The sequence below is a fragment of the Abramis brama genome (assembly GCF_963993115.1).
Source record: "Abramis brama genome assembly, chromosome: 14".
Lineage (NCBI taxonomy): Eukaryota > Metazoa > Chordata > Actinopteri > Cypriniformes > Leuciscidae > Abramis > Abramis brama.
In genome coordinates this window covers 20931427-21003515 of record NC_139976.1, presented here as the reverse complement: position 1 = coordinate 21003515, position 72089 = coordinate 20931427, and the positions used below count along the sequence as shown (strand labels likewise).

General features: G+C 39.8%; 1 long non-coding RNA gene across 1 annotated transcript; it reads left to right on the top strand.

The window, feature by feature from the left end:
- Positions 1 to 18814: 18814 nt before the first annotated feature.
- Positions 18815 to 49446, top strand: LOC311095709. The gene is made up of 3 exons (XR_014608889.1): positions 18815 to 19193; positions 25650 to 26495; positions 48438 to 49446. It is a non-coding gene; the product is annotated as an uncharacterized lncRNA (long non-coding RNA).
- Positions 49447 to 72089: the final 22643 nt, after the last annotated feature.

The following is a 72089-nucleotide window of genomic DNA, read 5'->3' as shown; positions in this document are numbered from 1 at the left end:
AATTTTCATGCAAATCGGACAAACCGTCTAGGACGAGTTCGAAAAAGTAGGTTTTACAAAAAATTCAAAATGGCGGACATATTTTTATGACGCAAAATGACGTCATAGGGTGCAATCGAATTGCCATGAGCTCAGGAATCAGAAGAAAAAAGAATTTTGTTGATTGGCCTTACGGTTCAAAAGTTATTAGCAAAATAAAAGTGAAACTTTGGACAGTTGGTGGCGCTAGAGGGAATGACTTAGACACACCAAAATTGGTGAATTTAATGTTGGGACTGTCCTCTATCAGAATGTCAAACCAAAACAACTTTCCCGCAATCGGTTCTATGGGCTGCCATAGACTCCCAGAGCGGAAGAATAATAATAATAATAATAATAAATATAGCTGCAAGCAGCAATTACCGGGGCCAAGCAGAATAAGACGACAAGACATGCCAACATGTCTGAAAGTGTCAGACCAACTGCAACAATGAGCAATTAAAGACATTTAAAGAGGATTTTAGGCGAAATGGCTGAAAAATCATGTAAAAAGTGATTCAAAATATGATTTAATGGATTGTCACTTTTGACCAAAAGGTGGCGCTGTTACGAAATTGATGTGGTGTGGTCAGAGTAAGGAGACAGTGACACATACAAAGTTTTGTGTCAATATGTCGAGGCATTGCAGATATAAAGCCTGAATAGTCATTTTGGCATCATGCCTCAACTTTGCTGCTGTGCTATACAAAAACGGTTTCATCAATCGACACGAAATCCATAACTTTTTGTCGGCACAGTCTGGAGATGATACGATTCGATTTTGGTGAAAATCGGACAAACGGTCTAGGAGGAGTTAGAAAAAGTAGGTTTTGAATGAAAATCAAGATGGCGGACAGGAAGTTTGGCCAAATAAGGAAAACTTGGTATCTATGTTCTCGGCTTGACCCAAGGAATCTATTAAGACCCGTGGCATTTCAATAGCCAGATTTATTCAAAAGTTATTAGCCTTTTTGGAAATTTTGTTATAACTTTTGACCACTAGGTGGCGCTGTCTTGAAATATTTTGGTTGCCTTCAGGGGATGGTGCTGATGACACAATCTGAGTTTCGTAATATTACACCAATGCATTTGTTTAGTATAGCATTTTATTTCACAAAACTGTATTGAAGTCAATGGGAATTTCATATTTTGTTCAATTATAGCGCCACCAAGAGGCTCAGTCCCACAATTTTTTTTACGTGTCCTCAGAGTGAGCCCATACATATGTGTGTCAATTTTGGTGAAAATATCTCAATTCACTTCGGAGTTATAGACATTTATATGAAAAAACACGAAAAAAATGACTGACACATGACTTTGATTGGAAATTAGTACCCCTAAACATCAATATTTTCGCATTTGGGCATTGGCGTATAGCTATCGACCTATGTTTCCAAACTTCTGACGGTGGTTTCGTCTCGATCGGACTAGCGGTTTCAAAGATATAGCCAAATGTTTTTTAAGCGCTAAATCACAACGCTACACAAACCGTAAGGCAAAACCTAGCATGTTTGGTATCGTAGGACTCGGCAACGATTCAGGAGTCTAAAAAGATGAGTTTCGTGAAAATAAGTCGACCACACCCAAAGTTATAAGCATTTGAAAAAAAAAATTCACCACTAGGTGGCGCTGTTTCGAAACTTCTCAGGCTCATTCAGGGCATTGTGCTGATGACCCATACCACGTTTCGTAACAATCCGTTCATGCGTTCATAAAATACAGAATTTTAGCACAAAATTCAAAATGGCCGACAGCCAAAATGACCGATATGGTCAAATTTGATATCAGTCGACTCGGCATGTTGCCCTGAATCTAACGAGACCAATTGTATGATTTTTGGACAAACTGTTCAGAAGTTATAAGCAAAAATAGCCATTTTTCATATCTCCGGACCAGTAGGTGGCGCTGCGCCGAAACACAGCATGTAGCCTCAGGTCATGCTTGTGAGTACAAGTACCAAGTTTGGTCTGAATACGATAAACCGTTGCGGAGATACGGCCTTACGACTGTTTTTGCTAGCGCTACGTAAAATGTATTTGTGCGTTTATTGAAAACGGTTTGACGAATCCATTTGAATTCCATAACTTTTTGTCAGCACTACCTGAAGATGATCTGGTTCAATTTTCGTGCAAATCGGACAAACCGTCTAGGACGAGTTCGAAAAAGTAGCTTTTTTTGAAAATTCAAGATGGCGGCCATATTTTTATGACGGCAAATGACGTCATAGGGTGCAATCGAATCGCCATGAGCTCAGGAATCAGAGGAAAAAAGAATTTCGCTGATTGGCCTTACGGTTCAAAAGTTATTAGCAAAATAAAAGTGAAACTTTGGACAGGTGGTGGCGCTAGAGGGAATGACTTAGAAACACCAAAATTGGTGTATTTAATGTTGAGACGGTCCTCTATCAGAATGTCAAACCAAAACAACTTTCCCGCAATCGGTTCTATGGGCTGCCATAGACTCCCATGGCGGAAGAATAATAATAATAAATATAGCTGCAAGCAGCAATTATAGGGGCCAAGCGCAAGCAGATGACAGGATATGCCAACATGGCTGAAGGTGTCAGACCAACTGCAACAATGAGCAATTAAAGACATTTAAAGAGGATTTTAGGCGAAATGGCTGTAAAATCACATAAACAGTAATACAAAATATGATTTAATTGATTATCACTTTCGACCACAGTTACGAAACTGATGTGATGTGGTCAGAGAGAGGTGACAATGACACATACAAAGTTTGGTGTCAATATGTCAAGGCATTGCAGAGATAAAGCCTGAATAGTCCTTTTGGCATCATGCCTCAACTTTGCTGCTGCGCTATACGAAAACGGTTTCGTCTATCGACACGAAATCCATAACTTTTAGTCAGCACGGTCTGGAGATGATACGATTCGATTTTGGTGAAAATCGGACAAACGGTCTAGGAGGAGTTCGAAAAAGTAGGTTTTGAATGAAAATCAAGATGGCGGACAGGAAGTTCGGCCAAATAAGGTAAACTTGGTATCTATGTTCTCGGCTTGACCCAAGGAATCTATTAAGACCAGTGGCATTTCAATAGCCAGATTTATTCAAAAGTTATTAGCTTTTATGTAAATTTTGTTATAACTTTTGACCACTAGGAGGCGCTGTCTTGAAATATTTTGGTTGCCTTCAGGGGATGGTGCTGATGACACAATCTGAGTTTCGTAATATTACACCAATGCATTTGTTTAGTATAGCATTTTATTTCACAAAACTGTATTGAAGTCAATGGGAATTTCATATTTTGTTCAATTATAGCGCCACCAAGAGGCTCAGTCCCACAATTTTTTTTACGTGTCCTCAGAGTGAGCCCATACATATGTGTGTCAATTTTGGTGAAAATATCTCAATTCGCTTCGGAGTTATAGACATTTATATGAAAAAACACGAAAAAAATGACTGACACATGACTTTGATTGGAAATTAGTACCCCTAAACATCAATATTTTCGCATTTGGGCATTGGCGTATAGCTATCGACCTATGTTTCCAAACTTCTGACGGTGGTTTCGTCTCGATCGGACTAGCGGTTTCAAAGATATAGCCAAATGTTTTTTAAGCGCTAAATCACAACGCTACACAAACCGTAAGGCGAAACCTAGCATGTTTGGTATCGTAGGACTCGGCAACGATTCAGGAGTCTAAAAAGATGAGTTTCGTGAAAATAAGTCGACCACACCCAAAGTTATAAGCATTTGGAAAAAAAAATTCACCACTAGGTGGCGCTGTTTCGAAACTTCTCAGGCTCATTCAGGGCATTGTGCTGATGACCCATACCACATTTCGTAACAATCCGTTCATGCGTTCATAAAATACAGAATTTTAGCACAAAATTCAAAATGGCCGACAGCCAAAATGACCGATATGGTCAAATTGGATATCAGTCGACTCGGCATGTTGCCCTGAATCTAACGAGACCAATTGTATGATTTTTGGACAAACTGTTCAGAAGTTATAAGCAAAAATAGCCATTTTTCATATCTCCGGACCAGTAGGTGGCGCTGCGCCGAAACACAGCATGTAGCCTCAGGTCATGCTTGTGAGTACAAGTACCAAGTTTGGTCTGAATACGATAAACCGTTGCGGAGATACGGCCTTACGACTGTTTTTGCTAGCGCTACGTAAAATGTATTTGTGCGTTTATTGAAAACGGTTTGACGAATCCATTTGAATTCCATAACTTTTTGTCAGCACTACCTGAAGATGATCTGGTTCAATTTTCGTGCAAATCGGACAAACCGTCTAGGACGAGTTCGAAAAAGTAGCTTTTTTTGAAAATTCAAGATGGCGGCCATATTTTTATGACGTCAAATGACGTCATAGGGTGCAATCGAATCGCCATGAGCTCAGGAATCAGAGGAAAAAAGAATTTCGCTGATTGGCCTTACGGTTCAAAAGTTATTAGCAAAATAAAAGTGAAACTTTGGACAGGTGGTGGCGCTAGAGGGAATGACTTAGAAACACCAAAATTGGTGTATTTAATGTTGAGACGGTCCTCTATCAGAATGTCAAACCAAAACAACTTTCCCGCAATCGGTTCTATGGGCTGCCATAGACTCCCATGGCGGAAGAATAATAATAATAATAATAATAATAATAATAATAATAATAATAATAAGAAACGGAACAGATACAATAGGTGCCTCCGCACCTTCGGTGCTTGGCCCCTAATAATAATAATAAGAAACGGAACAGATACAATAGGTGCCTCCGCACCTTCGGTGCTTGGCCCCTAATAATAAGAAACGGAACAGATACAATAGGTGCCTCCGCACCTTCGGTGCTTGGCCCCTAAATATAGCTGCAAGCAGCAATTACCGGGGCCAAGCACAATCAGATGACAAGACATGCCAACATTGCTGAAAGTGTCAGACCAATGAGCAATTAAAGACATTAAAGAGGATTTTAGGCAAAATGCCTGAAAAATCATAGAAACAGTGAAGAAAAATATGATTTAATGGACTATCACTTTCGACCAATAGGTGGCGCAGTTACAAAACTGATGTGATGTGGTCAGAGTGAAGTGACAATGACACATACAAAGTTTGGTGTTAATATGTCAAGGCATTGCAGAGATAAAGCCTGAATAGTCATTTTGGCATCATGCCTCAGCTTTGCTGCTGTGCTATACGAAAACGGTTTCATCAATCGACATGAAATCCATAACTTTTTGTCGGCACAGTCTGGAGATGATACGATTCGATTTTGGTGAAAATCGGACAAACTGTCTAGGAGGAGTTCGAAAAAGTAGGTTTTGACTGAAAATCAAGATGGCGGACAGGAAGTTCGGCCAAATAAGGAAAACTTGGTATCTATGTTCTCGGCTTGACCCAAGGACTCTATTAAGACCAGTGGCATTTCAATAGCCAGATTTATTCAAAAGTTATTAGCCTTTTTGGAAAATTTGTTATAACTTTTGACCACTAGGTGGCGCTGTTTCGAAATATTTTGAATACCTTCAGGGGATGGTGCTGAAGGAACATTCTGAGTTTCGTAATATTACACCAATGCATTTGTTTAGTATAGCATTTTATTTCACAAAACTGTATTGAAATCAATGGGAATTTCATGTTTTGTTCTATTATAGCGCCACCAAGAGGCTCAGTCCCACCATTTTTTTTATGTGTCATCAGAGTGAGCCCATACATATATGTGTCGATTTTGGTGCAAAAATCTCAATTTGCTTCGGAGTTATAGACATTTATATGAAAAAACACGTAAAAAATGACTGACACATGACTTTGATTGAATATTACTACCCCTAAACATCAATATTTTCGCATTTGGGCATTGGCGTATAGCTATCGACCTATGTTTCCAAACTTCTGATGGTGGTTTCGTCTCGATCGGACAAGCGGTTTCGAAGATATAGCCTAATGTTTTTTAAGCGCTAAATCACAACGCTACACAAACCGTTAGGCGAAACCTAACATGTTTGGTATCGTTGGACTCGGCAACGATTCAGGAGTCCAATGAGATGAGTTTCGTGAAAATAAGTCGATCACACCCAAAGTTATAAGCATTTGGAAAAAAAAATTCACCACTAGGTGGCGCTGTTACGAAACTTCTCACACTCCTTCAGGACATCGTGTTGATGACCCATACCAAGTTTCGTAACAATCCGTTCATGCGTTGTTAAAATACAGCATTTTAGCACAAAATTCAAAATGGCCGACAGTCAAAATGGCCGATATGGCAAAATTGGATATCAGTCGACTCGGCATGTCGTCCTGAATCTATCAAGACCAATTTTATGATTTTTGGACAAACTGTTCAGAAGTTATAAGCAAAAATAGCCATTTTTCATATCTCCGGACCAGTAGGTGGCGCTGCGCCGAAACGCAGCATGTAGCCTCAGGTCATGCTTGTGAGTACATGTACCAAGTTTGGTCTGAATACGATAAACCGTTGCGGAGATACAGCCTTACGACTGTTTTTGCAGGCGCTACGTAAAATTAGTTTGAGCGTTTATCGAAAACGGTTTGACGAATCAATTTGAATTCCATAACTTTTGGTCAGCACTACCTGAAGATGATCTGGTTCAATTTTCATGCAAATCGGACAAACCGTCTAGGACGAGTTCGAAAAAGTAGGTTTTACAAAAAATTCAAAATGGCGGACATATTTTTATGACGCAAAATGACGTCATAGGGTGCAATCGAATTGCCATGAGCTCAGGAATCAGAAGAAAAAAGAATTTTGTTGATTGGCCTTACGGTTCAAAAGTTATTAGCAAAATAAAAGTGAAACTTTGGACAGTTGGTGGCGCTAGAGGGAATGACTTAGACACACCAAAATTGGTGAATTTAATGTTGGGACTGTCCTCTATCAGAATGTCAAACCAAAACAACTTTCCCGCAATCGGTTCTATGGGCTGCCATAGACTCCCATGGCGGAAGAATAATAATAATAATAATAATAATAAATATAGCTGCAAGCAGCAATTACCGGGGCCAAGCAGAATAAGACGACAAGACATGCCAACATGTCTGAAAGTGTCAGACCAACTGCAACAATGAGCAATTAAAGACATTTAAAGAGGATTTTAGGCGAAATGGCTGAAAAATCATGTAAAAAGTGATTCAAAATATGATTTAATGGATTGTCACTTTTGACCAAAAGGTGGCGCTGTTACGAAATTGATGTGGTGTGGTCAGAGTAAGGAGACAGTGACACATACAAAGTTTTGTGTCAATATGTCGAGGCATTGCAGATATAAAGCCTGAATAGTCATTTTGGCATCATGCCTCAACTTTGCTGCTGTGCTATACGAAAACGGTTTCATCAATCGACACGAAATCCATAACTTTTTGTCGGCACAGTCTGGAGATGATACGATTCGATTTTGGTGAAAATCGGACAAACGGTCTAGGAGGAGTTCGAAAAAGTAGGTTTTGAATGAAAATCAAGATGGCGGACAGGAAGTTTGGCCAAATAAGGAAAACTTGGTATCTATGTTCTCGGCTTGACCCAAGGAATCTATTAAGACCCGTGGCATTTCAATAGCCAGATTTATTCAAAAGTTATTAGCCTTTTTGGAAATTTTGTTATAACTTTTGACCACTAGGTGGCGCTGTCTTGAAATATTTTGGTTGCCTTCAGGGGATGGTGCTGATGACACAATCTGAGTTTCGTAATATTACACCAATGCATTTGTTTAGTATAGCATTTTATTTCACAAAACTGTATTGAAGTCAATGGGAATTTCATATTTTGTTCAATTATAGCGCCACCAAGAGGCTCAGTCCCACAATTTTTTTTACGTGTCCTCAGAGTGAGCCCATACATATGTGTGTCAATTTTGGTGAAAATATCTCAATTCGCTTCGGAGTTATAGACATTTATATGAAAAAACACGAAAAAAATGACTGACACATGACTTTGATTGGAAATTAGTACCCCTAAACATCAATATTTTCGCATTTGGGCATTGGCATATAGCTATCGACCTATGTTTCCAAACTTCTGACGGTGGTTTCGTCTCGATCGGACTAGCGGTTTCAAAGATATAGCCAAATGTTTTTTAAGCGCTAAATCACAACGCTACACAAACCGTAAGGCGAAACCTAGCATGTTTGGTATCGTAGGACTCGGCAACGATTCAGGAGTCTAAAAAGATGAGTTTCGTGAAAATAAGTCGACCACACCCAAAGTTATAAGCATTTGAAAAAAAAAATTCACCACTAGGTGGCGCTGTTTCGAAACTTCTCAGGCTCATTCAGGGCATTGTGCTGATGACCCATACCACATTTCGTAACAATCCGTTCATGCGTTCATAAAATACAGAATTTTAGCACAAAATTCAAAATGGCCGACAGCCAAAATGACCGATATGGTCAAATTGGATATCAGTCGACTCGGCATGTTGCCCTGAATCTAACGAGACCAATTGTATGATTTTTGGACAAACTGTTCAGAAGTTATAAGCAAAAATAGCCATTTTTCATATCTCCGGACCAGTAGGTGGCGCTGCGCCGAAACACAGCATGTAGCCTCAGGTCATGCTTGTGAGTACAAGTACCAAGTTTGGTCTGAATACGATAAACCGTTGCGGAGATACGGCCTTACGACTGTTTTTGCTAGCGCTACGTAAAATGTATTTGTGCGTTTATTGAAAACGGTTTGACGAATCCATTTGAATTCCATAACTTTTTGTCAGCACTACCTGAAGATGATCTGGTTCAATTTTCGTGCAAATCGGACAAACTGTCTAGGACGAGTTCGAAAAAGTAGCTTTTTTTGAAAATTCAAGATGGCGGCCATATTTTTATGACGGCAAATGACGTCATAGGGTGCAATCGAATCGCCATGAGCTCAGGAATCAGAGGAAAAAAGAATTTCGCTGATTGGCCTTACGGTTCAAAAGTTATTAGCAAAATAAAAGTGAAACTTTGGACAGGTGGTGGCGCTAGAGGGAATGACTTAGAAACACCAAAATTGGTGTATTTAATGTTGAGACGGTCCTCTATCAGAATGTCAAACCAAAACAACTTTCCCGCAATCGGTTCTATGGGCTGCCATAGACTCCCATGGCGGAAGAATAATAATAATAAATATAGCTGCAAGCAGCAATTACCGGGGCCAAGCAGAATAAGACGACAAGACATGCCAACATGTCTGAAAGTGTCAGACCAACTGCGGCAATGAGCAATTAAAGACATTAAAGAGGATTTTAGGCAAAATGCCTGAAAAATCATAGAAACAGTAAATAAAAATATGATTTAATGGATTATCACTTTTGACCAATAGGTGGCGCAGTTACAAAACTGATGTGATGTGGTCAGAGTGAAGTGACAATGACACATACAAAGTTTGGTGTCAATATGACAAGGCATTGCAGAGATAAAGCCTGAATAATGCTTTTAGCATCATGCCTCAACTTTGCTGCTGCGCTATACGAAAACGGTTTCGTCAATCGACACGAAATCCATAGCTTTTAGTCGGCACAGTCTGGAGATGATATGATTCGATTTTGGTGAAAATCGGACAAACGGTGTGGGAGGAGTTCGAAAAAGTAGATTGTGAATGAAAATAGCATTTTATTTCACAAAACTGTATTGAAGTCAATGGGAATTTAATGTTTTGTTCTGTTATAGCGCCACCAAGAGGCTAAGTCCCACAATTTTTTTTACGTGTCCTCAGAGTGAGCCCATGCATATGTGTGTCAGTTTTGGTGAAAATATCTCAATTCGCTTTAGAGTTATAGACATTTATATGAAAAAACATGTAAAAAATGACTGACACATGACTTTGTTTGAATTTTACTACCCCTAAACATCAATATTTTCACATTTGGGCATTGGCGTATAGCTATCGACCTATGTTTCCAAACTTCTGACGGAGGTTTCGTCTCGATCGGACAATCGGTTTCGAAGATATAGCCAAATGTTTTTTAAGCGCTAAATCACAACGCTACACAAACCGTAAGGCAAAACCTAGCATGTTTGGTATCGTAGGACTCGGCAAGGTTTCAGGAGACTAATTAGACTAGTCTCGTGAAAATAAGTCGACCACACCCAAAGTTATAAGCGTTTGAAAAAAAAAATTCACCACTAGGTGGCGCTGTTTCGAAACTTCTCAGGCTCATTCAGGGCATTGTGCTGATGACCCATACCACGTTTCGTAACAATCCGTTCATGCGTTCATAAAATACAGAATTTTAGCACAAAATTCAAAATGGCCGACAGCCAAAATGACCGATATGGTAAAATTGGATATCAGTCAACTCGGCATGTTGCCCTGAATCTAACGAGACCAATTTTATGATTTTTGGACAAACTGTTCAGAAGTTATAAGCAAAAATAGCCATTTTTCATATCTCCGGACCAGTAGGTGGCGCTGCGCCGAAACACAGCATGTAGCCTCAGGTCATGCTTGTGAGTACAAGTACCAAGTTTGGTCTGAATACGATAAACCGTTGCGGAGATACGGCCTTACGACTGATTTTGCTAGCGCTATGTAAAATGTATTCGTGCGTTTATCGAAAACGGTTTGACGAATCAATTTGAATTCCATAACTTTTTGTCAGCACTACCTGAAGATGATCTGGTTCAATTTTCGTGCAAATCGGACAAACCGTCTAGGACGAGTTCGAAAAAGTAGCTTTTTTTGAACATTCAAGATGGCGGCCATATTTTTATGACGGAAAATGACGTCATAGGGTGCAATCGAATCGCCATGAGCTCAGGAATCAGAGGGAAAAAGAATTTTGTTGATTGGCCTTACGGTTCAAAAGTTATTAGCAAAGTAAAAGTGAAACTTTGGACAGGTGGTGGCGCTACAGGGAATGACTTAGAAACACCAAAATTGGTGTATTTAATGTTGGGACTGTCCTCTATCAGAATGTCAAACCAAAACAACTTTCCCGCAATCGGTTCTATGGGCTGCCATAGACTCCAAGAGCGGAAGAAGAAGAAGAAGAATAATAATAAGAACGGGAACAGATACAATAGGTGCCTCCGCACCTTCGGTGCTTGGCCCCTAATAATAATAATAAGAAACGGAACAGATACAATAGGTGCCTCCGCACCTTCGGTGCTTGGCCCCTAATAATAATAAATATAGCTGCAAGCAGCAATTACCGGGGCCAAGCACAATCAGATGACAAGACATGCCAACATTGCTGAAAGTGTCAGACCAATGAGCAATTAAAGACATTAAAGAGGATTTTAGGCAAAATGCCTGAAAAATCATAGAAACAGTGAAGAAAAATATGATTTAATGGACTATCACTTTCGACCAATAGGTGGCGCAGTTACAAAACTGATGTGATGTGGTCAGAGTGAAGTGACAATGACACATACAAAGTTTGGTGTTAATATGTCAAGGCATTGCAGAGATAAAGCCTGAATAGTGCTATTAGCATCATGCCTCAACTTTGCTGCTGCGCTATACGAAAACGGTTTCGTCTATCGACACGAAATCCATAACTTTTAGTCGGCACGGTCTGGAGATGATACGATTCGATTTTGGTGAAAATCGGACAAACGGTCTAGGAGGAGTTCGAAAAAGTAGGTTTTGACTGAAAATCAAGATGGCGGACAGGAAGTTCGGCCAAATAAGAAAAATTGGTATCTATGTTCTCGGCTTGACCCAAGGACTCTATTAAGACCAGTGGCATTTCAATAGCCAGATTTATTCAAAAGTTATTAGCCTTTTTGGAAAATTTGTTATAACTTTTGACCACTAGGTGGCGCTGTTTCGAAATATTTTGAATACCTTCAGGGGATGGTGCTGAAGGAACATTCTGAGTTTCGTAATATTACACCAATGCATTTGTTTAGTATAGCATTTTATTTCACAAAACTGTATTGAAATCAATGGGAATTTCATGTTTTGTTCTATTATAGCGCCACCAAGACGCTCAGTCCCACCATTTTTTTTATGTGTCATCAGAGTGAGCCCATACATATATGTGTCGATTTTGGTGCAAAAATCTCAATTTGCTTCGGAGTTATAGACATTTATATGAAAAAACACGTAAAAAATGACTGACACATGACTTTGATTGAATTTTACTACCCCTTACTATCAATATTTTCGCATTTGGGCATTGGCGTATAGCTATCGACCTATGTTTCCAAACTTCTGACGGTGGTTTCGTCTCGATCGGACTAGCGGTTTCGAAGATATAGCCTAATGTTTTTTAAGCGCTAAATCACAACGCTACACAAACCGTAAGGCAAAACCTAGCATGTTTGGTATCGTAGGAATCGGCAACGTTTCAGGAGTCTACTTAGATGAGTTTCGTGAAAATAAGTCGATCACACCCAAAGTTATAAGCATTTGAAAAAAAAAATTCACCACTAGGTGGCGCTGTTTCGAAACTTCTCACACTCCTTCAGGACATCGTGCTGATGACCCATACCAAGTTTCGTAACAATCCGTTCATGCGTTCTTAAAATACAGCATTTTAGCACAAAATTCAAAATGGCCGACAGTCAAAATGGCCGATATGGTAAAATTGGATATCAGTCGACTCGGCATGATGCCCTGAATCTAACGAGACCAATTTTATGATTTTTGGACAAATTGTTTAGAAGTTATAAGCAAAAATAGCCATTTTTCATATCTCCGGACCAGTAGGTGGCGCTGCGCCGAAACGCAGCATGTTGCCTCAGGTCATGCTTGGGATTACATGTACCAAGTTTGGTCTGAATACGATAAACCGTTGCGGAGATACAGCCTTACGACTGTTTTTGCAAGCGCTACGTAAAATTTGTTTGTGCGTTTATCGAAAACGGTTTGACGAATCAATTTGAATTCCATAACTTTTTGTCAGCACTGCCTGAAGATGATCTGGTTCAATTTTCGTGCAAATCGGACAAACCGTCTAGGACGAGTTCGAAAAAGTAGGTTTCTCGAATGATTCAAAATGGCGGCCCTATTTTACTACGGAAAATGAAGTCATAGGATGCAATCGAATCGGCATGAGCTCAGGAATCAGAGGAAAAAATAATTTTGTTGATTGGCCTTACATTTCAAAAGTTATTAGCAAAATAAAAGTGAAACTTTGGACAGTTGGTGGCGCTAGAGGGAATGACTTAGAAACACCAAAATTGGTGTATTTAATGTTGGGACTGTCCTCTATCAGAATGTCAAACCAAAACAACTTTCCCGCAATCGGTACTATGGGCTGCCATAGACGCCAAGTCGGAAGAAAAAAAAGAAGAATAATAATAATAAGAACGGGAACAGATACAATAGGTGCCTCCGCACCTTCGGTGCTTGGCCCCTAATAATAAGAAACGGAACAGATACAATAGGTGCCTCCGCACCTTCGGTGCTTGGCCCCTAATAATAAATATAGCTGCAAGCAGCAATTACCGGGGCCAAGCAGAATAAGACGACAAGACATGCCAACATGTCTGAAAGTGTCAGACCAACTGCAACAATGAGCAATTAAAGACATTTAAAGAGGATTTTAGGCGAAATGGCTGAAAAATCATGTAAAAAGTGATTCAAAATATGATTTAATGGATTGTCACTTTTGACCAAAAGGTGGCGCTGTTACGAAATTGATGTGGTGTGGTCAGAGTAAGGAGACAGTGACACATACAAAGTTTTGTGTCAATATGTCGAGGCATTGCAGATATAAAGCCTGAATAGTCATTTTGGCATCATGCCTCAACTTTGCTGCTGTGCTATACAAAAACGGTTTCATCAATCGACACGAAATCCATAACTTTTTGTCGGCACAGTCTGGAGATGATACGATTCGATTTTGGTGAAAATCGGACAAACGGTCTAGGAGGAGTTCGAAAAAGTAGGTTTTGAATGAAAATCAAGATGGCGGACAGGAAGTTTGGCCAAATAAGGAAAACTTGGTATCTATGTTCTCGGCTTGACCCAAGGAATCTATTAAGACCCGTGGCATTTCAATAGCCAGATTTATTCAAAAGTTATTAGCCTTTTTGGAAATTTTGTTATAACTTTTGACCACTAGGTGGCGCTGTCTTGAAATATTTTGGTTGCCTTCAGGGGATGGTGCTGATGACACAATCTGAGTTTCGTAATATTACACCAATGCATTTGTTTAGTATAGCATTTTATTTCACAAAACTGTATTGAAGTCAATGGGAATTTCATATTTTGTTCAATTATAGCGCCACCAAGAGGCTCAGTCCCACAATTTTTTTTATGTGTCCTCAGAGTGAGCCCATACATATGTGTGTCAATTTTGGTGAAAATATCTCAATTCACTTCGGAGTTATAGACATTTATATGAAAAAACACGAAAAAAATGACTGACACATGACTTTGATTGGAAATTAGTACCCCTAAACATCAATATTTTCGCATTTGGGCATTGGCATATAGCTATCGACCTATGTTTCCAAACTTCTGACGGTGGTTTCGTCTCGATCGGACTAGCGGTTTCAAAGATATAGCCAAATGTTTTTTAAGCGCTAAATCACAACGCTACACAAACCGTAAGGCAAAACCTAGCATGTTTGGTATCGTAGGACTCGGCAACGATTCAGGAGTCTAAAAAGATGAGTTTCGTGAAAATAAGTCGACCACACCCAAAGTTATAAGCATTTGAAAAAAAAAATTCACCACTAGGTGGCGCTGTTTCGAAACTTCTCAGGCTCATTCAGGGCATTGTGCTGATGACCCATACCACGTTTCGTAACAATCCGTTCATGCGTTCATAAAATACAGAATTTTAGCACAAAATTCAAAATGGCCGACAGCCAAAATGACCGATATGGTCAAATTGGATATCAGTCGACTCGGCATGTTGCCCTGAATCTAACGAGACCAATTGTATGATTTTTGGACAAACTGTTCAGAAGTTATAAGCAAAAATAGCCATTTTTCATATCTCCGGACCAGTAGGTGGCGCTGCGCCGAAACACAGCATGTAGCCTCAGGTCATGCTTGTGAGTACAAGTACCAAGTTTGGTCTGAATACGATAAACCGTTGCGGAGATACGGCCTTACGACTGTTTTTGCTAGCGCTACGTAAAATGTATTTGTGCGTTTATTGAAAACGGTTTGACGAATCCATTTGAATTCCATAACTTTTTGTCAGCACTACCTGAAGATGATCTGGTTCAATTTTCGTGCAAATCGGACAAACCGTCTAGGACGAGTTCGAAAAAGTAGCTTTTTTTGAAAATTCAAGATGGCGGCCATATTTTTATGACGGCAAATGACGTCATAGGGTGCAATCGAATCGCCATGAGCTCAGGAATCAGAGGAAAAAAGAATTTCGCTGATTGGCCTTACGGTTCAAAAGTTATTAGCAAAATAAAAGTGAAACTTTGGACAGGTGGTGGCGCTAGAGGGAATGACTTAGAAACACCAAAATTGGTGTATTTAATGTTGAGACGGTCCTCTATCAGAATGTCAAACCAAAACAACTTTCCCGCAATCGGTTCTATGGGCTGCCATAGACTCCCATGGCGGAAGAATAATAATAATAATAATAATAATAATAATAAATATAGCTGCAAGCAGCAATTACCGGGGCCAAGCAGAATAAGACGACAAGACATGCCAACATGTCTGAAAGTGTCAGACCAACTGCAACAATGAGCAATTAAAGACATTTAAAGAGGATTTTAGGCGAAATGGCTGAAAAATCATGTAAAAAGTGATTCAAAATATGATTTAATGGATTGTCACTTTTGACCAAAAGGTGGCGCTGTTACGAAATTGATGTGGTGTGGTCAGAGTAAGGAGACAGTGACACATACAAAGTTTTGTGTCAATATGTCGAGGCATTGCAGATATAAAGCCTGAATAGTCATTTTGGCATCATGCCTCAACTTTGCTGCTGTGCTATACAAAAACGGTTTCATCAATCGACACGAAATCCATAACTTTTTGTCGGCACAGTCTGGAGATGATACGATTCGATTTTGGTGAAAATCGGACAAACGGTCTAGGAGGAGTTAGAAAAAGTAGGTTTTGAATGAAAATCAAGATGGCGGACAGGAAGTTTGGCCAAATAAGGAAAACTTGGTATCTATGTTCTCGGCTTGACCCAAGGAATCTATTAAGACCCGTGGCATTTCAATAGCCAGATTTATTCAAAAGTTATTAGCCTTTTTGGAAATTTTGTTATAACTTTTGACCACTAGGTGGCGCTGTCTTGAAATATTTTGGTTGCCTTCAGGGGATGGTGCTGATGACACAATCTGAGTTTCGTAATATTACACCAATGCATTTGTTTAGTATAGCATTTTATTTCACAAAACTGTATTGAAGTCAATGGGAATTTCATATTTTGTTCAATTATAGCGCCACCAAGAGGCTCAGTCCCACAATTTTTTTTACGTGTCCTCAGAGTGAGCCCATACATATGTGTGTCAATTTTGGTGAAAATATCTCAATTCACTTCGGAGTTATAGACATTTATATGAAAAAACACGAAAAAAATGACTGACACATGACTTTGATTGGAAATTAGTACCCCTAAACATCAATATTTTCGCATTTGGGCATTGGCGTATAGCTATCGACCTATGTTTCCAAACTTCTGACGGTGGTTTCGTCTCGATCGGACTAGCGGTTTCAAAGATATAGCCAAATGTTTTTTAAGCGCTAAATCACAACGCTACACAAACCGTAAGGCAAAACCTAGCATGTTTGGTATCGTAGGACTCGGCAACGATTCAGGAGTCTAAAAAGATGAGTTTCGTGAAAATAAGTCGACCACACCCAAAGTTATAAGCATTTGAAAAAAAAAATTCACCACTAGGTGGCGCTGTTTCGAAACTTCTCAGGCTCATTCAGGGCATTGTGCTGATGACCCATACCACGTTTCGTAACAATCCGTTCATGCGTTCATAAAATACAGAATTTTAGCACAAAATTCAAAATGGCCGACAGCCAAAATGACCGATATGGTCAAATTGGATATCAGTCGACTCGGCATGTTGCCCTGAATCTAACGAGACCAATTGTATGATTTTTGGACAAACTGTTCAGAAGTTATAAGCAAAAATAGCCATTTTTCATATCTCCAGACCAGTAGGTGGCGCTGCGCCGAAACACAGCATGTAGCCTCAGGTCATGCTTGTGAGTACAAGTACCAAGTTTGGTCTGAATACGATAAACCGTTGCGGAGATACGGCCTTACGACTGTTTTTGCTAGCGCTACGTAAAATGTATTTGTGCGTTTATTGAAAACGGTTTGACGAATCCATTTGAATTCCATAACTTTTTGTCAGCACTACCTGAAGATGATCTGGTTCAATTTTCGTGCAAATCGGACAAACCGTCTAGGACGAGTTCGAAAAAGTAGCTTTTTTTGAAAATTCAAGATGGCGGCCATATTTTTATGACGGCAAATGACGTCATAGGGTGCAATCGAATCGCCATGAGCTCAGGAATCAGAGGAAAAAAGAATTTCGCTGATTGGCCTTACGGTTCAAAAGTTATTAGCAAAATAAAAGTGAAACTTTGGACAGGTGGTGGCGCTAGAGGGAATGACTTAGAAACACCAAAATTGGTGTATTTAATGTTGAGACGGTCCTCTATCAGAATGTCAAACCAAAACAACTTTCCCGCAATCGGTTCTATGGGCTGCCATAGACTCCCATGGCGGAAGAATAATAATAATAATAAATATAGCTGCAAGCAGCAATTACCGGGGCCAAGCAGAATAAGACGACAAGACATGCCAACATGTCTGAAAGTGTCAGACCAACTGCAACAATGAGCAATTAAAGACATTTAAAGAGGATTTTAGGCGAAATGGCTGAAAAATCATGTAAAAAGTGATTCAAAATATGATTTAATGGATTGTCACTTTTGACCAAAAGGTGGCGCTGTTACGAAATTGATGTGGTGTGGTCAGAGTAAGGAGACAGTGACACATACAAAGTTTTGTGTCAATATGTCGAGGCATTGCAGATATAAAGCCTGAATAGTCATTTTGGCATCATGCCTCAACTTTGCTGCTGTGCTATACGAAAACGGTTTCATCAATCGACACGAAATCCATAACTTTTTGTCGGCACAGTCTGGAGATGATACGATTCGATTTTGGTGAAAATCGGACAAACGGTCTAGGAGGAGTTCGAAAAAGTAGGTTTTGAATGAAAATCAAGATGGCGGACAGGAAGTTTGGCCAAATAAGGAAAACTTGGTATCTATGTTCTCGGCTTGACCCAATGAATCTATTAAGACCAGTGGCATTTCAATAGCCAGATGTATTCAAAAGTTATTAGCCTTTTTGGAAATTTTGTTATAACTTTTGACCACTAGGTGGCGCTGTCTTGAAATATTTTGGTTGCCTTCAGGGGATGGTGCTGATGACACAATCTGAGTTTCGTAATATTACACCAATGCATTTGTTTAGTATAGCATTTTATTTCACAAAACTGTATTGAAGTCAATGGGAATTTCATATTTTGTTCAATTATAGCGCCACCAAGAGGCTCAGTCCCACAATTTTTTTTACGTGTCCTCAGAGTGAGCCCATACATATGTGTGTCAATTTTGGTGAAAATATCTCAATTCGCTTCGGAGTTATAGACATTTATATGAAAAAACACGAAAAAAATGACTGACACATGACTTTGATTGGAAATTAGTACCCCTAAACATCAATATTTTCGCATTTGGGCATTGGCGTATAGCTATCGACCTATGTTTCCAAACTTCTGACGGTGGTTTCGTCTCGATCGGACTAGCGGTTTCAAAGATATAGCCAAATGTTTTTTAAGCACTAAATCACAACGCTACACAAACCGTAAGGCGAAACCTAGCATGTTTGGTATCGTAGGACTCGGCAACGATTCAGGAGTCTACAAAGATGAGTTTCGTGAAAATAAGTCGACCACACCCAAAGTTATAAGCATTTGAAAAAAAAAATTCACCACTAGGTGGCGCTGTTTCGAAACTTCTCAGGCTCATTCAGGGCATCGTGCTGATGACCCATACCACGTTTCGTAACAATCCGTTCATGCGTTCATAAAATACAGAATTTTAGCACAAAATTCAAAATGGCCGACAGCCAAAATGACCGATATGGCAAAATTGGATATCAGTCGACTCGGCATGTTGCCCTGAATCTAACGAGACCAATTGTATGATTTTTGGACAAACTGTTCAGAAGTTATAAGCAAAAATAGCCATTTTTCATATCTCCGGACCAGTAGGTGGCGCTGCGCCGAAACACAGCATGTAGCCTCAGGTCATGCTTGTGAGTACAAGTACCAAGTTTGGTCTGAATACGATAAACCGTTGCGGAGATACGGCCTTACGACTGTTTTTGCTAGCGCTACGTAAAATGTATTCGTGCGTTTATCGAAAACGGTTTGACGAATCCATTTGAATTCCATAACTTTTTGTCAGCACTACCTGAAGATGATCTGGTTCAATTTTCGTGCAAATCGGACAAACCGTCTAGGACGAGTTCGAAAAAGTAGCTTTTTTTGAAAATTCAAGATGGTGGCCATATTTTTATGACGGCAAATGACGTCATAGGGTGCAATCGAATCGCCATGAGCTCAGGAATCAGAGGAAAAAAGAATTTCGCTGATTGGCCTTACGGTTCAAATGTTATTAGCAAAATAAAAGTGAAACTTTGGACAGGTGGTGGCGCTAGAGGGAATGACTTAGAAACACCAAAATTGGTGTATTTAATGTTGAGACGGTCCTCTATCAGAATGTCAAACCAAAACAACTTTCCCGCAATCGGTTCTATGGGCTGCCATAGACTCCCATGGCGGAAGAAGAAGAAGAAGAAGAATAAATATAGCTGCAAGCAGCAATTACCGGGGCCAAGCACAATCAGATGACAAGACATGCCAACATTGCTGAAAGTGTCAGACCAATGAGCAATTAAAGACATTAAAGAGGATTTTAGGAAAAATGCCTGAAAAATCATAGAAACAGTGAAGAAAAATATGATTTAATGGACTATCACTTTCGACCAATAGGTGGCGCAGTTACAAAACTGATGTGATGTGGTCAGAGTGAAGTGACAATGACACATACAAAGTTTGGTGTTAATATGTCAAGGCATTGCAGAGATAAAGCCTGAATAGTCATTTTGGCATCATGCCTCAGCTTTGCTGCTGTGCTATACGAAAACGGTTTCATCAATCGACATGAAATCCATAACTTTTTGTCGGCACAGTCTGGAGATGATACGATTCGATTTTGGTGAAAATCGGACAAACTGTCTAGGAGGAGTTCGAAAAAGTAGGTTTTGAATGAAAATCAAGATGGCGGACAGGAAGTTTGGCCAAATAAGGAAAACTTGGTATCTATGTTCTCGGCTTGACCCAAGGAATCTATTAAGAACCGTGGAATTTCAATAGCCAGATTTATTCAAAAGTTATTAGCCTTTTTGGAAATTTTGTTATAACTTTTGACCACTAGGTGGCGCTGTCTTGAAATATTTTGGTTGCCTTCAGGGGATGGTGCTGATGACACAATCTGAGTTTCGTAATATTACACCAATGCATTTGTTTAGTATAGCATTTTATTTCACAAAACTGTATTGAAGTCAATGGGAATTTCATATTTTGTTCAATTATAGCGCCACCAAGAGGCTCAGTCCCACAATTTTTTTTACGTGTCCTCAGAGTGAGCCCATACATATGTGTGTCAATTTTGGTGAAAATATCTCAATTCGCTTCGGAGTTATAGACATTTATATGAAAAAACACGAAAAAAATGACTGACACATGACTTTGATTGGAAATTAGTACCCCTAAACATCAATATTTTCGCATTTGGGCATTGGCGTATAGCTATCGACCTATGTTTCCAAACTTCTGACGGTGGTTTCGTTTCGATCGGACTAGCGGTTTCAAAGATATAGCCAAATGTTTTTTAAGCACTAAATCACAACGCTACACAAACCGTAAGGCGAAACCTAGCATGTTTGGTATCGTAGGACTCGGCAACGATTCAGGAGTCTAAAAAGATGAGTTTCGTGAAAATAAGTCGACCACACCCAAAGTTATAAGCATTTGAAAAAAAAAATTCACCACTAGGTGGCGCTGTTTCGAAACTTCTCAGGCTCATTCAGGGCATTGTGCTGATGACCCATACCACGTTTCGTAACAATCCGTTCATGCGTTCATAAAATACAGAATTTTAGCACAAAATTCAAAATGGCCGACAGCCAAAATGACCGATATGGTCAAATTGGATATCAGTCGACTCGGCATGTTGCCCTGAATCTAACGAGACCAATTTTATGATTTTTGGACAAACTGTTCAGAAGTTATAAGCAAAAATAGCCATTTTTCATATCTCCGGACCAGTAGGTGGCGCTGCGCCGAAACACAGCATGTAGCCTCAGGTCATGCTTGTGAGTACAAGTACCAAGTTTGGTCTGAATACGATAAACCGTTGCGGAGATACGGCCTTACGACTGTTTTTGCTAGCGCTACGTAAAATGTATTTGTGCGTTTATCGAAAACGGTTTGACGAATCCATTTGAATTCCATAACTTTTTGTCAGCACTACCTGAAGATGATCTGGTTCAATTTTCGTGCAAATCGGACAAACCGTCTAGGACGAGTTCGAAAAAGTAGCTTTTTTTGAAAATTCAAGATGGCGGCCATATTTTTATGACGGAAAATGACGTCATAGGGTGCAATCGAATCGCCATGAGCTCAGGAATCAGAGGAAAAAATAATTTTGTTGATTGGCCTTACGGTTCAAAAGTTATTAGCAAAGTAAAAGTGAAACTTTGGACAGGTGGTGGCGCTAGAGGGAATGACTTAGAAACACCAAAATTGGTGTATTTAATGTTGGGACTGTCCTCTATCAGAATGTCAAACCAAAACAACTTTCCCGCAATCGGTTCTATGGGCTGCCATAGACTCCCAGAGCGGAAGAATAATAATAATAATAATAAATATAGCTGCAAGCAGCAATTATCGGGGCCAAGCGCAAGCAGACGACAGGATATGCCAACATGGCTGAAGGTGTCAGACCAACTGCAACAATGAGCAATTAAATACATTTAAAGAGGATTTTAGGCGAAATGGCTGAAAAATCATATAAAAAGTCATTCGAAATATGATTTAATGGATTATCACTTTCGACCAATCTGTGGCGCAGTTACAAAACTGATGTGATGTGGTCAGAGTGAAGTGACAATGACACATACAAAGTTTGGTGTCAATATGTCAAGGCATTGCAGAGATAAAGCCTGAATAGTGCTTTTAGCATCATGCCTCAACTTTGCTGCTACGCTATACGAAAACGGTTTCGTCTATAGACACGAAATCCATAACTTTTAGTCAGCACAGTCTGGAGATGATACGATTCGATTTTGGTGAAAATCGGACAAACGGTCTAGGAGGAGTTCGAAAAAGTAGGTTTTGACTGAAAATCAAGATGGCGGACAGGAAGCTAGGCCAAATAAGGAAACCTTGGTATCTATGTTCTCGTCTTGACCCAAGGAATCTATTAAGACCAGTTGCATTACAATAGGCCAACTTATTCAAAAGTTATTAGCAGTTTTGTAAATTTTGTTATAACTTTTGACCACTAGGTGGCACTGTCTCGAAATATTTTGGGTACCTTCAGGGGATGGTGCTGATGGCACATTTTGAGTTTCGTAATATTACACCAATGCATTTGTTTAGTATAGCATTTTATTTCACAAAACTGCATTGAAGTCAATGGGAATTTCATGTTTTGTTCTATTATAGCGCCACCAAGAGGCTGAGTCCCACCATCTTTTTTACATGTCCTCAGAGTGAGCTCATACATATGTGTGTCGATTTTGGTGAAAATATCTCAATTCGCTTCGGAGTTATAGACATTTATATGAAAAAACATGTAAAAAATGACTGACACATGACTTTGTTTGGAATTTACTACCCCTAAACATCAATATTTTCGCATTTGGGCATTGGCGTATAGCTATCGACCTATGTTTCCAAACTTCTGACGGTGGTTTCATCTCGATCGGACTAGCGGTTTCAAAGATGTAGCCAAATGTTTTTTAAGCGCTAAATCACAACGCTACACAAACCGTAAGGCGAAACCTAGCATGTTTGGTATCATAGGACTCGGCAACGATTCAGGAGTCTAAAAAGATGAGTTTCGTGAAAATAAGTCGACCACACCCAAAGTTATAAGCATTTGAAAAAAAAAATTCACCACTAGGTGGCGCTGTTTCGAAACTTCTCAGGCTCATTCAGGGCATTGTGCTGATGACCCATACCACGTTTCGTAACAATCTGTTCATGCGTTCTTAAAATACAGCATTTTAGCACAAAATTCAAAATGGCCGACAGTCAAAATGGCCGATATGGTAATATTGGATATCAGTCGACTCGGCATGTTACCCTGAATCTAACGAGACCAATTGTATGATTTTTGGACAAACTGTTCAGAAGTTATAAGCAAAAATAGCCATTTTTCATATCTCCGGACCAGTAGGTGGCGCTGCGCCGAAACACAGCATGTAGCCTCAGGTCATGCTTGTGATGACATGTACCAAGTTTGGTCTGAATCCGATAAAGCGTTGCGGAGATACGGCCTTACATCTGTTTTCGCAAGCGCTACGTAAAATGTATTCGTGGGTTTATCGAAAACTGTTAAGCGAATCAACTTGAATTCCATAACTTTTTGTCAGCATGGTCTGTAGATGATCTGGTTCAATTTTCGTGCAAATCGGACAAACCGTCTAGGACGAGTTCGAAAAAGTAGCTTTTTAGATAAATTCAAAATGGCGGCCATATTGTTATGACAGAAATGATGTCATAGGGTGCAATCGAATTGGCATGAGCTCAGGAATCAGAGAGAAAAATAATTTTGTTGATTGGCCTTACGGTTCAAAAGTTATTAGCAAAATAAAAGTGAAACTTTGGACAGGTGGTGGCGCTAGAGGGAATGACTTAGACACACCAAAATTGGTGTATTTAATGTTGGGACTGTCCTCTATCAGAATGTCAAACCAAAACAACTTTCCCGCATTCGGTTCTATGGGCTGCCATAGACTCCCAGTTGGAAGAAGGAAGAATAATAATAATAAGAACAGGAACAGATACAATAGGTGCCTACGCACCTTCGGTGCTTGGCCCCTAATAATAATAATAAATATAGCTGCAAGCAGCAATTACCGGGGCCAAGCAGAATAAGACGACAAGACATGCCAACATGTCTGAAAGTGTCAGACCAACTGCAACAATGAGCAATTAAAGACATTTAAAGAGGATTTTAGGCGAAATGGCTGAAAAATCATGTAAAAAGTGATTCAAAATATGATTTAATGGATTGTCACTTTTGACCAAAAGGTGGCGCTGTTACGAAATTGATGTGGTGTGGTCAGAGTAAGGAGACAGTGACACATACAAAGTTTTGTGTCAATATGTCGAGGCATTGCAGATATAAAGCCTGAATAGTCATTTTGGCATCATGCCTCAACTTTGCTGCTGTGCTATACGAAAACGGTTTCATCAATCGACACGAAATCCATAACTTTTTGTCGGCACAGTCTGGAGATGATACGATTCGATTTTGGTGAAAATCGGACAAACGGTCTAGGAGGAGTTCGAAAAAGTAGGTTTTGAATGAAAATCAAGATGGCGGACAGGAAGTTTGGCCAAATAAGGAAAACTTGGTATCTATGTTCTCGGCTTGACCCAAGGAATCTATTAAGACCCGTGCCATTTCAATAGCCAGATTTATTCAAAAGTTATTATCCTTTTTGGAAATTTTGTTATAACTTTTGACCACTAGGTGGCGCTGTCTTGAAATATTTTGGTTGCCTTCAGGGGATGGTGCTGATGACACAATCTGAGTTTCGTAATATTACACCAATGCATTTGTTTAGTATAGCATTTTATTTCACAAAACTGTATTGAAGTCAATGGGAATTTCATATTTTGTTCAATTATAGCGCCACCAAGAGGCTCAGTCCCACAATTTTTTTTACGTGTCCTCAGAGTGAGCCCATACATATGTGTGTCAATTTTGGTGAAAATATCTCAATTCGCTTCGGAGTTATAGACATTTATATGAATAAACATGAAAAAAATGACTGACACATGACTTTGATTGGAAATTAGTACCCCTAAACATCAATATTTTCGCATTTGGGCATTGGCGTATAGCTATCGACCTATGTTTCCAAACTTCTGACGGTGGTTTCGTCTCGATCGGACTAGCGGTTTCAAAGATATAGCCAAATGTTTTTTAAGCGCTAAATCACAACGCTACACAAACCGTAAGGCAAAACCTAGCATGTTTGGTATCGTAGGACTCGGCAACGATTCAGGAGTCTAAAAAGATGAGTTTCGTGAAAATAAGTCGATCACACCCAAAGTTATAAGCATTTAAAAAAAAAAAATTACCACTAGGTGGCGCTGTTTCGAAACTTCTCACGCTCCTTCAGGACATTGTGCTGATGACCCATACCAAGTTTCATAAAAATCCGTTCATGCGTTCTTAAAATACAGCATTTTAGCACAAAATTCAAAATGGCCGACAGTCAAAATGGCCGATATGTTAAAATTGGATATCAGTCAACTCGGCATGTCGCCCTGAATCTAACGAGACCAATTTTATGATTTTTGGACAAACCATTCAGAAGTTATAAGCAAAAATAGCCATTTTTCATATCTCCGGACCAGTAGGTGGCGCTGCGCCAAAACGCAGCATGTTGCCTCAGGTCATGCTTGTGAGTACATGTACCAAGTTTGGTCTGAATACGATAAACCGTTGCGGAGATACAGCCTTACAACTGTTTTTCCTAGCGCTACGTAAAATTTGTTTGTGCGTTTATTGAAAATGGTTAAGCGAATCAACTTGAATTCCATAACTTTTGGTCAGCACGGCCTGAAGATGATCTGGTTCAATTTTCATGCAAATCGGACAAACCGTCTAGGACGAGTTCGAAAAAGTAGGTTTTTCGAAAACTTCAAAATGGCAGCCATATTTTTATGACGGAAAATGACTTCATAGGGTGCAATCGAATCGTCATGAGCTCAGGAATAAGAGTAAAAAAGGATTTTACTGATTGGCCTTACGGTTCAAAAGTTATTAGCAAAATGAAAGTGAAATTTTGGACAGGTGGTGGCGCTAGAGGGAATGACTTAGAAACACCAAAATTGGTGTATTTAATGTTGGCACTGTCCTCTATCAGAATGTCAAATCAAAACAACTTTCCCGCAATCGGCTCTATGGGCTGCCATAGACGCCAAGTCGGAAGAAAAAGAAGAATAATAATAAGAACGGGAACAGATACAATAGGTGCCTCCGCACCTTCGGTGCTTGGCCCCTAAATATAGCTGCAAGCAGCAATTACCGGGGCCAAGCAGAATAAGACGACAAGACATGCCAACATGTCTGAAAGTGTCAGACCAACTGCAACAATGAGCAATTAAAGACATTTAAAGAGGATTTTAGGCGAAATGGCTGAAAAATCATGTAAAAAGTGATTCAAAATATGATTTAATGGATTGTCACTTTTGACCAAAAGGTGGCGCTGTTACGAAATTGATGTGGTGTGGTCAGAGTAAGGAGACAGTGACACATACAAAGTTTTGTGTCAATATGTCGAGGCATTGCAGATATAAAGCCTGAATAGTCATTTTGGCATCATGCCTCAACTTTGCTGCTGTGCTATACGAAAACGGTTTCATCAATCGACACGAAATCCATAACTTTTTGTCGGCACAGTCTGGAGATGATACGATTCGATTTTGGTGAAAATCGGACAAACGGTCTAGGAGGAGTTAGAAAAAGTAGGTTTTGAATGAAAATCAAGATGGCGGACAGGAAGTTTGGCCAAATAAGGAAAACTTGGTATCTATGTTCTCGGCTTGACCCAAGGAATCTATTAAGACCCGTGGCATTTCAATAGCCAGATTTATTCAAAAGTTATTAGCCTTTTTGGAAATTTTGTTATAACTTTTGACCACTAGGTGGCGCTGTCTTGAAATATTTTGGTTGCCTTCAGGGGATGGTGCTGATGACACAATCTGAGTTTCGTAATATTACACCAATGCATTTGTTTAGTATAGCATTTTATTTCACAAAACTGTATTGAAGTCAATGGGAATTTCATATTTTGTTCAATTATAGCGCCACCAAGAGGCTCAGTCCCACAATTTTTTTTACGTGTCCTCAGAGTGAGCCCATACATATGTGTGTCAATTTTGGTGAAAATATCTCAATTCGCTTCGGAGTTATAGACATTTATATGAAAAAACACGAAAAAAATGACTGACACATGACTTTGATTGGAAATTAGTACCCCTAAACATCAATATTTTCGCATTTGGGCATTGGCGTATAGCTATCGACCTATGTTTCCAAACTTCTGACGGTGGTTTCGTCTCGATCGGACTAGCGGTTTCAAAGATATAGCCAAATGTTTTTTAAGCGCTAAATCACAACGCTACACAAACCGTAAGGCGAAACCTAGCATGTTTGGTATCGTAGGACTCGGCAACGATTCAGGAGTCTAAAAAGATGAGTTTCGTGAAAATAAGTCGACCACACCCAAAGTTATAAGCATTTGAAAAAAAAAATTCACCACTAGGTGGCGCTGTTTCGAAACTTCTCAGGCTCATTCAGGGCATTGTGCTGATGACCCATACCACATTTCGTAACAATCCGTTCATGCGTTCATAAAATACAGAATTTTAGCACAAAATTCAAAATGGCCGACAGCCAAAATGACCGATATGGTCAAATTGGATATCAGTCGACTCGGCATGTTGCCCTGAATCTAACGAGACCAATTGTATGATTTTTGGACAAACTGTTCAGAAGTTATAAGCAAAAATAGCCATTTTTCATATCTCCGGACCAGTAGGTGGCGCTGCGCCGAAACACAGCATGTAGCCTCAGGTCATGCTTGTGAGTACAAGTACCAAGTTTGGTCTGAATACGATAAACCGTTGCGGAGATACGGCCTTACGACTGTTTTTGCTAGCGCTACGTAAAATGTATTTGTGCGTTTATTGAAAACGGTTTGACGAATCCATTTGAATTCCATAACTTTTTGTCAGCACTACCTGAAGATGATCTGGTTCAATTTTCGTGCAAATCGGACAAACCGTCTAGGACGAGTTCGAAAAAGTAGCTTTTTTTGAAAATTCAAGATGGCGGCCATATTTTTATGACGGCAAATGACGTCATAGGGTGCAATCGAATCGCCATGAGCTCAGGAATCAGAGGAAAAAAGAATTTCGCTGATTGGCCTTACGGTTCAAAAGTTATTAGCAAAATAAAAGTGAAACTTTGGACAGGTGGTGGCGCTAGAGGGAATGACTTAGAAACACCAAAATTGGTGTATTTAATGTTGAGACGGTCCTCTATCAGAATGTCAAACCAAAACAACTTTCCCGCAATCGGTTCTATGGGCTGCCATAGACTCCCATGGCGGAAGAATAATAATAATAATAAATATAGCTGCAAGCAGCAATTACCGGGGCCAAGCAGAATAAGACGACAAGACATGCCAACATGTCTGAAAGTGTCAGACCAACTGCAACAATGAGCAATTAAAGACATTTAAAGAGGATTTTAGGCGAAATGGCTGAAAAATCATGTAAAAAGTGATTCAAAATATGATTTAATGGATTGTCACTTTTGACCAAAAGGTGGCGCTGTTACGAAATTGATGTGGTGTGGTCAGAGTAAGGAGACAGTGACACATACAAAGTTTTGTGTCAATATGTCGAGGCATTGCAGATATAAAGCCTGAATAGTCATTTTGGCATCATGCCTCAACTTTGCTGCTGTGCTATACGAAAACGGTTTCATCAATCGACACGAAATCCATAACTTTTTGTCGGCACAGTCTGGAGATGATACGATTCGATTTTGGTGAAAATCGGACAAACGGTCTAGGAGGAGTTCGAAAAAGTAGGTTTTGAATGAAAATCAAGATGGCGGACAGGAAGTTTGGCCAAATAAGGAAAACTTGGTATCTATGTTCTCGGCTTGACCCAAGGAATCTATTAAGACCCGTGGCATTTCAATAGCCAGATTTATTCAAAAGTTATTAGCCTTTTTGGAAATTTTGTTATAACTTTTGACCACTAGGTGGCACTGTCTTGAAATATTTTGGTTGCCTTCAGGGGATGGTGCTGATGACACAATCTGAGTTTCGTAATATTACACCAATGCATTTGTTTAGTATAGCATTTTATTTCACAAAACTGTATTGAAGTCAATGGGAATTTCATATTTTGTTCAATTATAGCGCCACCAAGAGGCTCAGTCCCACAATTTTTTTTACGTGTCCTCAGAGTGAGCCCATACATATGTGTGTCAATTTTGGTGAAAATATCTCAATTCGCTTCGGAGTTATAGACATTTATATGAAAAAACACGAAAAAAATGACTGACACATGACTTTGATTGGAAATTAGTACCCCTAAACATCAATATTTTTGCATTTGGGCATTGGCGTATAGCTATCGACCTATGTTTCCAAACTTCTGACGGTGGTTTCGTCTCGATCGGACTAGCGGTTTCAAAGATATAGCCAAATGTTTTTTAAGCGCTAAATCACAACGCTACACAAAACGTAAGGCAAAACCTAGCATGTTTGGTATCGTAGGACTCGGCAACGATTCAGGAGTCTAAAAAGATGAGTTTCGTGAAAATAAGTCGACCACACCCAAAGTTATAAGCATTTGAAAAAAAAAATTCACCACTAGGTGGCGCTGTTTCGAAACTTCTCAGGCTCATTCAGGGCATTGTGGTGATGACCCATACCACGTTTCGTAACAATCCGTTCATGCGTTCATAAAATACAGCATTTTAGCACAAAATTCAAAATGGCCGACAGCCAAAATGACCGATATGGTCAAATTGGATATCAGTCGACTCGGCATGTTGCCCTGAATCTAACGAGACCAATTGTATGATTTTTGGACAAACTGTTCAGAAGTTATAAGCAAAAATAGCCATTTTTCATATCTCCGGACCAGTAGGTGGCGCTGCGCCGAAACACAGCATGTAGCCTCAGGTCATGCTTGTGAGTACAAGTACCAAGTTTGGTCTGAGTACGATAAACCGTTGCGGAGATACGGCCTTACGACTGTTTTTGCTAGCGCTACGTAAAATGTATTTGTGCGTTTATCGAAAACGGTTTGACGAATCCATTTGAATTCCATAACTTTTTGTCAGCACTACCTGAAGATGATCTGGTTCAATTTTCGTGCAAATCGGACAAACCGTCTAGGACGAGTTCGAAAAAGTAGCTTTTTTTGAAAATTCAAGATGGCGGCCATATTTTTATGACGGCAAATGACGTCATAGGGTGCAATCGAATCGCCATGAGCTCAGGAATCAGAGGAAAAAAGAATTTCGCTGATTGGCCTTACGGTTCAAAAGTTATTAGCAAAATAAAAGTGAAACTTTGGACAGGTGGTGGCGCTAGAGGGAATGACTTAGAAACACCAAAATTGGTGTATTTAATGTTGAGACGGTCCTCTATCAGAATGTCAAACCAAAACAACTTTCCCGCAATCGGTTCTATGGGCTGCCATAGACTCCCATGGCGGAAGAATAATAATAATAATAATAATAATAATAATAAGAAACGGAACAGATACAATAGGTGCCTCCGCACCTTCGGTGCTTGGCCCCTAATAAGAAACGGAACAGATACAATAGGTGCCTCCGCACCTTCGGTGCTTGGCCCCTAATAATAAGAACGGGAACAGATACAATAGGTGCCTCCGCACCTTCGGTGCTTGGCCCCTAATAATAATAATAATAAGAAACGGAACAGATACAATAGGTGCCTCCGCACCTTCGGTGCTTGGCCCCTAAACATAGCTGCAAGCAGCAATTACCGGGGCCAAGCAGAATAAGACGACAAGACATGCCAACATGTCTGAAAGTGTCAGACCAACTGCAACAATGAGCAATTAAAGACATTTAAAGAGGATTTTAGGCGAAATGGCTGAAAAATCATGTAAAAAGTGATTCAAAATATGATTTAATGGATTGTCACTTTTGACCAAAAGGTGGCGCTGTTACGAAATTGATGTGGTGTGGTCAGAGTAAGGAGACAGTGACACATACAAAGTTTTGTGTCAATATGTCGAGGCATTGCAGATATAAAGCCTGAATAGTCATTTTGGCATCATGCCTCAACTTTGCTGCTGTGCTATACGAAAACGGTTTCATCAATCGACACGAAATCCATAACTTTTTGTCGGCACAGTCTGGAGATGATACGATTCGATTTTGGTGAAAATCGGACAAACGGTCTAGGAGGAGTTCGAAAAAGTAGGTTTTGAATGAAAATCAAGATGGCGGACAGGAAGTTTGGCCAAATAAGGAAAACTTGGTATCTATGTTCTCGGCTTGACCCAAGGAATCTATTAAGAACCGTGGAATTTCAATAGCCAGATTTATTCAAAAGTTATTAGCCTTTTTGGAAATTTTGTTATAACTTTTGACCACTAGGTGGCGCTGTCTTGAAATATTTTGGTTGCCTTCAGGGGATGGTGCTGATGACACAATCTGAGTTTCGTAATATTACACCAATGCATTTGTTTAGTATAGCATTTTATTTCACAAAACTGTATTGAAGTCAATGGGAATTTCATATTTTGTTCAATTATAGCGCCACCAAGAGGCTCAGTCCCACAATTTTTTTTACGTGTCCTCAGAGTGAGCCCATACATATGTGTGTCAATTTTGGTGAAAATATCTCAATTCGCTTCGGAGTTATAGACATTTATATGAAAAAACACGAAAAAAATGACTGACACATGACTTTGATTGGAAATTAGTACCCCTAAACATCAATATTTTCGCATTTGGGCATTGGCGTATAGCTATCGACCTATGTTTCCAAACTTCTGACGGTGGTTTCGTCTCGATCGGACTAGCGGTTTCAAAGATATAGCCAAATGTTTTTTAAGCGCTAAATCACAACGCTACACAAACCGTAAGGCGAAACCTAGCATGTTTGGTATCGTAGGACTCGGCAACGATTCAGGAGTCTAAAAAGATGAGTTTCGTGAAAATAAGTCGACCACACCCAAAGTTATAAGCATTTGAAAAAAAAAATTCACCACTAGGTGGCGCTGTTTCGAAACTTCTCAGGCTCATTCAGGGCATTGTGCTGATGACCCATACCACGTTTCGTAACAATCCGTTCATGCGTTCATAAAATACAGAATTTTAGCACAAAATTCAAAATGGCCGACAGCCAAAATGACCGATATGGTCAAATTGGATATCAGTCGACTCGGCATGTTGCCCTGAATCTAACGAGACCAATTTTATGATTTTTGGACAAACTGTTCAGAAGTTATAAGCAAAAATAGCCATTTTTCATATCTCCGGACCAGTAGGTGGCGCTGCGCCGAAACACAGCATGTAGCCTCAGGTCATGCTTGTGAGTACAAGTACCAAGTTTGGTCTGAATACGATAAACCGTTGCGGAGATACGGCCTTACGACTGTTTTTGCTAGCGCTACGTAAAATGTATTCGTGCGTTTATCGAAAACGGTTTGACGAATCCATTTGAATTCCATAACTTTTTGTCAGCACTACCTGAAGATGATCTGGTTCAATTTTCGTGCAAATCGGACAAACCGTCTAGGACGAGTTCGAAAAAGTAGCTTTTTTTGAAAATTCAAGATGACGGCCATATTTTTATGACGGAAAATGACGTCATAGGGTGCAATCGAATCGCCATGAGCTCAGGAATCAGAGGAAAAAATAATTTTGTTGATTGGCCTTACGGTTCAAAAGTTATTAGCAAAGTAAAAGTGAAACTTTGGACAGGTGGTGGCGCTAGAGGGAATGACTTAGAAACACCAAAATTGGTGTATTTAATGTTGGGACTGTCCTCTATCAGAATGTCAAACCAAAACAACTTTCCCGCAATCGGTTCTATGGGCTGCCATAGACTCCCAGAGCGGAAGAATAATAATAATAATAATAATAATAAATATAGCTGCAAGCAGCAATTATCGGGGCCAAGCGCAAGCAGACGACAGGATATGCCAACATGGCTGAAGGTGTCAGACCAACTGCAACAATGAGCAATTAAATACATTTAAAGAGGATTTTAGGCGAAATGGCTGAAAAATCATATAAAAAGTCATTCGAAATATGATTTAATGGATTATCACTTTCGACCAATCTGTGGCGCAGTTACAAAACTGATGTGATGTGGTCAGAGTGAAGTGACAATGACACATACAAAGTTTGGTGTCAATATGTCAAGGCATTGCAGAGATAAAGCCTGAATAGTGCTTTTAGCATCATGCCTCAACTTTGCTGCTACGCTATACGAAAACGGTTTCGTCTATAGACACGAAATCCATAACTTTTAGTCAGCACAGTCTGGAGATGATACGATTCGATTTTGGTGAAAATCGGACAAACGGTCTAGGAGGAGTTCGAAAAAGTAGGTTTTGACTGAAAATCAAGATGGCGGACAGGAAGCTAGGCCAAATAAGGAAACCTTGGTATCTATGTTCTCGTCTTGACCCAAGGAATCTATTAAGACCAGTTGCATTACAATAGGCCAACTTATTCAAAAGTTATTAGCAGTTTTGTAAATTTTGTTATAACTTTTGACCACTAGGTGGCACTGTCTCGAAATATTTTGGGTACCTTCAGGGGATGGTGCTGATGGCACATTTTGAGTTTCGTAATATTACACCAATGCATTTGTTTAGTATAGCATTTTATTTCACAAAACTGCATTGAAGTCAATGGGAATTTCATGTTTTGTTCTATTATAGCGCCACCAAGAGGCTGAGTCCCACCATCTTTTTTACATGTCCTCAGAGTGAGCTCATACATATGTGTGTCGATTTTGGTGAAAATATCTCAATTCGCTTCGGAGTTATAGACATTTATATGAAAAAACATGTAAAAAATGACTGACACATGACTTTGTTTGGAATTTACTACCCCTAAACATCAATATTTTCGCATTTGGGCATTGGCGTTTAGCTATCGACCTATGTTTCCAAACTTCTGACGGTGGTTTCATCTCGATCGGACTAGCGGTTTCAAAGATATAGCCAAATGTTTTTTAAGCGCTAAATCACAACGCTACACAAACCGTAAGGCGAAACCTAGCATGTTTGGTATCATAGGACTCGGCAACGATTCAGGAGTCTAAAAAGATGAGTTTCGTGAAAATAAGTCGACCACACCCAAAGTTATAAGCATTTGAAAAAAAAAATTCACCACTAGGTGGCGCTGTTTCGAAACTTCTCAGGCTCATTCAGGGCATTGTGCTGATGACCCATACCACGTTTCGTAACAATCTGTTCATGCGTTCTTAAAATACAGCATTTTAGCACAAAATTCAAAATGGCCGACAGTCAAAATGGCCGATATGGTAATATTGGATATCAGTCGACTCGGCATGTTACCCTGAATCTAACGAGACCAATTGTATGATTTTTGGACAAACTGTTCAGAAGTTATAAGCAAAAATAGCCATTTTTCATATCTCCGGACCAGTAGGTGGCGCTGCGCCGAAACACAGCATGTAGCCTCAGGTCATGCTTGTGATGACATGTACCAAGTTTGGTCTGAATCCGATAAAGCGTTGCGGAGATACGGCCTTACATCTGTTTTCGCAAGCGCTACGTAAAATGTATTCGTGGGTTTATCGAAAACTGTTAAGCGAATCAACTTGAATTCCATAACTTTTTGTCAGCATGGTCTGTAGATGATCTGGTTCAATTTTCGTGCAAATCGGACAAACCGTCTAGGACGAGTTCGAAAAAGTAGCTTTTTAGATAAATTCAAAATGGCGGCCATATTGTTATGACAGAAATGATGTCATAGGGTGCAATCGAATTGGCATGAGCTCAGGAATCAGAGAGAAAAATAATTTTGTTGATTGGCCTTACGGTTCAAAAGTTATTAGCAAAATAAAAGTGAAACTTTGGACAGGTGGTGGCGCTAGAGGGAATGACTTAGACACACCAAAATTGGTGTATTTAATGTTGGGACTGTCCTCTATCAGAATGTCAAACCAAAACAACTTTCCCGCATTCGGTTCTATGGGCTGCCATAGACTCCCAGTTGGAAGAAGGAAGAATAATAATAATAAGAACAGGAACAGATACAATAGGTGCCTACGCACCTTCGGTGCTTGGCCCCTAATAATAAGAAACGGAACAGATACAATAGGTGCCTCCGCACCTTCGGTGCTTGGCCCCTAAATATAGCTGCAAGCAGCAATTACCGGGGCCAAGCAGAATAAGACGACAAGACATGCCAACATGTCTGAAAGTGTCAGACCAACTGCAACAATGAGCAATTAAAGACATTTAAAGAGGATTTTAGGCGAAATGGCTGAAAAATCATGTAAAAAGTGATTCAAAATATGATTTAATGGATTGTCACTTTTGACCAAAAGGTGGCGCTGTTACGAAATTGATGTGGTGTGGTCAGAGTAAGGAGACAGTGACACATACAAAGTTTTGTGTCAATATGTCGAGGCATTGCAGATATAAAGCCTGAATAGTCATTTTGGCATCATGCCTCAACTTTGCTGCTGTGCTATACAAAAACGGTTTCATCAATCGACACGAAATCCATAACTTTTTGTCGGCACAGTCTGGAGATGATACGATTCGATTTTGGTGAAAATCGGACAAACGGTCTAGGAGGAGTTAGAAAAAGTAGGTTTTGAATGAAAATCAAGATGGCGGACAGGAAGTTTGGCCAAATAAGGAAAACTTGGTATCTATGTTCTCGGCTTGACCCAAGGAATCTATTAAGACCTGTGGCATTTCAATAGCCAGATTTATTCAAAAGTTATTAGCCTTTTTGGAAATTTTGTTATAACTTTTGACCACTAGGTGGCGCTGTCTTGAAATATTTTGGTTGCCTTCAGGGGATGGTGCTGATGACACAATCTGAGTTTCGTAATATTACACCAATGCATTTGTTTAGTATAGCATTTTATTTCACAAAACTGTATTGAAGTCAATGGGAATTTCATATTTTGTTCAATTATAGCGCCACCAAGAGGCTCAGTCCCACAATTTTTTTTACGTGTCCTCAGAGTGAGCCCATACATATGTGTGTCAATTTTGGTGAAAATATCTCAATTCGCTTCGGAGTTATAGACATTTATATGAAAAAACACGAAAAAAATGACTGACACATGACTTTGATTGGAAATTAGTACCCCTAAACATCAATATTTTCGCATTTGGGCATTGGCGTATAGCTATCGACCTATGTTTCCAAACTTCTGACGGTGGTTTCGTCTCGATCGGACTAGCGGTTTCAAAGATATAGCCAAATGTTTTTTAAGCGCTAAATCACAACGCTACACAAACCGTAAGGCAAAACCTAGCATGTTTGGTATCGTAGGACTCGGCAACGATTCAGGAGTCTAAAAAGATGAGTTTCGTGAAAATAAGTCGACCACACCCAAAGTTATAAGCATTTGAAAAAAAAAATTCACCACTAGGTGGCGCTGTTTCGAAACTTCTCAGGCTCATTCAGGGCATTGTGCTGATGACCCATACCACATTTCGTAACAATCCGTTCATGCGTTCATAAAATACAGAATTTTAGCACAAAATTCAAAATGGCCGACAGCCAAAATGACCGATATGGTCAAATTGGATATCAGTCGACTCGGCATGTTGCCCTGAATCTAACGAGACCAATTGTATGATTTTTGGACAAACTGTTCAGAAGTTATAAGCAAAAATAGCCATTTTTCATATCTCCGGACCAGTAGGTGGCGCTGCGCCGAAACACAGCATGTAGCCTCAGGTCATGCTTGTGAGTACAAGTACCAAGTTTGGTCTGAATACGATAAACCGTTGCGGAGATACGGCCTTACGACTGTTTTTGCTAGCGCTACGTAAAATGTATTTGTGCGTTTATTGAAAACGGTTTGACGAATCCATTTGAATTCCATAACTTTTTGTCAGCACTACCTGAAGATGATCTGGTTCAATTTTCGTGCAAATCGGACAAACCGTCTAGGACGAGTTCGAAAAAGTAGCTTTTTTTGAAAATTCAAGATGGCGGCCATATTTTTATGACGGCAAATGACGTCATAGGGTGCAATCGAATCGCCATGAGCTCAGGAATCAGAGGAAAAAAGAATTTCGCTGATTGGCCTTACGGTTCAAAAGTTATTAGCAAAATAAAAGTGAAACTTTGGACAGGTGGTGGCGCTAGAGGGAATGACTTAGAAACACCAAAATTGGTGTATTTAATGTTGAGACGGTCCTCTATCAGAATGTCAAACCAAAACAACTTTCCCGCAATCGGTTCTATGGGCTGCCATAGACTCCCATGGCGGAAGAATAATAATAATAAATATAGCTGCAAGCAGCCATTACCGGGGCCAAGCAGAATAAGACGACAAGACATGCCAACATGTCTGAAAGTGTCAGACCAACTGCAACAATGAGCAATTAAAGACATTTAAAGAGGATTTTAGGCGAAATGGCTGAAAAATCATGTAAAAAGTGATTCAAAATATGATTTAATGGATTGTCACTTTTGACCAAAAGGTGGCGCTGTTACGAAATTGATGTGGTGTGGTCAGAGTAAGGAGACAGTGACACATACAAAGTTTTGTGTCAATATGTCGAGGCATTGCAGATATAAAGCCTGAATAGTCATTTTGGCATCATGCCTCAACTTTGCTGCTGTGCTATACGAAAACGGTTTCATCAATCGACACGAAATCCATAACTTTTTGTCGGCACAGTCTGGAGATGATACGATTCGATTTTGGTGAAAATCGGACAAACGGTCTAGGAGGAGTTCGAAAAAGTAGGTTTTGAATGAAAATCAAGATGGCGGACAGGAAGTTTGGCCAAATAAGGAAAACTTGGTATCTATGTTCTCGGCTTGACCCAAGGAATCTATTAAGACCCGTGGCATTTCAATAGCCAGATTTATTCAAAAGTTATTAGCCTTTTTGGAAATTTTGTTATAACTTTTGACCACTAGGTGGCGCTGTCTTGAAATATTTTGGTTGCCTTCAGGGGATGGTGCTGATGACACAATCTGAGTTTCGTAATATTACACCAATGCATTTGTTTAGTATAGCATTTTATTTCACAAAACTGTATTGAAGTCAATGGGAATTTCATATTTTGTTCAATTATAGCGCCACCAAGAGGCTCAGTCCCACAATTTTTTTTACGTGTCCTCAGAGTGAGCCCATACATATGTGTGTCAATTTTGGTGAAAATATCTCAATTCGCTTCGGAGTTATAGACATTTATATGAAAAAACACGAAAAAAATGACTGACACATGACTTTGATTGGAAATTAGTACCCCTAAACATCAATATTTTCGCATTTGGGCATTGGCGAATAGCTATCGACCTATGTTTCCAAACTTCTGACGGTGGTTTCGTCTCGATCGGACTAGCGGTTTCAAAGATATAGCCAAATGTTTTTTAAGCGCTAAATCACAACGCTACACAAACCGTAAGGCGAAACCTAGCATGTTTGGTATCGTAGGACTCGGCAACGATTCAGGAGTCTAAAAAGATGAGTTTCGTGAAAATAAGTCGACCACACCCAAAGTTATAAGCATTTGAAAAAAAAAATTCACCACTAGGTGGCGCTGTTTCGAAACTTCTCAGGCTCATTCAGGGCATTGTGCTGATGACCCATACCACATTTCGTAACAATCCGTTCATGCGTTCATAAAATACAGAATTTTAGCACAAAATTCAAAATGGCCGACAGCCAAAATGACCGATATGGTCAAATTGGATATCAGTCGACTCGGCATGTTGCCCTGAATCTAACGAGACCAATTGTATGATTTTTGGACAAACTGTTCAGAAGTTATAAGCAAAAATAGCCATTTTTCATATCTCCGGACCAGTAGGTGGCGCTGCGCCGAAACACAGCATGTAGCCTCAGGTCATGCTTGTGAGTACAAGTACCAAGTTTGGTCTGAATACGATAAACCGTTGCGGAGATACGGCCTTACGACTGTTTTTGCTAGCGCTACGTAAAATGTATTTGTGCGTTTATTGAAAACGGTTTGACGAATCCATTTGAATTCCATAACTTTTTGTCAGCACTACCTGAAGATGATCTGGTTCAATTTTCGTGCAAATCGGACAAACCGTCTAGGACGAGTTCGAAAAAGTAGCTTTTTTTGAAAATTCAAGATGGCGGCCATATTTTTATGACGGCAAATGACGTCATAGGGTGCAATCGAATCGCCATGAGCTCAGGAATCAGAGGAAAAAAGAATTTCGCTGATTGGCCTTACGGTTCAAAAGTTATTAGCAAAATAAAAGTGAAACTTTGGACAGGTGGTGGCGCTAGAGGGAATGACTTAGAAACACCAAAATTGGTGTATTTAATGTTGAGACGGTCCTCTATCAGAATGTCAAACCAAAACAACTTTCCCGCAATCGGTTCTATGGGCTGCCATAGACTCCCATGGCGGAAGAATAATAATAATAATAATAATAATAAGAAACGGAACAGATACAATAGGTGCCTCCGCACCTTCGGTGCTTGGCCCCTAATAATAATAATAAATATAGCTGCAAGCAGCAATTACCGGGGCCAAGCAGAATAAGACGACAAGACATGCCGACATGTCTGAAAGTGTCAGACCAACTGCAACAATGAGCAATTAAAGACATTTAAAGAGGATTTTAGGCGAAATGGCTGAAAAATCATGTAAAAAGTGATTCAAAATATGATTTAATGGATTGTCACTTTTGACCAAAAGGTGGCGCTGTTACGAAATTGATGTGGTGTGGTCAGAGTAAGGAGACAGTGACACATACAAAGTTTTGTGTCAATATGTCGAGGCATTGCAGATATAAAGCCTGAATAGTCATTTTGGCATCATGCCTCAACTTTGCTGCTGTGCTATACGAAAACGGTTTCATCAATCGACACGAAATCCATAACTTTTTGTCGGCACAGTCTGGAGATGATACGATTCGATTTTGGTGAAAATCGGACAAACGGTCTAGGAGGAGTTCGAAAAAGTAGGTTTTGAATGAAAATCAAGATGGCGGACAGGAAGTTTGGCCAAATAAGGAAAACTTGGTATCTATGTTCTCGGCTTGACCCAAGGAATCTATTAAGAACCGTGGAATTTCAATAGCCAGATTTATTCAAAAGTTATTAGCCTTTTTGGAAATTTTGTTATAACTTTTGACCACTAGGTGGCGCTGTCTTGAAATATTTTGGTTGCCTTCAGGGGATGGTGCTGATGACACAATCTGAGTTTCGTAATATTACACCAATGCATTTGTTTAGTATAGCATTTTATTTCACAAAACTGTATTGAAGTCAATGGGAATTTCATATTTTGTTCAATTATAGCGCCACCAAGAGGCTCAGTCCCACAATTTTTTTTACGTGTCCTCAGAGTGAGCCCATTCATATGTGTGTCAATTTTGGTGAAAATATCTCAATTCGCTTCGGAGTTATAGACATTTATATGAAAAAACACGAAAAAAATGACTGACACATGACTTTGATTGGAAATTAGTACCCCTAAACATCAATATTTTCGCATTTGGGCATTGGCGTATAGCTATCGACCTATGTTTCCAAACTTCTGACGGTGGTTTCGTCTCGATCGGACTAGCGGTTTCAAAGATATAGCCAAATGTTTTTTAAGCGCTAAATCACAACGCTACACAAACCGTAAGGCGAAACCTAGCATGTTTGGTATCGTAGGACTCGGCAACGATTCAGGAGTCTAAAAAGATGAGTTTCGTGAAAATAAGTCGACCACACCCAAAGTTATAAGCATTTGAAAAAAAAAATTCACCACTAGGTGGCGCTGTTTCGAAACTTCTCAGGCTCATTCAGGGCATTGTGCTGATGACCCATACCACGTTTCGTAACAATCCGTTCATGCGTTCATAAAATACAGAATTTTAGCACAAAATTCAAAATGGCCGACAGCCAAAATGACCGATATGGTCAAATTGGATATCAGTCGACTCGGCATGTTGCCCTGAATCTAACGAGACCAATTTTATGATTTTTGGACAAACTGTTCAGAAGTTATAAGCAAAAATAGCCATTTTTCATATCTCCGGACCAGTAGGTGGCGCTGCGCCGAAACACAGCATGTAGCCTCAGGTCATGCTTGTGAGTACAAGTACCAAGTTTGGTCTGAATACGATAAACCGTTGCGGAGATACGGCCTTACGACTGTTTTTGCTAGCGCTACGTAAAATGTATTTGTGCGTTTATCGAAAACGGTTTGACGAATCCATTTGAATTCCATAACTTTTTGTCAGCACTACCTGAAGATGATCTGGTTCAATTTTCGTGCAAATCGGACAAACCGTCTAGGACGAGTTCGAAAAAGTAGCTTTTTTTGAAAATTCAAGATGGCGGCCATATTTTTATGACGGAAAATGACGTCATAGGGTGCAATCGAATCGCCATGAGCTCAGGAATCAGAGGAAAAAATAATTTTGTTGATTGGCCTTACGGTTCAAAAGTTATTAGCAAAGTAAAAGTGAAACTTTGGACAGGTGGTGGCGCTAGAGGGAATGACTTAGAAACACCAAAATTGGTGTATTTAATGTTGGGACTGTCCTCTATCAGAATGTCAAACCAAAACAACTTTCCCGCAATCGGTTCTATGGGCTGCCATAGACTCCCAGAGCGGAAGAATAATAATAATAAATATAGCTGCAAGCAGCCATTACCGGGGCCAAGCAGAATAAGACGACAAGACATGCCAACATGTCTGAAAGTGTCAGACCAACTGCAACAATGAGCAATTAAAGACATTTAAAGAGGATTTTAGGCGAAATGGCTGAAAAATCATGTAAAAAGTGATTCAAAATATGATTTAATGGATTGTCACTTTTGACCAAAAGGTGGCGCTGTTACGAAATTGATGTGGTGTGGTCAGAGTAAGGAGACAGTGACACATACAAAGTTTTGTGTCAATATGTCGAGGCATTGCAGATATAAAGCCTGAATAGTCATTTTGGCATCATGCCTCAACTTTTCTGCTGTGCTATACGAAAACGGTTTCATCAATCGACACGAAATCCATAACTTTTTGTCGGCACAGTCTGGAGATGATACGATTCGATTTTGGTGAAAATCGGACAAACGGTCTAGGAGGAGTTTGAAAAAGTAGGTTTTGAATGAAAATCAAGATGGCGGACAGGAAGTTTGGCCAAATAAGGAAAACTTGGTATCTATGTTCTCGGCTTGACCCAAGGAATCTATTAAGACCCGTGGCATTTCAATAGCCAGATTTATTCAAAAGTTATTAGCCTTTTTGGAAATGTTGTTATAACTTTTGACCACTAGGTGGCGCTGTCTTGAAATATTTTGGTTGCCTTCAGGGGATGGTGCTGATGACACAATCTGAGTTTCGTAATATTACACCAATGCATTTGTTTAGTATAGCATTTTATTTCACAAAACTGTATTGAAGTCAATGGGAATTTCATATTTTGTTCAATTATAGCGCCACCAAGAGGCTCAGTCCCACAATTTTTTTTACGTGTCCTCAGAGTGAGCCCATACATATGTGTGTCAATTTTGGTGAAAATATCTCAATTCGCTTCGGAGTTATAGACATTTATATGAAAAAACACGAAAAAAATGACTGACACATGACTTTGATTGGAAATTAGTACCCCTAAACATCAATATTTTCGCATTTGGGCATTGGCGTATAGCTATCGACCTATGTTTCCAAACTTCTGACGGTGGTTTCGTCTCGATCGGACTAGCGGTTTCAAAGATATAGCCAAATGTTTTTTAAGCGCTAAATCACAACGCTACACAAACCGTAATGCGAAACCTAGCATGTTTGGTATCGTAGGACTCGGCAACGATTCAGGAGTCTAAAAAGATGAGTTTCGTGAAAATAAGTCGACCACACCCAAAGTTATAAGCATTTGAAAAAAAAAATTCACCACTAGGTGGCGCTGTTTCGAAACTTCTCAGGCTCATTCAGGGCATCGTGCTGATGACCCATACCACGTTTCGTAACAATCCGTTCATGCGTTCATAAAATACAGAATTTTAGCACAAAATTCAAAATGGCCGACAGCCAAAATGACCGATATGGCAAAATTGGATATCAGTCGACTCGGTATGTTGCCCTGAATCTAACGAGACCAATTGTATGATTTTTGGACAAACTGTTCAGAAGTTATAAGCAAAAATAGCCATTTTTCATATCTCCGGACCAGTAGGTGGCGCTGCGCCGAAACACAGCATGTAGCCTCAGGTCATGCTTGTGAGTACAAGTACCAAGTTTGGTCTGAATACGATAAACCGTTGCGGAGATACGGCCTTACGACTGTTTTTGCTAGCGCTACGTAAAATGTATTCGTGCGTTTATCAAAAACGGTTTGACGAATCCATTTGAATTCCATAACTTTTTGTCAGCACTACCTGAAGATGATCTGGTTCAATTTTCGTGCAAATCGGACAAACCGTCTAGGACGAGTTCGAAAAAGTAGCTTTTTTTGAAAATTCAAGATGGTGGCCATATTTTTATGACGGCAAATGACGTCATAGGGTGCAATCGAATCGTCATGAGCTCAGGAATCAGAGGAAAAAAGAATTTCGCTGATTGGCCTTACGGTTCAAAAGTTATTAGCAAAATAAAAGTGAAACTTTGGACAGGTGGTGGCGCTAGAGGGAATGACTTAGAAACACCAAAATTGGTGTATTTAATGTTGAGACGGTCCTCTATCAGAATGTCAAACCAAAACAAGTTTCCCGCAATCGGTTCTATGGGCTGCCATAGACTCCCATGGCGGAAGAAGAAGAAGAAGAAGAAGAAGAATAATAATAAGAACGGGAACAGATACAATAGGTGCCTCCGCACCTTCGGTGCTTGGCCCCTAATAAATATAGCTGCAAGCAGCAATTACCGGGGCCAAGCAGAATAAGACGACAAGACATGCCAACATGTCTGAAAGTGTCAGACCAACTGCAACAATGAGCAATTAAAGACATTTAAAGAGGATTTTAGGCGAAATGGCTGAAAAATCATGTAAAAAGTGATTCAAAATATGATTTAATGGATTGTCACTTTTGACCAAAAGGTGGCGCTGTTACGAAATTGATGTGGTGTGGTCAGAGTAAGGAGACAGTGACACATACAAAGTTTTGTGTCAATATGTCGAGGCATTGCAGATATAAAGCCTGAATAGTCATTTTGGCATCATGCCTCAACTTTGCTGCTGTGCTATACGAAAACGGTTTCATCAATCGACACGAAATCCATAACTTTTTGTCGGCACAGTCTGGAGATGATACGATTCGATTTTGGTGAAAATCGGACAAACGGTCTAGGAGGAGTTCGAAAAAGTAGGTTTTGAATGAAAATCAAGATGGCGGACAGGAAGTTTGGCCAAATAAGGAAAACTTGGTATCTATGTTCTCGGCTTGACCCAAGGAATCTATTAAGACCCGTGCCATTTCAATAGCCAGATTTATTCAAAAGTTATTAGCCTTTTTGGAAATGTTGTAATAACTTTTGACCACTAGGTGGCGCTGTCTTGAAATATTTTGGTTGCCTTCAGGGGATGGTGCTGATGACACAATCTGAGTTTCGTAATATTACACCAATGCATTTGTTTAGTATAGCATTTTATTTCACAAAACTGTATTGAAGTCAATGGGAATTTCATATTTTGTTCAATTATAGCGCCACCAAGAGGCTCAGTCCCACAATTTTTTTTACGTGTCCTCAGAGTGAGCCCATACATATGTGTGTCAATTTTGGTGAAAATATCTCAATTCGCTTCGGAGTTATAGACATTTATATGAAAAAACACGAAAAAAATGACTGACACATGACTTTGATTGGAAATTAGTACCCCTAAACATCAATATTTTCGCATTTGGGCATTGGCGTTTAGCTATCGACCTATGTTTCCAAACTTCTGACGGTGGTTTCGTCTCGATCGGACTAGCGGTTTCAAAGATATAGCCAAATGTTTTTTAAGCGCTAAATCACAACGCTACACAAACCGTAAGGCGAAACCTAGCATGTTTGGTATCGTAGGACTCGGCAACGATTCAGGAGTCTAAAAAGATGAGTTTCCTGAAAATAAGTTGACCACACCCAAAGCTATAAGCATTTGAAAAAAAAAATTCACCACTAGGTGGCGCTGTTTCGAAACTTCTCAGGCTCATTCAGGGCATTGTGCTGATGACCCATACCACGTTTCGTAACAATCCGTTCATGCGTTCATAAAATACAGAATTTTAGCACAAAATTCAAAATGGCCGACAGCCAAAATGACCGATATGGTCAAATTGGATATCAGTCGACTCGGCATGTTGCCCTGAATCTAACGTGACCAATTTTATGATTTTTGGACAAACTGTTCAGAAGTTATAAGCAAAAATATCCATTTTTCATATCTCGGGACCAGTAGGTGGCGCTGCGCTGAAACACAGCATGTAGCCTCAGGTCATGCTTGTGAGAACAAGTACCAAGTTTGGTCTGAATACGATAAACCGTTGCGGAGATACGGCCTTACGACTGTTTTTGCTAGCGCTACGTAAAATGTATTCGTGCGTTTATCGAAAACGGTTTGACGAATCAATTTGAATTCCATAACTTTTTGTCAGCACTACCTGAAGATGATCTGGTTCAATTTTCGTGCAAATCGGACAAACCGTCTAGGACGAGTTCGAAAAAGTAGCTTTTTTTGAAAATTCAAGATGGCGGCCATATTTTTATGACGGAAAATGACGTCATAGGGTGCAGTCGAATCGCCATGAGCTCAGGAATCAGAGGAAAAAATAATTTTGTTGATTGGCCTTACGGTTCAAAAGTTATTAGCAAAGTAAAAGTGAAACTTTGGACAGGTGGTGGCGCTAGAGGGAATGACTTAGAAACACCAAAATTGGTGTATTTAATGTTGGGACTGTCCTCTATCAGAATGTCAAACCAAAACAACTTTCCCGCAATCGGTTCTATGGGCTGCCATAGACTCCCAGAGCGGAAGAATAATAATAATAATAAATATAGCTGCAAGCAGCAATTACCGGGGCCAAGCACAATCAGATGACAAGACATGCCAACATTGCTGAAAGTGTCAGACCAATGAGCAATTAAAGACATTAAAGAGGATTTTAGGCAAAATGCCTGAAAAATCATAGAAACAGTGAAGAAAAATATGATTTAATGGACTATCACTTTCGACCAATAGGTGGCGCAGTTACAAAACTGATGTGATGTGGTCAGAGTGAAGTGACAATGACACATACAAAGTTTGGTGTTAATATGTCAAGGCATTGCAGAGATAAAGCCTGAATAGTGCTATTAGCATCATGCCTCAACTTTGCTGCTGCGCTATACGAAAACGGTTTCGTCTATCGACACGAAATCCATAACTTTTAGTCGGCACGGTCTGGAGATGATACGATTCGATTTTGGTGAAAATCGGACAAACGGTCTAGGAGGAGTTCGAAAAAGTAGGTTTTGACTGAAAATCAAGATGGCGGACAGGAAGTTCGGCCAAATAAGGAAAACTTGGTATCTATGTTCTCGGCTTGACCCAAGGACTCTATTAAGACAAGTGGCATTTCAATAGCCAGATTTATTCAAAAGTTATTAGCCTTTTTGGAAATTTTGTTATAACTTTTGACCACTAGGTGGCGCTGTCTTGAAATATTTTGGTTGCCTTCAGGGGATGGTGCTGATGACACAATCTGAGTTTCGTAATATTACACCAATGCATTTGTTTAGTATAGCATTTTATTTCACAAAACTGTATTGAAATCAATGGGAATTTCATGTTTTGTTCTATTATAGCGCCACCAAGAGGCTCAGTCCCACCATTTTTTTTATGTGTCATCAGAGTGAGCCCATACATATATGTGTCGATTTTGGTGCAAAAATCTCAATTTGCTTCGGAGTTATAGACATTTATATGAAAAAACACGTAAAAAATGACTGACACATGACTTTGATTGAATATTACTACCCCTAAACATCAATATTTTCGCATTTGGGCATTGGCGTATAGCTATCGACCTATGTTTCCAAACTTCTGACGGTGGTTTCGTCTCGATCGGACAAGCGGTTTCGAAGATATAGCCTAATGTTTTTTAAGCGCTAAATCACAACGCTACACAAACCGTTAGGCGAAACCTAACATGTTTGGTATCGTTGGACTCGGCAACGATTCAGGAGTCCAATGAGATGAGTTTCGTGAAAATAAGTCGATCACACCCAAAGTTATAAGCATTTGAAAAAAAAAATTCACCACTAGGTGGCGCTGTTACGAAACTTCTCACACTCCTTCAGGACATCGTGTTGATGACCCATACCAAGTTTCGTAACAATCCGTTCATGCGTTGTTAAAATACAGCATTTTAGCACAAAATTCAAAATGGCCGACAGTCAAAATGGCCGATATGGCAAAATTGGATATCAGTCGACTCGGCATGTCGTCCTGAATCTATCAAGACCAATTTTATGATTTTTGGACAAACTGTTCAGAAGTTATAAGCAAAAACAGCCATTTTTCATATCTCCGGACCAGTAGGTGGCGCTGCGCCGAAACGCAGCATGTAGCCTCAGGTCATGCTTGTGAGTACATGTACCAAGTTTGGTCTGAATATGATAAACCGTTGCGGAGATACAGCCTTACGACTGTTTTTGCAGGCGCTACGTAAAATTAGTTTGAGCGTTTATCGAAAACGGTTTGACGAATCAATTTGAATTCCATAACTTTTGGTCAGCACTACCTGAAGATGATCTGGTTCAATTTTCATGCAAATCGGACAAACCGTCTAGGACGAGTTCGAAAAAGTAGGTTTTACAAAAAATTCAAAATGGCGGACATATTTTTATGACGCAAAATGACGTCATAGGGTGCAATCGAATTGCCATGAGCTCAGGAATCAGAAGAAAAAAGAATTTTGTTGATTGGCCTTACGGTTCAAAAGTTATTAGCAAAATAAAAGTGAAACTTTGGACAGTTGGTGGCGCTAGAGGGAATGACTTAGACACACCAAAATTGGTGAATTTAATGTTGGGACTGTCCTCTATCAGAATGTCAAACCAAAACAACTTTCCCGCAATCGGTTCTATGGGCTGCCATAGACTCCCAGAGCGGAAGAATAATAATAATAATAATAATAATAATAATAATAATAATAATAATAATAATAAGAAACGGAACAGATACAATAGGTGCCTCCGCACCTTCGGTGCTTGGCCCCTAATAATAAGAACGGGAACAGATACAATAGGTGCCTCCGCACCTTCGGTGCTTGGCCCCTAAATATAGCTGCAAGCAGCAATTACCGGGGCCAAGCAGAATAAGACGACAAGACATGCCAACATGTCTGAAACAATGAGCAATTAAAGACATTTAAAGAGGATTTTAGGCGAAATGGCTGAAAAATCATGTAAAAAGTGATTCAAAATATGATTTAATGGATTGTCACTTTTGACCAAAAGGTGGCGCTGTTACGAAATTGATGTGGTGTGGTCAGAGTAAGGAGACAGTGACACATACAAAGTTTTGTGTCAATATGTCGAGGCATTGCAGATATAAAGCCTGAATAGTCATTTTGGCATCATGCCTCAACTTTTCTGCTGTGCTATACGAAAACGGTTTCATAAATCGACACGAAATCCATAACTTTTTGTCGGCACAGTCTGGAGATGATACGATTCGATTTTGGTGAAAATCGGACAAACGGTCTAGGAGGAGTTCGAAAAAGTAGGTTTTGAATGAAAATCAAGATGGCGGACAGGAAGTTTGGCCAAATAAGGAAAACTTGGTATCTATGTTCTCGGCTTGACCCAAGGAATCTATTAAGACCCGTGGCATTTCAATAGCCAGATTTATTCAAAAGTTATTAGCCTTTTTGGAAATTTTGTTATAACTTTTGACCACTAGGTGGCGCTGTCTTGAAATATTTTGGTTGCCTTCAGGGGATGGTGCTGATGACACAATCTGAGTTTCGTAATATTACACCAATGCATTTGTTTAGTATAGCATTTTATTTCACAAAACTGTATTGAAGTCAATGGGAATTTCATATTTTGTTCAATTATAGCGCCACCAAGAGGCTCAGTCCCACAATTTTTTTTACGTGTCCTCAGAGTGAGCCCATACATATGTGTGTCAATTTTGGTGAAAATATCTCAATTCGCTTCGGAGTTATAGACATTTATATGAAAAAACACGAAAAAAATGACTGACACATGACTTTGATTGGAAATTAGTACCCCTAAACATCAATATTTTCGCATTTGGGCATTGGCGTATAGCTATCGACCTATGTTTCCAAACTTCTGACGGTGGTTTCGTCTCGATCGGACTAGCGGTTTCAAAGATATAGCCAAATGTTTTTTAAGCGCTAAATCACAACGCTACACAAACCGTAAGGCGAAACCTAGCATGTTTGGTATCGTAGGACTCGGCAACGATTCAGGAGTCTAAAAAGATGAGTTTCGTGAAAATAAGTCGACCACACCCAAAGTTATAAGCATTTGAAAAAAAAAATTCACCACTAGGTGGCGCTGTTTCGAAACTTCTCAGGCTCATTCAGGGCATTGTGCTGATGACCCATACCACATTTCGTAACAATCCGTTCATGCGTTCATAAAATACAGAATTTTAGCACAAAATTCAAAATGGCCGACAGCCAAAATGACCGATATGGTCAAATTGGATATCAGTCGACTCGGCATGTTGCCCTGAATCTAACGAGACCAATTGTATGATTTTTGGACAAACTGTTCAGAAGTTATAAGCAAAAATAGCCATTTTTCATATCTCCGGACCAGTAGGTGGCGCTGCGCCGAAACACAGCATGTAGCCTCAGGTCATGCTTGTGAGTACAAGTACCAAGTTTGGTCTGAATACGATAAACCGTTGCGGAGATACGGCCTTACGACTGTTTTTGCTAGCGCTACGTAAAATGTATTTGTGCGTTTATTGAAAACGGTTTGACGAATCCATTTGAATTCCATAACTTTTTGTCAGCACTACCTGAAGATGATCTGGTTCAATTTTCGTGCAAATCGGACAAACCGTCTAGGACGAGTTCGAAAAAGTAGCTTTTTTTGAAAATTCAAGATGGCGGCCATATTTTTATGACGGCAAATGACGTCATAGGGTGCAATCGAATCGCCATGAGCTCAGGAATCAGAGGAAAAAAGAATTTCGCTGATTGGCCTTACGGTTCAAAAGTTATTAGCAAAATAAAAGTGAAACTTTGGACAGGTGGTGGCGCTAGAGGGAATGACTTAGAAACACCAAAATTGGTGTATTTAATGTTGAGACGGTCCTCTATCAGAATGTCAAACCAAAACAACTTTCCCGCAATCGGTTCTATGGGCTGCCATAGACTCCCATGGCGGAAGAATAATAATAATAAATATAGCTGCAAGCAGCAATTACCGGGGCCAAGCAGAATAAGACGACAAGACATGCCAAAATGTCTGAAAGTGTCAGACCAACTGCAACAATGAGCAATTAAAGACATTTAAAGAGGATTTTAGGCGAAATGGCTGAAAAATCATGTAAAAAGTGATTCAAAATATGATTTAATGGATTGTCACTTTTGACCAAAAGGTGGCGCTGTTACGAAATTGATGTGGTGTGGTCAGAGTAAGTAGACAGTGACACATACAAAGTTTTGTGTCAATATGTCGAGGCATTGCAGATATAAAGCCTGAATAGTCATTTTGGCATCATGCCTCAACTTTGCTGCTGTGCTATACGAAAACGGTTTCATCAATCGACACGAAATCCATAACTTTTTGTCGGCACAGTCTGGAGATGATACGATTCGATTTTGGTGAAAATCGGACAAACGGTCTAGGAGGAGTTCGAAAAAGTAGGTTTTGAATGAAAATCAAGATGGCGGACAGGAAGTTTGGCCAAATAAGGAAAACTTGGTATCTATGTTCTCGGCTTGACCCAAGGAATCTATTAAGACCCGTGGCATTTCAATAGCCAGATTTATTCAAAAGTTATTAGCCTTTTTGGAAATTTTGTTATAACTTTTGACCACTAGGTGGCGCTGTCTTGAAATATTTTGGTTGCCTTCAGGGGATGGTGCTGATGACACAATCTGAGTTTCGTAATATTACACCAATGCATTTGTTTAGTATAGCATTTTATTTCACAAAACTGTATTGAAGTCAATGGGAATTTCATATTTTGTTCAATTATAGCGCCAGCAAGAGGCTCAGTCCCACAATTTTTTTTACGTGTCCTCAGAGTGAGCCCATACATATGTGTGTCAATTTTGGTGAAAATATCTCAATTCGCTTCGGAGTTATAGACATTTATATGAAAAAACACGAAAAAAATGACTGACACATGACTTTGATTGGAAATTAGTACCCCTAAACATCAATATTTTCGCATTTGGGCATTGGCGTATAGCTATCGACCTATGTTTCCAAACTTCTGACGGTGGTTTCGTCTCGATCGGACTAGCGGTTTCAAAGATATAGCCAAATGTTTTTTAAGCGCTAAATCACAACGCTACACAAACCGTAAGGCGAAACCTAGCATGTTTGGTATCGTAGGACTCGGCAATGATTCAGGAGTCTAAAAAGATGAGTTTCGTGAAAATAAGTCGACCACACCCAAAGTTATAAGCATTTGAAAAAAAAAATTCACCACTAGGTGGCGCTGTTTCGAAACTTCTCAGGCTCATTCAGGGCATTGTGCTGATGACCCATACCACGTTTCGTAACAATCCGTTCATGCGTTCATAAAATACAGAATTTTAGCACAAAATTCAAAATGGCCGACAGCCAAAATGACCGATATGGTCAAATTGGATATCAGTCGACTCGGCATGTTGCCCTGAATCTAACGAGACCAATTTTATGATTTTTGGACAAACTGTTCAGAAGTTATAAGCAAAAATAGCCATTTTTCATATCTCCGGACCAGTAGGTGGCACTGCGCCGAAACACAGCATGTAGCCTCAGGTCATGCTTGTGAGTACAAGTACCAAGTTTGGTCTGAATACGATAAACCGTTGCGGAGATATGGCCTTACGACTGTTTTTGCTGGCGCTACGTAAAATGTATTCGTGCGTTTATCGAAAACGGTTTGACGAATCAATTTGAATTCCATAACTTTTTGTCAGCACTACCTTAAGATGATCTGGTTCAATTTTCGTACAAATCGGACAAACCGTCTAGGACGAGTTCGAAAAAGTAGCTTTTTTTGAAAATTCAAGATGGCGGCCATATTTTTATGACGGAAAATGACGTCATAGGGTGCAATCGAATCGCCATGAGCTCAGGAATCAGAGGAAAAAATAATTTTGTTGATTGGCCTTACGGTTCAAAAGTTATTAGCAAAGTAAAAGTGAAATTTTGGACAGGTGGTGGCGCTAGAGGGAATGACTTAGAAACACCAAAATTGGTGTATTTAATGTTGGGACTGTCCTCTATCAGAATGTCAAACCAAAACAACTTTCCCGCAATCGGTTCTATGGGCTGCCATAGACTCCCATGGCGGAAGAAGAAGAAGAAGAATAATAATAAGAACGGGAACAGATACAATAGGTGCCTCCGCACCTTCGGTGCTTGGCCCCTAAATATAGCTGCAAGCAGCAATTACCGGGGCCAAGCACAATCAGATGACAAGACATGCCAACATTGCTGAAAGTGTCAGACCAATGAGCAATTAAAGACATTAAAGAGGATTTTAGGCAAAATGCCTGAAAAATCATAGAAACAGTGAAGAAAAATATGATTTAATGGACTATCACTTTCGACCAATAGGTGGCGCAGTTACAAAACTGATGTGATGTGGTCAGAGTGAAGTGACAATGACACATACAAAGTTTGGTGTTAATATGTCAAGGCATTGCAGAGATAAAGCCTGAATAGTCATTTTGGCATCATGCCTCAGCTTTGCTGCTGTGCTATACGAAAACGGTTTCATCAATCGACACGAAATCCATAACTTTTTGTCGGCACAGTCTGGAGATGATACGATTCGATTTTGGTGAAAATCGGACAAACGGTCTAGGAGGAGTTCGAAAAAGTAGGTTTTGAATGAAAATCAAGATGGCGGACAGGAAGTTTGGCCAAATAAGGAAAACTTGGTATCTATGTTCTCGGCTTGACCCAAGGAATCTATTAAGACCCGTGCCATTTCAATAGCCAGATTTATTCAAAAGTTATTAGCCTTTTTGGAAATTTTGTTATAACTTTTGACCACTAGGTGGCGCTGTCTTGAAATATTTTGGTTGCCTTCAGGGGATGGTGCTGATGACACAATCTGAGTTTCGTAATATTACACCAATGCATTTGTTTATTATAGCATTTTATTTCACAAAACTGTATTGAAGTCAATGGGAATTTCATATTTTGTTCAATTATAGCGCCACCAAGAGGCTCAGTCCCACAATTTTTTTTACGTGTCCTCAGAGTGAGCCCATACATATGTGTGTCAATTTTGGTGAAAATATCTCAATTCGCTTCAGAGTTATAGACATTTATATGAAAAAACACGTAAAAAATGACTGACACATGACTTTGATTGGAATTTACTACCCCTAAACATCAATATTTTCGCATTTGGGCATTGGCATATAACTATCGACCTATGTTTCCAAACTTCTGACGGTGGTTTCATCTCGATCGGACTAGCGGTTTCAAAGATATAGCCAAATGTTTTTTAAGCGCTAAATCACAACGCTACACAAACCGTAAGGCGAAACCTAGCATGTTTGATATCGTTGGACTCGGCAAGGATTCAGTAGTCTAATGAGATGAGTTTGGTGAAAATAAGTCGACCACACCCAAAGTTATAAGCATTTGAAAAAAAAAATTCACCACTAGGTGGCGCTGTTTCGAAACTTCTCAGGCTCCTTCAGAACATCGTGTTGATGACCCATACCAAGTTTCGTAACAATCCGTTCATGCGTTCTTAAAATACAGCATTTTAGCACAAAATTCAAAATGGCCGACAGTCAAAATGGCCGATATGGTAAAATTGGATATCAGTCGACTCGGCATGTTGCCCTGAATCTAACGAGACCAATTTTATGATTTTTGGACAAATTGTTCAGAAGTTATAAGCAAAAATAGCCATTTTTCATATCTCCGGACCAGTAGGTGGCGCTGCGCCGAAACGCAGCATGTAGCCTCAAGTCATGCTTGTGAGTACATGTACCAAGTTTGGTCTGAATACGATAAACCGTTGCGGAGATACAGCCTAACGACTGTTTTTGCAAGCGCTACGTAAAATTTGTTCGAGCGTTTATCGAAAACGGTTTGACGAATCAATTTGAATTCCATAACTTTTTGTCAACACTGCCTGAAGATGATCTGGTTAAATTTTCGTGCAAATCGGACAAACCGTCTAGGACGAGTTCGAAAAAGTAGCTTTTTCAGCCCATTAAAAATGGCGGCCATATTTATAAGCCGGAAAATGACGTCATAGGGTGCAATCGAATCGGCATGAGCTCGGGAATCAGAGGAAAAAAGAATTTTGTTGATTGGCCAAACGGTTCAAAAGTTATTAGCAAAATAAAAGTGAAATTTTGGACAGTTGGTGGCGCTAGAGGGATTGGTTTTAAGACACCAAATTTGGTATGTTGACTTTTTGGACTGTCCTCTATCATTGTGCCAAATTTCATAACTTTCCCGCAATCGGTTCTATGGGCTGCCATAGACTCCCATGGCGGAAGAAGAATAATAATAATAATAATAATAAGAACGCGAACAAAAACAATAGGTGCCTCCGCACCTTCGGTGCTTGGCCCCTAAATATAGCTGCAAGCAGCAATTACCGGGGCCAAGCAGAATAAGACGACAAGACATGCCAACATGTCTGAAAGTGTCAGACCAACTGCAACAATGAGCAATTAAAGACATTTAAAGAGGATTTTAGGCGAAATGGCTGAAAAATCATGTAAAAAGTGATTCAAAATATGATTTAATGGATTGTCACTTTTGACCAAAAGGTGGCGCTGTTACGAAATTGATGTGGTGTGGTCAGAGTAAGGAGACAGTGACACATACAAAGTTTTGTGTCAATATGTCGAGGCATTGCAGATATAAAGCCTGAATAGTCATTTTGGCATCATGCCTCAACTTTGCTGCTGTGCTATACGAAAACGGTTTCATCAATCGACACGAAATCCATAACTTTTTGTCGGCACAGTCTGGAGATGATACGATTCGATTTTGGTGAAAATCGGACAAACGGTCTAGGAGGAGTTCGAAAAAGTAGGTTTTGAATGAAAATCAAGATGGCGGACAGGAAGTTTGGCCAAATAAGGAAAACTTGGTATCTATGTTCTCGGCTTGACCCAAGGAATCTATTAAGACCAGTGTCATTTCAATAGCCAGATGTATTCAAAAGTTATTAGCCTTTTTGGAAATTTTATTATAACTTTTGACCACTAGGTGGCGCTGTCTTGAAATATTTTGGTTGCCTTCAGGGGATGGTGCTGATGACACAATCTGAGTTTCGTAATATTACACCAATGCATTTGTTTAGTATAGCATTTTATTTCACAAAACTGTATTGAAGTCAATGGGAATTTCATATTTTGTTCAATTATAGCGCCACCAAGAGGCTCAGTCCCACAATTTTTTTTACGTGTCCTCAGAGTGAGCCCATACATATGTGTGTCAATTTTGGTGAAAATATCTCAATTCGCTTCGGAGTTATAGACATTTATATGAAAAAACACGAAAAAAATGACTGACACATGACTTTGATTGGAAATTAGTACCCCTAAACATCAATATTTTCGCATTTGGGCATTGGCGTATAGCTATCGACCTATGTTTCCAAACTTCTGACGGTGGTTTCGTCTCGATCGGACTAGCGGTTTCAAAGATATAGCCAAATGTTTTTTAAGCGCTAAATCACAACGCTACACAAACCGTAAGGCGAAACCTAGCATGTTTGGTATCGTAGGACTCGGCAACGATTCAGGAGTCTACAAAGATGAGTTTCGTGAAAATAAGTCGACCACACCCAAAGTTATAAGCATTTGAAAAAAAAAATTCACCACTAGGTGGCGCTGTTTCGAAACTTCTCAGGCTCATTCAGGGCATCGTGCTGATGACCCATACCACGTTTCGTAACAATCCGTTCATGCGTTCATAAAATACAGAATTTTAGCACAAAATTCAAAATGGCCGACAGCCAAAATGACCGATATGGCAAAATTGGATATCAGTCGACTCGGCATGTTGCTCTGAATCTAACGAGACCAATTGTATGATTTTTGGACAAACTGTTCAGAAGTTATAAGCAAAAATAGCCATTTTTCATATCTCCGGACCAGTAGGTGGCGCTGCGCCGAAACACAGCATGTAGCCTCAGGTCATGCTTGTGAGTACAAGTACCAAGTTTGGTCTGAATACGATAAACCGTTGCGGAGATACGGCCTTACGACTGTTTTTGCTAGCGCTACGTAAAATGTATTCGTGCGTTTATCGAAAACGGTTTGACGAATCCATTTGAATTCCATAACTTTTTGTCAGCACTACCTGAAGATGATCTGGTTCAATTTTCGTGCAAATCGGACAAACCGTCTAGGACGAGTTCGAAAAAGTAGCTTTTTTTGAAAATTCAAGATGGTGGCCATATTTGTATGACGGCAAATGACGTCATAGGGTGCAATCGAATCGCCATGAGCTCAGGAATCAGAGGAAAAAAGAATTTCGCTGATTGGCCTTACGGTTCAAAAGTTATTAGCAAAATAAAAGTGAAACTTTGGACAGGTGGTGGCGCTAGAGGGAATGACTTAGAAACACCAAAATTGGTGTATTTAATGTTGAGACGGTCCTCTATCAGAATGTCAAACCAAAACAACTTTCCCGCAATCGGTTCTATGGGCTGCCATAGACTCCCATGGCGGAAGAAGAAGAAGAAGAAGAAGAAGAAGAAGAATAATAATAAGAACGGGAACAGATACAATAGGTGCCTCCGCACCTTCGGTGCTTGGCCCCTAATAATAATAATAAGAACCGGAACAAACACAATAGGTGCCTCCGCACCTTCGGTGCTTGGCCCCTAAATATAGCTGCAAGCAGCAATTACCGGGGCCAAGCAGAATAAGACGACAAGACATGCCAACATGTCTGAAAGTGTCAGACCAACTGCAACAATGAGCAATTAAAGACATTTAAAGAGGATTTTAGGCGAAATGGCTGAAAAATCATGTAAAAAGTGATTCAAAATATGATTTAATGGATTGTCACTTTTGACCAAAAGGTGGCGCTGTTACGAAATTGATGTGGTGTGGTCAGAGTAAGGAGACAGTGACACATACAAAGTTTTGTGTCAATATGTCGAGGCATTGCAGATATAAAGCCTGAATAGTCATTTTGGCATCATGCCTCAACTTTGCTGCTGTGCTATACGAAAACGGTTTCATCAATCGACACGAAATCCATAACTTTTTGTCGGCACAGTCTGGAGATGATACGATTCGATTTTGGTGAAAATCGGACAAACGGTCTAGGAGGAGTTCGAAAAAGTAGGTTTTGAATGAAAATCAAGATGGCGGACAGGAAGTTTGGCCAAATAAGGAAAACTTGGTATCTATGTTCTCGGCTTGACCCAATGAATCTATTAAGACCAGTGGCATTTCAATAGCCAGATGTATTCAAAAGTTATTAGCCTTTTTGGAAATTTTGTTATAACTTTTGACCACTAGGTGGCGCTGTCTTGAAATATTTTGGTTGCCTTCAGGGGATGGTGCTGATGACACAATCTGAGTTTCGTAATATTACACCAATGCATTTGTTTAGTATAGCATTTTATTTCACAAAACTGTATTGAAGTCAATGGGAATTTCATATTTTGTTCAATTATAGCGCCACCAAGAGGCTCAGTCCCACAATTTTTTTTACGTGTCCTCAGAGTGAGCCCATACATATGTGTGTCAATTTTGGTGAAAATATCTCAATTCGCTTCGGAGTTATAGACATTTATATGAAAAAACACGAAAAAAATGACTGACACATGACTTTGATTGGAAATTAGTACCCCTAAACATCAATATTTTCGCATTTGGGCATTGGCGTATAGCTATCGACCTATGTTTCCAAACTTCTGACGGTGGTTTCGTCTCGATCGGACTAGCGGTTTCAAAGATATAGCCAAATGTTTTTTAAGCGCTAAATCACAACGCTACACAAACCGTAAGGCGAAACCTAGCATGTTTGGTATCGTAGGACTCGGCAACGATTCAGGAGTCTAAAAAGATGAGTTTCGTGAAAATAAGTCGACCACACCCAAAGTTATAAGCATTTGAAAAAAAAAATTCACCACTAGGTGGCGCTGTTTCGAAACTTCTCAGGCTCATTCAGGGCATCGTGCTGATGACCCATACCACGTTTCGTAACAATCCGTTCATGCGTTCATAAAATACAGAATTTTAGCACAAAATTCAAAATGGCCGACAGCCAAAATGACCGATATGGCAAAATTGGATATCAGTCGACTCGGCATGTTGCCCTGAATCTAACGAGACCAATTGTATGATTTTTGGACAAACTGTTCAGAAGTTATAAGCAAAAATAGCCATTTTTCATATCTCCGGACCAGTAGGTGGCGCTGCGCCGAAACACAGCATGTAGCCTCAGGTCATGCTTGTGAGTACAAGTACCAAGTTTGGTCTGAATACGATAAACCGTTGCGGAGATACGGCCTTACGACTGTTTTTGCTAGCGCTACGTAAAATGTATTCGTGCGTTTATCGAAAACGGTTTGACGAATCCATTTGAATTCCATAACTTTTTGTCAGCACTACCTGAAGATGATCTGGTTCAATTTTCGTGCAAATCGGACAAACCGTCTAGGACGAGTTCGAAAAAGTAGCTTTTTTTGAAAATTCAAGATGGTGGCCATATTTTTATGACGGCAAATGACGTCATAGGGTGCAATCGAATCGCCATGAGCTCAGGAATCAGAGGAAAAAAGAATTTCGCTGATTGGCCTTACGGTTCAAAAGTTATTAGCAAAATAAAAGTGAAACTTTGGACAGGTGGTGGCGCTAGAGGGAATGACTTAGAAACACCAAAATTGGTGTATTTAATGTTGAGACGGTCCTCTATCAGAATGTCAAACCAAAACAACTTTCCCGCAATCGGTTCTATGGGCTGCCATAGACTCCCATGGCGGAAGAAGAAGAAGAAGAAGAAGAAGAAGAAGAATAATAATAAGAACGGGAACAGATACAATAGGTGCCTCCGCACCTTCGGTGCTTGGCCCCTAATAATAATAATAAATATAGCTGCAAGCAGCAATTATCGGGGCCAAGCGCAAGCAGACGACAGGATATGCCAACATGGCTGAAGGTGTCAGACCAACTGCAACAATGAGCAATTAAATACATTTAAAGAGGATTTTAGGCGAAATGGCTGAAAAATCATATAAAAAGTCATTCGAAATATGATTTAATGGATTATCACTTTCGACCAATCTGTGGCGCAGTTACAAAACTGATGTGATGTGGTCAGAGTGAAGTGACAATGACACATACAAAGTTTGGTGTCAATATGTCAAGGCATTGCAGAGATAAAGCCTGAATAGTGCTTTTAGCATCATGCCTCAACTTTGCTGCTACGCTATACGAAAACGGTTTCGTCTATAGACACGAAATCCATAACTTTTAGTCAGCACAGTCTGGAGATGATACGATTCGATTTTGGTGAAAATCGGACAAACGGTCTAGGAGGAGTTCGAAAAAGTAGGTTTTGACTGAAAATCAAGATGGCGGACAGGAAGCTAGGCCAAATAAGGAAACCTTGGTATCTATGTTCTCGTCTTGACCCAAGGAATCTATTAAGACCAGTTGCATTACAATAGGCCAACGTATTCAAAAGTTATTAGCAGTTTTGTAAATTTTGTTATAACTTTTGACCACTAGGTGGCACTGTCTCGAAATATTTTGGGTACCTTCAGGGGATGGTGCTGATGGCACATTTTGAGTTTCGTAATATTACACCAATGCATTTGTTTAGTATAGCATTTTATTTCACAAAACTGCATTGAAGTCAATGGGAATTTCATGTTTTGTTCTATTATAGCGCCACCAAGAGGCTGAGTCCCACCATCTTTTTTACATGTCCTCAGAGTGAGCTCATACATATGTGTGTCGATTTTGGTGAAAATATCTCAATTCGCTTCGGAGTTATAGACATTTATATGAAAAAACATGTAAAAAATGACTGACACATGACTTTGTTTGGAATTTACTACCCCTAAACATCAATATTTTCGCATTTGGGCATTGGCGTATAGCTATCGACCTATGTTTTCAAACTTCTGACGGTGGTTTCATCTCGATCGGACTAGCGGTTTCAAAGATATAGCCAAATGTTTTTTAAGCGCTAAATCACAACGCTACACAAACCGTAAGGCGAAACCTAGCATGTTTGGTATCATAGGACTCGGCAACGATTCAGGAGTCTAAAAAGATGAGTTTCGTGAAAATAAGTCGACCACACCCAAAGTTATAAGCATTTGAAAAAAAAAATTCACCACTAGGTGGCGCTGTTTCGAAACTTCTCAGGCTCATTCAGGGCATTGTGCTGATGACCCATACCACGTTTCGTAACAATCTGTTCATGCGTTCTTAAAATACAGCATTTTAGCACAAAATTCAAAATGGCCGACAGTCAAAATGGCCGATATGGTAATATTGGATATCAGTCGACTCGGCATGTTACCCTGAATCTAACGAGACCAATTTTATGATTTTTGGACAAACTGTTCAGAAGTTATAAGCAAAAATAGCCATTTTTCATATCTCCGGACCAGTAGGTGGCGCTGCGCCGAAACACAGCATGTAGCCTCAGGTCATGCTTGTGATGACATGTACCAAGTTTGGTCTGAATCCGATAAAGCGTTGCGGAGATACGGCCTTACATCTGTTTTCGCAAGCGCTACGTAAAATGTATTCGTGGGTTTATCGAAAACTGTTAAGCGAATCAACTTGAATTCCATAACTTTTTGTCAGCATGGTCTGTAGATGATCTGGTTCAATTTTCGTGCAAATCGGACAAACCGTCTAGGACGAGTTCGAAAAAGTAGCTTTTTAGATAAATTCAAAATGGCGGCCATATTGTTATGACAGAAATGATGTCATAGGGTGCAATCGAATTGGCATGAGCTCAGGAATCAGAGAGAAAAATAATTGTGTTGATTGGCCTTACGGTTCAAAAGTTATTAGCAAAATAAAAGTGAAACTTTGGACAGGTGGTGGCGCTAGAGGGAATGACTTAGACACACCAAAATTGGTGTATTTAATGTTGGGACTGTCCTCTATCAGAATGTCAAACCAAAACAACTTTCCCGCATTCGGTTCTATGGGCTGCCATAGACTCCCAGTTGGAAGAAGGAAGAATAATAATAATAAGAACGGGAACAGATACAATAGGTGCCTACGCACCTTCGGTGCTTGGCCCCTAATAATAAGAAACGGAACAGATACAATAGGTGCCTCCGCACCTTCGGTGCTTGGCCCCTAATAATAATAATAAATATAGCTGCAAGCAGCAATTACCGGGGCCAAGCAGAATAAGACGACAAGACATGCCAACATGTCTGAAAGTGTCAGACCAACTGCAACAATGAGCAATTAAAGACATTTAAAGAGGATTTTAGGCGAAATGGCTGAAAAATCATGTAAAAAGTGATTCAAAATATGATTTAATGGATTGTCACTTTTGACCAAAAGGTGGCGCTGTTACGAAATTGATGTGGTGTGGTCAGAGTAAGGAGACAGTGACACATACAAAGTTTTGTGTCAATATGTCGAGGCATTGCAGATATAAAGCCTGAATAGTCATTTTGGCATCATGCCTCAACTTTGCTGCTGTGCTATACGAAAACGGTTTCATCAATCGACACGAAATCCATAACTTTTTGTCGGCACAGTCTGGAGATGATACGATTCGATTTTGGTGAAAATCGGACAAACGGTCTAGGAGGAGTTCGAAAAAGTAGGTTTTGAATGAAAATCAAGATGGCGGACAGGAAGTTTGGCCAAATAAGGAAAACTTGGTATCTATGTTCTCGGCTTGACCCAAGGAATCTATTAAGACCAGTGGCATTTCAATAGCCAGATGTATTCAAAAGTTATTAGCCTTTTTGGAAATTTTGTTATAACTTTTGACCACTAGGTGGCGCTGTCTTGAAATATTTTGGTTGCCTTCAGGGGATGGTGCTGATGACACAATCTGAGTTTCGTAATATTACACCAATGCATTTGTTTAGTATAGCATTTTATTTCACAAAACTGTATTGAAGTCAATGGGAATTTCATATTTTGTTCAATTATAGCGCCACCAAGAGGCTCAGTCCCACAATTTTTTTTACGTGTCCTCAGAGTGAGCCCATACATATGTGTGTCAATTTTGGTGAAAATATCTCAATTCGCTTCGGAGTTATAGACATTTATATGAAAAAACACGAAAAAAATGACTGACACATGACTTTGATTGGAAATTAGTACCCCTAAACATCAATATTTTCGCATTTGGGCATTGGCGTATAGCTATCGACCTATGTTTCCAAACTTCTGACGGTGGTTTCGTCTCGATCGGACTAGCGGTTTCAAAGATATAGCCAAATGTTTTTTAAGCGCTAAATCACAACGCTACACAAACCGTAAGGCGAAACCTAGCATGTTTGGTATCGTAGGACTCGGCAACGATTCAGGAGTCTACAAAGATGAGTTTCGTGAAAATAAGTCGACCACACCCAAAGTTATAAGCATTTGAAAAAAAAAATTCACCACTAGGTGGCGCTGTTTCGAAACTTCTCAGGCTCATTCAGGGCATCGTGCTGATGACCCATACCACGTTTCGTAACAATCCGTTCATGCGTTCATAAAATACAGAATTTTAGCACAAAATTCAAAATGGCCGACAGCCAAAATGACCGATATGGCAAAATTGGATATCAGTCGACTCGGCATGTTGCCCTGAATCTAACGAGACCAATTGTATGATTTTTGGACAAACTGTTCAGAAGTTATAAGCAAAAATAGCCATTTTTCATATCTCCGGACCAGTAGGTGGCGCTGCGCCGAAACACAGCATGTAGCCTCAGGTCATGCTTGTGAGTACAAGTACCAAGTTTGGTCTGAATACGATAAACCGTTGCGGAGATACGGCCTTACGACTGTTTTTGCTAGCGCTACGTAAAATGTATTCGTGCGTTTATCGAAAACGGTTTGACGAATCCATTTGAATTCCATAACTTTTTGTCAGCACTACCTGAAGATGATCTGGTTCAATTTTCGTGCAAATCGGACAAACCGTCTAGGACGAGTTCGAAAAAGTAGCTTTTTTTGAAAATTCAAGATGGTGGCCATATTTTTATGACGGCAAATGACGTCATAGGGTGCAATCGAATCGCCATGAGCTCAGGAATCAGAGGAAAAAAGAATTTCGCTGATTGGCCTTACGGTTCAAATGTTATTAGCAAAATAAAAGTGAAACTTTGGACAGGTGGTGGCGCTAGAGGGAATGACTTAGAAACACCAAAATTGGTGTATTTAATGTTGAGACGGTCCTCTATCAGAATGTCAAACCAAAACAACTTTCCCGCAATCGGTTCTATGGGCTGCCATAGACTCCCATGGCGGAAGAATAATAATAATAAATATAGCTGCAAGCAGCAATTACCGGGGCCAAGCAGAATAAGACGACAAGACATGCCAACATGTCTGAAAGTGTCAGACCAACTGCAACAATGAGCAATTAAAGACATTTAAAGAGGATTTTAGGCGAAATGGCTGAAAAATCATGTAAAAAGTGATTCAAAATATGATTTAATGGATTGTCACTTTTGACCAAAAGGTGGCGCTGTTACGAAATTGATGTGGTGTGGTCAGAGTAAGGAGACAGTGACACATACAAAGTTTTGTGTCAATATGTCGAGGCATTGCAGATATAAAGCCTGAATAGTCATTTTGGCATCATGCCTCAACTTTGCTGCTGTGCTATACAAAAACGGTTTCATCAATCGACACGAAATCCATAACTTTTTGTCGGCACAGTCTGGAGATGATACGATTCGATTTTGGTGAAAATCGGACAAACGGTCTAGGAGGAGTTAGAAAAAGTAGGTTTTGAATGAAAATCAAGATGGCGGACAGGAAGTTTGGCCAAATAAGGAAAACTTGGTATCTATGTTCTCGGCTTGACCCAAGGAATCTATTAAGAACCGTGGAATTTCAATAGCCAGATTTATTCAAAAGTTATTAGCCTTTTTGGAAATTTTGTTATAACTTTTGACCACTAGGTGGCGCTGTCTTGAAATATTTTGGTTGCCTTCAGGGGATGGTGCTGATGACACAATCTGAGTTTCGTAATATTACACCAATGCATTTGTTTAGTATAGCATTTTATTTCACAAAACTGTATTGAAGTCAATGGGAATTTCATATTTTGTTCAATTATAGCGCCACCAAGAGGCTCAGTCCCACAATTTTTTTTACGTGTCCTCAGAGTGAGCCCATACATATGTGTGTCAATTTTGGTGAAAATATCTCAATTCGCTTCGGAGTTATAGACATTTATATGAAAAAACACGAAAAAAATGACTGACACATGACTTTGATTGGAAATTAGTACCCCTAAACATCAATATTTTCGCATTTGGGCATTGGCGTATAGCTATCGACCTATGTTTCCAAACTTCTGACGGTGGTTTCGTCTCGATTGGACTAGCGGTTTCAAAGATATAGCCAAATGTTTTTTAAGCGCTAAATCACAACGCTACACAAACCGTAAGGCGAAACCTAGCATGTTTGGTATCGTAGGACTCGGCAACGATTCAGGAGTCTAAAAAGATGAGTTTCGTGAAAATAAGTCGACCACACCCAAAGTTATAAGCATTTGGAAAAAAAAATTCACCACTAGGTGGCGCTGTTTCGAAACTTCTCAGGCTCATTCAGGGCATTGTGCTGATGACCCATACCATATTTCGTAACAATCCGTTCATGCGTTCATAAAATACAGAATTTTAGCACAAAATTCAAAATGGCCGACAGCCAAAATGACCGATATGGTCAAATTGGATATCAGTCGACTCGGCATGTTGCCCTGAATCTAACGAGACCAATTGTATGATTTTTGGACAAACTGTTCAGAAGTTATAAGCAAAAATAGCCATTTTTCATATCTCCGGACCAGTAGGTGGCGCTGCGCCGAAACACAGCATGTAGCCTCAGGTCATGCTTGTGAGTACAAGTACCAAGTTTGGTCTGAATACGATAAACCGTTGCGGAGATACGGCCTTACGACTGTTTTTGCTAGCGCTACGTAAAATGTATTTGTGCGTTTATTGAAAACGGTTTGACGAATCCATTTGAATTCCATAACTTTTTGTCAGCACTAACTGAAGATGATCTGGTTCAATTTTCGTGCAAATCGGACAAACCGTCTAGGACGAGTTCGAAAAAGTAGCTTTTTTTGAAAATTCAAGATGGCGGCCATATTTTTATGACGGCAAATGACGTCATAGGGTGCAATCGAATCGCCATGAGCTCAGGAATCAGAGGAAAAAAGAATTTCGCTGATTGGCCTTACGGTTCAAAAGTTATTAGCAAAATAAAAGTGAAACTTTGGACAGGTGGTGGCGCTAGAGGGAATGACTTAGAAACACCAAAATTGGTGTATTTAATGTTGAGACGGTCCTCTATCAGAATGTCAAACCAAAACAACTTTCCCGCAATCGGTTCTATGGGCTGCCATAGACTCCCATGGCGGAAGAATAATAATAATAATAATAATAATAATAATAATAAGAAACGGAACAGATACAATAGGTGCCTCCGCACCTTCGGTGCTTGGCCCCTAATAATAATAATAATAATAATAATAAGAAACGGAACAGATACAATAGGTGCCTCCGCACCTTCGGTGCTTGGCCCCTAATAATAATAATAAATATAGCTGCAAGCAGCAATTACCGGGGCCAAGCAGAATAAGACGACAAGACATGCCAACATGTCTGAAAGTGTCAGACCAACTGCAACAATGAGCAATTAAAGACATTTAAAGAGGATTTTAGGCGAAATGGCTGAAAAATCATGTAAAAAGTGATTCAAAATATGATTTAATGGATTGTCACTTTTGACCAAAAGGTGGCGCTGTTACGAAATTGATGTGGTGTGGTCAGAGTAAGGAGACAGTGACACATACAAAGTTTTGTGTCAATATGTCGAGGCATTGCAGATATAAAGCCTGAATAGTCATTTTGGCATCATGCCTCAACTTTGCTGCTGTGCTATACAAAAACGGTTTCATCAATCGACACGAAATCCATAACTTTTTGTCGGCACAGTCTGGAGATGATACGATTCGATTTTGGTGAAAATCGGACAAACGGTCTAGGAGGAGTTAGAAAAAGTAGGTTTTGAATGAAAATCAAGATGGCGGACAGGAAGTTTGGCCAAATAAGGAAAACTTGGTATCTATGTTCTCGGCTTGACCCAAGGAATCTATTAAGACCCGTGGCATTTCAATAGCCAGATGTATTCAAAAGTTATTAGCCTTTTTGGAAATTTTGTTATAACTTTTGACCACTAGGTGGCGCTGTCTTGAAATATTTTGGTTGCCTTCAGGGGATGGTGCTGATGACACAATCTGAGTTTCGTAATATTACACCAATGCATTTGTTTAGTATAGCATTTTATTTCACAAAACTGTATTGAAGTCAATGGGAATTTCATATTTTGTTCAATTATAGCGCCACCAAGAGGCTCAGTCCCACAATTTTTTTTACGTGTCCTCAGAGTGAGCCCATACATATGTGTGTCAATTTTGGTGAAAATATCTCAATTCGCTTCGGAGTTATAGACATTTATATGAAAAAACACGAAAAAAATGACTGACACATGACTTTGATTGGAAATTAGTACCCCTAAACATCAATATTTTCGCATTTGGGCATTGGCGTATAGCTATCGACCTATGTTTCCAAACTTCTGACGGTGGTTTCGTCTCGATCGGACTAGCGGTTTCAAAGATATAGCCAAATGTTTTTTAAGCGCTAAATCACAACGCTACACAAACCGTAAGGCGAAACCTAGCATGTTTGGTATCGTAGGACTCGGCAACGATTCAGGAGTCTAAAAAGATGAGTTTCGTGAAAATAAGTCGACCACACCCAAAGTTATAAGCATTTGAAAAAAAAAATTCACCACTAGGTGGCGCTGTTTCGAAACTTCTCAGGCTCATTCAGGGCATTGTGCTGATGACCCATACCACATTTCGTAACAATCCGTTCATGCGTTCATAAAATACAGAATTTTAGCACAAAATTCAAAATGGCCGACAGCCAAAATGACCGATATGGTCAAATTGGATATCAGTCGACTCGGCATGTTGCCCTGAATCTAACGAGACCAATTGTATGATTTTTGGACAAACTGTTCAGAAGTTATAAGCAAAAATAGCCATTTTTCATATCTCCGGACCAGTAGGTGGCGCTGCGCCGAAACACAGCATGTAGCCTCAGGTCATGCTTGTGAGTACAAGTACCAAGTTTGGTCTGAATACGATAAACCGTTGCGGAGATACGGCCTTACGACTGTTTTTGCTAGCGCTACGTAAAATGTATTTGTGCGTTTATTGAAAACGGTTTGACGAATCCATTTGAATTCCATAACTTTTTGTCAGCACTACCTGAAGATGATCTGGTTCAATTTTCGTGCAAATCGGACAAACCGTCTAGGACAAGTTCGAAAAAGTAGCTTTTTTTGAAAATTCAAGATGGCGGCCATATTTTTATGACGGCAAATGACGTCATAGGGTGCAATCGAATCGCCATGAGCTCAGGAATCAGAGGAAAAAAGAATTTCGCTGATTGGCCTTACGGTTCAAAAGTTATTAGCAAAATAAAAGTGAAACTTTGGACAGGTGGTGGCGCTAGAGGGAATGACTTAGAAACACCAAAATTGGTGTATTTAATGTTGAGACGGTCCTCTATCAGAATGTCAAACCAAAACAACTTTCCCGCAATCGGTTCTATGGGCTGCCATAGACTCCCATGGCGGAAGAATAATAATAATAATAAATATAGCTGCAAGCAGCAATTACCGGGGCCAAGCAGAATAAGACGACAAGACATGCCGACATGTCTGAAAGTGTCAGACCAACTGCAACAATGAGCAATTAAAGACATTTAAAGAGGATTTTAGACGAAATGGCTGAAAAATCATAGAAACAGTAATTAAAAATATGATTTAATGGATTATCACTTTCGACAAATAGGTGGCGCAGTTACAAAACTGATGTGATGTGGTCAGAGTGAGGAGACAATGACACATACAAAGTTTGGTGTCAATATGTCAAGGCATTGCAGAGATAAAGCCTGAATAGTGCTATTAGCATCATGCCTCAAATTTGCTGCTGCGCTATACGAAAACGGTTTCGTCAATTGACACGAAATCCATAACTTTTAGTCGGCACAGTCTGGGGATGATACGATTCGATTTTGGTGAAAATCGGACAAACGGTGTGGGAGGAGTTCGAAAAAGTAGGTTTTGAATGAAAATAGCATTTTATCTCACAAAACTGTATTGAAGTCAATGGGAATTTCATGTTTTGTTCTATTATAGCGCCACCAAGAGGCTCAGTCCCACAATTTTTTTTACGTGTCCTCAGAGTGAGCCCATACATATGTGTGTCAGTTTTGGTGAAAATATCTCAATTTGCTTTAGAGTTATAAACATTTATATGAAAAAACACGTAAAAAATGACTGACACATGACTTTGTTTGAATTTTACTACCCCTAAACATCAATATTTTCGCATTTGGGCATTGGCGTATAGCTATCGACCTATGTTTCCAAACTTCTGACGGTGGTTTCGTCTCGATCGGACAAGCGGTTTCGAAGATATAGCCTAATGTTTTTTAAGCGCTAAATCACAACGCTACACAAACCGTAAGGCGAAACCTAGCATGTTTGGTATCGTAGGACTCGGCAAGGTTTCAGGAGTCTAATTAGATGAGTCTCGTGAAAATAAGTCGACCGCACCCAAAGTTATAAGCATTTGAAAAAAAAAATTCCCCACTAGGTGGCGCTGTTTCGAAACTTCTCACACTCCTTCAGGACATCGTGCTGATGACCCATGCCAAGTTTCGTAACAATCCGTTCATGCGTTCATAAAATACAGCATTTTAGCACATAATTCAAAATGGCCGACAGTCAAAATGGCCGATATGGTAAAATTGGATATCAGTCGACTCGGCATGTCGCCCTGAATCTAACGAGACCAATTTTATGATTTTTGGACAAACTGTTCAGAAGTTATAAGCAAAAATAGCCATTTTTCATATCTCCGGACCAGTAGGTGGCGCTGCGCCGAAACGCAGCATGTAGCCTCAGGTCATGCTTGTGATGACATGTACCAAGTTTGGTCTGAATACGATAAACCGTTGCAGAGATACAGCCTTACGACTGTTTTTGCAGGCGCTACGTAAAATTTGTTCGTGCGTTTATTGAAAACGGTTTGACGAATCAATTTGAATTCCATAACTTTTGGTCAGCACTGCCTGAAGATGATCTGGTTCAATTTTCGTGCAAATCGGACAAACCGTCTAGGACGAGTTCGAAAAAGTAGGTTTTTCGAATGAATCAAAATGGCGGCCATATTTTTATTACAGAAAATGAAGTCATAGGATGCAATCGAATCGGCATGAGCTCAGGAATCAGAGGAAAAAATAATTTTGTTGATTGGCCTTACAGTTCAAAAGTTATTAGCAAAATAAAAGTGAAACTTTGGACAGGTGGTGGCGCTAGAGGGAATGACTTAGAAACACCAAAATTGGTGTATTTAATGTTGGGACTGTGCTCTATCAGAATGTCAAACCAAAACAACTTTCCCGCAATCGGTTCTATGGGCTGCCATAGACTCCAAGAGCGGAAGAAGAAGAAGAAGAAGAAGAAGAAGAAGAATAATAATAATAAGAACGCGAACGGATACAATAGGTGCCTCCGCACCTTCGGTGCTTGGCCCCTAATAATAATAATAAGAAACGGAACAGATACAATAGGTGCCTCCGCACCTTCGGTGCTTGGCCCCTAATAAGAAACGGAACAGATACAATAGGTGCCTCCGCACCTTCGGTGCTTGGCCCCTAATAATAATAATAAGAAACGGAACAGATACAATAGGTGCCTCCGCACCTTCGGTGCTTGGCCCCTAATAATAAGAAACGGAACAGATACAATAGGTGCCTCCGCACCTTCGGTGCTTGGCCCCTAATAATAATAAGAAACGGAACAGATACAATAGGTGCCTCCGCACCTTCGGTGCTTGGCCCCTAAATATAGCTGCAAGCAGCAATTATCGGGGCCAAGCGCAAGCAGACGACAGGATATGCCAACATGGCTGAAGGTGTCAGACCAACTGCAACAATGAGCAATTAAATACATTTAAAGAGGATTTTAGGCGAAATGGCTGAAAAATCATATAAAAAGTCATTCGAAATATGATTTAATGGATTATCACTTTCGACCAATCTGTGGCGCAGTTACAAAACTGATGTGATGTGGTCAGAGTGAAGTGACAATGACACATACAAAGTTTGGTGTCAATATGTCAAGGCATTGCAGAGATAAAGCCTGAATAGTGCTTTTAGCATCATGCCTCAACTTTGCTGCTACGCTATACGAAAACGGTTTCGTCTATAGACACGAAATCCATAACTTTTAGTCAGCACAGTCTGGAGATGATACGATTCGATTTTGGTGAAAATCGGACAAACGGTCTAGGAGGAGTTCGAAAAAGTAGGTTTTGACTGAAAATCAAGATGGCGGACAGGAAGCTAGGCCAAATAAGGAAACCTTGGTATCTATGTTCTCGTCTTGACCCAAGGAATCTATTAAGACCAGTTGCATTACAATAGGCCAACTTATTCAAAAGTTATTAGCAGTTTTGTAAATTTTGTTATAACTTTTGACCACTAGGTGGCACTGTCTCGAAATATTTTGGGTACCTTCAGGGGATGGTGCTGATGGCACATTTTGAGTTTCGTAATATTACACCAATGCATTTGTTTAGTATAGCATTTTATTTCACAAAACTGCATTGAAGTCAATGGGAATTTCATGTTTTGTTCTATTATAGCGCCACCAAGAGGCTGAGTCCCACCATCTTTTTTACATGTCCTCAGAGTGAGCTCATACATATGTGTGTCGATTTTGGTGAAAATATCTCAATTCGCTTCGGAGTTATAGACATTTATATGAAAAAACATGTAAAAAATGACTGACACATGATTTTGTTTGGAATTTACTACCCCTAAACATCAATATTTTCGCATTTGGGCATTGGCGTATAGCTATCGACCTATGTTTCCAAACTTCTGACGGTGGTTTCATCTCGATCGGACTAGCGGTTTCAAAGATATAGCCAAATGTTTTTTAAGCGCTAAATCACAACGCTACACAAACCGTAAGGCGAAACCTAGCATGTTTGGTATCATAGGACTCGGCAACGATTCAGGAGTCTAAAAAGATGAGTTTAGTGAAAATAAGTCGACCACACCCAAAGTTATAAGCATTTGAAAAAAAAAATTCACCACTAGGTGGCGCTGTTTCGAAACTTCTCAGGCTCATTCAGGGCATTGTGCTGATGACCCATACCACGTTTCGTAACAATCTGTTCATGCGTTCTTAAAATACAGCATTTTAGCACAAAATTCAAAATGGCCGACAGTCAAAATGGCCGATATGGTAATATTGGATATCAGTCGACTCGGCATGTTACCCTGAATCTAACGAGACCAATTTTATGATTTTTGGACAAACTGTTCAGAAGTTATAAGCAAAAATAGCCATTTTTCATATCTCCGGACCAGTAGGTGGCGCTGCGCCGAAACACAGCATGTAGCCTCAGGTCATGCTTGTGATGACATGTACCAAGTTTGGTCTGAATCCGATAAAGCGTTGCGGAGATACGGCCTTACATCTGTTTTCGCAAGCGCTACGTAAAATGTATTCGTGGGTTTATCGAAAACTGTTAAGCGAATCAACTTGAATTCCATAACTTTTTGTCAGCATGGTCTGTAGATGATCTGGTTCAATTTTCGTGCAAATCGGACAAACCGTCTAGGACGAGTTCGAAAAAGTAGCTTTTTAGATAAATTCAAAATGGCG